This window comes from Trachemys scripta, chromosome 1 (genome assembly GCF_013100865.1).
Source record: "Trachemys scripta elegans isolate TJP31775 chromosome 1, CAS_Tse_1.0, whole genome shotgun sequence".
NCBI lineage: Eukaryota > Metazoa > Chordata > Testudines > Emydidae > Trachemys > Trachemys scripta.
In genome coordinates, this window is record NC_048298.1 from 14,691,372 (window position 1) to 14,763,460 (window position 72,089).

Below are 72,089 nucleotides of genomic sequence, written 5' to 3' on the forward strand. Positions count from 1 at the left end.
GCAGCATCCCGTGGTCAAGGAAACTGAACCCCACCATCCTCGCAGCAGCCTCCGACTGCCAGAAGACGGGCGGGGAAGACAGGGATGGCTCATTCCAACTGCCCCATTCTGTCCCCCTGACCCCCCCCCCCCAAAGCCCTGGTACTGGCCACTCTTAGAAACTGGCTAGATGGACCTAGTATAGCAGTTCTTATTTGCTTCTACTCTGATGTATTAACTTTGGCCACATGTCAGTCAAATCATTGGACTAAATAAACTGCAATTCTGAATATGAAAAACGTACTCTATGATGAGGGCATTATTTGGATTTGGAGCGCCAGCTAATAGATCACCTGGTACTGGAATTCCTAGCTAGGAAATGTTTACCCGGCCATGGGATTATTTCTTTTTTTCCAGATGCAAACCGCCAAGTATGCATATCAAAAGGGATGGGAGCGGTTCAAGCCCTTTTATAATACCTCATATCTAATCAAACTTGTTTTAATAGATGGGCTAAACATTTCTTCCCTTCAAACTTCATCTCCCCTTTGGAGCATTAGTTGAAAAGAAAAACCTGCACTGCTGAAACGAATCTTCTTACCTGGCCCTTTACAAATGCTTTGGAAAAAAATGAAACCTTTCACATTTTAACTTTCTGCTGCAATCAGTTCAGTCTCATTAACTATTAAGTAAAAACAGTTTAATGACAATTTAATACAATTTTGAAAACAGTAGCTAAAGCACCTTCATTTTTCTTTGTTTTTCAATTCAAGATTATATGAAACTACAGCAATTATAGCTCAGATTTGTAATCGAAGTGCCAACCTGGCATTACAGGCACTGAAGCATTCAACCTGCAGCAAGTTTCCATAACAGGCTTTCTAGCCAAATGAACGGTATCTCATTTTAGTGCTTGGCTGAGGTTGTTTTAGTGATTCATTTCAATGCAAGGGCTGGAAGGCAGCTCTTTTAACCTGTTTACAGCTTGGTACCCACACACAACTTTCCTGAAATCGTGCTACTGGAGTCATTTTCTTTATTTTAAAAGCAAGTGCTAGTTTCCACACAAAGGTGGGTGTAGTAGAGGAATGCCCTGGAAAATGCAGTAATACTTGTGCATTGGCATATAATCACTGCACTGACAGTGGAGCAGCAAGTGGCAGTCACGCTGTGTAAACATGCAATGCCGGATTGCTACCTGTCAGGGGGAAGTCATTTTGGAGTGGGAAATTCCACTGTGGGGGCAGTTGTCATGCAAGTGTGCAGGGCCATTAATCGTCTCCTGCTATGCAGGACTGTGACTCTTGGCAATGTGTAGGATCTAGTGGATGGCTTTGCAGCTATGGGGTTCCCGTACTGTGGTGGAGTAACAGACATCATGCATATCCCTATTTTGGCCCCAGAACACCTTGCCACGGAGTACATCAACAAAAAGGGCCAATTTCCCAAGGTTTCTTGTCTCTTCCCCCATCTATGCTGAAGGCAACGAGAACGCTGGAGCTGAGGAGACTGGTCCCCAGGCTAACAGAGAGATCCTGTGTATGAAAGACTATAATCAACTTAGGGTGACCAGATGTCCCGATTTTATAGGGATAGTCCCGATTTTTGGATCTTTTTTTTTATATAGGCTCTTGTTACCCCCGAACCCCTGTTCCGATTTTTCACATTTGCTGTCTGGTCACCCTAAACCAACTTGCAGTAGCCAGAGGAGTGAGTAAAACTGCTTAGTTTAGATATTGCCTAGGGTTGAGAATTTAGACTGCATGCTTATCTTTTATTTTCTTTTGGTAACTACTCTGATTTTTGCATGTCACTTATAATCACTTAAAATCTATCTTTTGTAATCAATAAACTTATTCTCATGTTTATTCTTACCAGTGAGTTTGACTGAAGTGCTTGGTAAATCTGCTCAGGTTTGAAAGGCATGTCCACTTTCCATTGATGAAGTGGTGAACCAATTAATAAACGTGCATTGCTCAAGAAAGGGTCCTGAGCAGTGCAAGATGGTATATTCTGGTGGTATGAGGTTGGGAGCTGGGGCGATTTGGCTGGTGTCTTTCTGTGTGTGATTTGTGAGTGACTGTGGGAGCATTCATGCAATCTAGCTGGGTGTGGGGCTCCACATATGGTTGTAAGGAGTGGTAACGGCACCTGGAGGGGTTTGTTGCTTGTCACCAGTAAGATATTATGAGTGACAACCCAGATTAGTGAGTTAAAGGGGCAGAGTGGTCCCACAGTCCAGGTTGCACCCCGGGGATCCCATCACACCTCTGTTTGCCCAGATTGAATGTAATTAGATCACGATCCCTGGTCCTTAGGCAGCCACCAACTTCCAGTCCAGTGATTAAATCATCTTTATCTGGGGCGGCTGTAGCCTTTTTGCCACCCCAAGCACGGCAGGCAGGGCACCCCCTGCGGCTTGCCGCCCCAGGCACGTGCTTGGAGCGCTGATGCCTGGAGCCGCTGCTGATATTTATCCATCATAATGAAGTGCAAAATGTGATAACTTTTATGTTAGAAAATAATCTATAATTTTTGGAAACTCTAATGATGTTTTACTATTGGCTGTATGAGACCTCCAGCAGTTGTCTCTCAAAATGAAGTCCCGCATAAGAACAGTTCTTCTTCGAGTGCTTGCTCATATCCATTCCATTAGATGTGTGCGTGCCGCGTGCACGATCGTCGGAAGATTTTCTACCCTAGCAACACCGGCGGGTCGGCTGTGGAGCCCCCTAGAGTGGCGCCTTCATGGCGCTGAATATATACCCCAGCCGACCCGGCGCCCCCTCAGTTCCTTCTTACCGCCCCTGACGGTCGTTGGAACTGTGGAGCGCTGCTTAGCTGTTCTCCACTCTCCCTAGCTTACTTAGTTATTCGCAGTTATAGTTATAGTTATAGTTCTAGTGTTTATAGTTAAATAGTTAAATAGTTTTTAAAAGTTGTTCTAGTAGTTCAGGGGATTAAGGGGGTCGTCTCCCCCTTTCTCCCCCGGCCGCGGGGCCGGGCTCATGCCCAACGCTCCCGGCTTCAAGCAGTGCGCCTCCTGCGCTAAGCCTATGCCCACGAGCGACCCGCACGACTCCTGTCTGAAGTGCCTGGGAGAGTCCCATCAAACAGATAAGTGCAAGATCTGTAAGGCCTTCAGACCAAGGACCAAGAAGGAGCGGGACTTTCGGCTCCGGCAACTCCTGATGGAGGCGGCACTTAGTCCGGACGCTCCATCTACAAGTCAGGCCCCGGCACCTAGCGCCTCGATGCGCAGTGCCCCGGCGGCACCGGCTATGACGACCACGCGAGTGGCGTCGGACAAGCCTCCCCGGCACCGGACCTCGTCGGCACCGCAAGCACAGCAAGTGCCTCGGCGCCGGTCATTATCCCCGGGGCATAAAAAAGCCCATAAGACGGGGACCTCCGTGCCGAAGACGCCGGCTCCCCCAGTGCCGGGGGTAGAGCCGCGTCCGCCGGTGGAGCACCGGAAACAGGTGCCTCCAGCACCGTCGACTCCGGCGCCGAGGCCGTTGAGTCCGGTGCAGATAGCGTCTCCACCGAGGCCGGCGGTGATACAGTGCCTCCCGTCGACTCCAGAGACCTTCGCGGCGGCGAGAGACTTAATAGCTCTCACGGAGCCGGCACCGCCTCAACCACCGGCACCGACGGCACCGTTGACTCGCCCGGTCCAGTCGAGGGGGAAACCTGCCTTGATGCGCCCTCCATCGCAAGGGCTGGAACCTCGGCACCGATCCAGGTCCCGAAGCAGGTCCCCACGCCGCTCGCAGTCCCGGCACCGAATATCGCCTCGGCACCGGTCGTACTCGCGGCCAAGATCTTCTTCGCGGCACCGCTCTACGTCTCGGCACCGCTATGATCGTCGGCACCGATCAACGTCGAGACGTAGTTCTCGGCACCGCTACGGTCGACGCTCGACGTCGAGAGGCCGCTCCCGGCACCGGGCATACTCCAGGTCCTCGTCGAGGTCCAGATCTGACTCCCGGCACCGACGAGGTCATCGGCACCGGTCGCGGTCCCGGCACCGATCGCCGGCACCGCGTAGAGATAGATCATCTCCGGACCGGCACCGTGCGGCACCGCAGCCCACGGGAATCGTCTCGACGCTCTCGGCACCGCCGTGGCCATCGAGATCGGTGTCCCACTCCTCGGAGGACCTCTCGAGATCGGCATACCCCCCTCAGGGGCAAGCCGAGGAACAGGACTTGGGACATTGGCAGGACACGACAGAGGACCATTCTCATGGCCCATCTCACTGGTCGTTTTGGACCCCGTGGGCGTACCATCAGGCGCAAGGGGATCCAATTGCTTCGACCTCTCGCTCCGGTCACTCCGTCAGAAGGGCCCCGGAGTCCACCATTTCTCGGCCTCCGCCAGAGGACATGGAGGCTTCTGTGTCCGCACCACCTGACGCCCTGGACCCAGGCGCAGGTGATGCTCCGGCCCAGGAACAGGGAGACCAGGACCAGCCCTTGGATCCTGTTCCACCGGAGGCATCTTCCTCTTCTTCTCCGGATGAGGCAGTGGCGGGCACATCGTGCACAGGCCCACCTCCAATAGATCTTCGGGCTCACCAGGATCTTCTGCGCAGGATGGCCCGTAATATGGACCTGCAGGCGGAGGAGATAGTGGAGGTGCACGACCCGATCGTGAATATCCTCGGAGCGGATGCCCCATCGAGGGTAGCGTTACCCCTGATCCGCACGATACAAACCAATGCGGATACGATATGGCAAACTCCTGCCTCTATCCCACCCACAGCGAGAGGGGTGGAAAGGAAGTACTTTGTCCCGTCTAAGGACTACGGGTACTTGTATACCCACCCCCAACCGTGTTCACTGGTGGTGGCATCAGTGAACGCACGAGAGCGCCACGGCCAGCAGGCTGCAGCGCCTAAATCAAAAGAGGCTAAGCGGCTCAATTTGTTTGGCCGTAAGGTTTACTCAGCCGGAGGGCTGCAACTTAGAGCGGCGAACCAACAGGCGCTACTGAGCCGCTACAATTTTAACTCCTGGAACTCTATGGGGAAGTTTAAGGAGTTGATTCCCCAAGAGTCCAGGGAAGAGTTTGGAGCCATGGTAGAGGAGGGTAAGAAGGTGGCTCGGACCTCCTTGCGGACCTCCTTGGACATAGCAGACTCAGCTGCGAGGACCCTGGCTTCGGGTATCGCTATGCGGAGGATCTCCTGGCTTCAAGTTTCGGGTTTGCCTCCGGAGCTGCAGCAAACCCTACAAGATCTGCCCTTTGAGGGACATGGATTGTTCTCGGACAAGACAGACTCTCGCCTGCAGAGCCTCAAGGACTCGAGAACAATCATGCGCTCCCTGGGGATGCATGTTGTGGGCCCTCAGCGCAGACCATTTAGGCCGCAGCCTCAGCGCTTCTACCCCCCCCGCCTCGTCAGAGACAAGACTCGGCCCGGAGGCGAGGGCGAGGTGGTAGGAGAAGGTGGATCGGCCCTCAACCCGGCCAGAACCAGGGGCCACCTAGACCACCTTCAGGCCCCAGGCAAAACTTTTGAAGGTGCGGTCGAGGACGGCGCACCAGTCATCCCCCAGGATCCAGCCCCCTCCTTTCGGGATCGTCTCTCCCACTTCCACCATGCTTGGTCCCTTATAACTTCGGACCGTTGGGTCCTCCGCACGGTGGAAAGGGGATACGCTATCCAGTTTTCTTCTATCCCCCCCTCCCACCCCCCTTCCCCGTCCCTCTTCAGGGACCCTTCTCACGAGCAACTTCTTATACAGGAGGTTTCTACGCTCCTGGCCATGGGGGCCATAGAGGAGGTTCCGATAGAGTTAAGGGGCAGGGGATTTTATTCCCGTTACTTCCTGATCCCCAAGTCCAAAGGAGGTCTGCGGCCCATCTTGGACTTGCGCGGACTCAACAAATTCGTAGTAAAGTTGAAGTTCCGCATGGTCTCTTTGGGGGCCATTATCCCTTCCCTCGATCCTGGAGACTGGTTCGCCGCCCTCGACATGAAAGACGCATACTTTCACATCTCAATTTACCCACCTCACAGACGCTTCCTGCGATTCGTGGTAAACATGGTGCACTACCAATTTGCAGTCCTTCCCTTCGGTCTATCCTCGGCCCCAAGAGTGTTCACGAAATGTATGGCTGTCGTGGCAGCGTACCTTCGTCGGCAAGGGATACAGGTGTTCCCGTACCTAGACGACTGGCTGGTACGCGGTCGCACCAAAGAGCAGGTTCAAGCTCACGTCCACAGAATAGTGCACACATTCAACGAGTTGGGCATCCTACTCAACAAGGACAAATCCACTCTAGAACCTACCCAGAGAATAGACTTCATCGGCGCAGTTCTAGACTCCAGACGTGCACAAGCCATCCTGCCAGACAATCGCTTTGGCACCATCACGCACCTCATTCAAGGGCTCAAGGCCTTCCCAACTACCACGGTGAGGTCGTGCCTCACCCTGCTGGGTCACATGGCTTCCTGCACGTACGTAACCAGGCATGCTAGACTTCGGCTTCGCCCACTTCAAACCTGGGTGTCATCAATATACCGTCCACATCGGGACAGCCTGAACATGGTGGTCACGGTCCCGAACTCGGTCCTGACCTCCCTCACCTGGTGGCTAGATCACAATGTGGTCTGCGAGGGGATGCCTTTTCACACCCCACAACCCTCTCTGCACCTGGTCACAGACGCGTCATCTCTGGGTTGGGGCGCCCATCTCAACGAACACCATACCCAGGGACTGTGGACTGCACCCCAGTTAGCCCTGCACATCAATGTTCGGGAACTGATGGCGGTGCGCCTGGCATGCCAGGCATTTCTCAATCTCCTACGTGGCCGTTGTGTGTTAGTGCTCATCGACAACACCACGGCCATGTTTTACATCAACAAGCAAGGAGGAGCACGTTCGTCAATTCTATGCCAAGAGGCCATTCGCCTGTGGGACTTCTGCATCGCCCACTCAATCCATCTCACGGCATCGTTCCTCCCTGGAGTCCAGAACACTCTAGCGGACCGACTCAGCAGGTCCTTCCAGACGCACGAGTGGTCTATCCGTCCGGACATCATACATTCCATCTTCCAGAAGTGGGGGTTTCCCCAGATAGACCTGTTTGCATCCCGAGACAACAGGAAGTGCCACGTGTTCTGCTCCCTACAAGGTCGAGCTCCGGGCTCCCTCTCGGATGCGTTTCTCCTTCCCTGGAAAGACCACCTGTTTTATGCCTTCCCTCCGTTTCCTCTGGTCCACAAGGTACTGCTCAAATTGCGCAGAGACCAGGCACAGGTAATTCTGGTCGCTCCAGCATGGCCGAGACAACATTGGTACACCACACTGTTGGAACTCTCGGTTCAGACACCGATCCCGCTTCCGTTGTGTCCGGATCTCATCTCGCAGGACCACGGCCGGCTGCGTCACCCCGACCTACAATCACTCCACCTCACGGCGTGGCTGCTCCATGGTTCACCCAGGCAGAGCAGCAATGCTCGCACTCTGTCCAACAGATTCTGCTGAGCAGTAGAAAACCCTCAACACGGACCACGTACCTGGCCAAGTGGAAGCGGTTCTCCTGTTGGTGCGAACAACGAGCCACGTCCCCGTTGCAAACACCCATTCCTCTCATTTTGGAATATCTCCTCTCCCTAAAACAACAGGGGTTGGCGATATCTTCAATTAGAGTTCACCTGGCCGCTATATCGGCCTTTCACCCAGGGGAACTCGCGTCCTCGGTATTCTCTAACCCGATGGTCGTTAGATTCCTCAAGGGCTTAGACCGGATGTACCCACAACAACGTCAGCCCGTCCCGACGTGGGACCTCAACCTGGTTCTCTCCAAGCTCACAGGTCCTCCATTCGAGCCACTGGCCACCTGTTCACTTCTGTACCTATCCTGGAAGACAGCCTTCCTCGTAGCCATCACCTCAGCAAGGCGCGTTTCTGAACTCAGGGCGCTTACATCTGAGCCCCCTTACACAGTTTTTCATAAGGATAAAGTGCAGCTTCGTCCACATCCTGCCTTTCTCCCTAAGGTGGTTTCTCCTTTTCATATCAACCAGGATATATTTCTCCCGGTCTTTTATCCCAAACCACATGCCACTCGCCAGGATCAACGTTTGCATTCCCTGGACGTACAAAGGGCCCTGGCCTTCTATATTGACCGCACAAAGCACTTTAGAAAGACGACGCAACTCTTCGTTGCAGTGGCCGACCGAATGAAAGGTTCACCGGTCTCCTCACAACGCCTATCCTCCTGGATTACGTCTTGCATCCGGACTTGCTATGACCTGGCAGGTGTCTCAGCACCGCACCTCACCGCTCACTCCACGAGGGCCCAAGCCTCCTCGACTGCTTTCCTGGCACATGTTCCGATACAGGACATTTGTAGAGCGGCGGTTTGGTCATCAGTCCACACGTTTACAGCTCACTATGCACTAGTGCAACAGTCCAGGGACGATGCTGCATTCGGATCAGCGGTTTTGCACACAGCAATGTCTCACTCCGACCCCACCACCTAAGTTGGGCTTGGGAGTCACCTAATGGAATGGATATGAGCAAGCACTCGAAGAAGAAAAGACGGTTACTCACCGTTGTAACTGTTGTTCTTCGAGATGTGTTGCTCATATCCATTCCAAACCCGCCCCCCGTCCCCACTGTCGGAGTAGCCGGCAAGAAGGAACTGAGGGGGCGCCGGGTCGGCTGGGGTATATATTCAGCGCCATGAAGGCGCCACTCTAGGGGGCTCCACAGCCGACCCGCCGGTGTTGCTAGGGTAGAAAATCTTCCGACGATCGTGCACGCGGCGCGCACACACCTAATGGAATGGATATGAGCAACACATCTCGAAGAACAACAGTTACAACGGTGAGTAACCGTCTTTTTTATCTCAGAGTTCAGCAAGGTCTTTAAAGAGTAACTCATCCTGTTCTCTGGTTTGATTCGGTCGTCTGTAACAGACCCCACCACAGTATCCCCTCCAGGGCTTTGTTAGCACATTGATCCATATGCATTTGAGTTCCTGTGGCTCTGCGTTATCAGTTTTTAAACAGGTAATCGTCTGTTTAATGTAGAATGTCAAACCACCCACCCCCTTTTGCCCACGCTTTCCTTCTTGACTAGGGTAGGGGGATTTATAACATTCCCATTATGACAGGTTGTACCCCTTGGGTGCAGTCTGGGAGCCGTTGGAACAGCTGTGCCCCCTAACAATTCAGCTGGGTTGGCCACTCACACTGCTCTGCTGATGATACAGCCAGCCTCCCAGGCCCTCTTATCACCCAACATGACAGCAGATGGCGCCACACACCCAACGGAGTCACCTTCATGCTTTACCTAAGCCACTCCTGGACCGGCAATGGAGGCCTCAGCCAATTTCCCAGCTCCCCAACCTTACACTTTTACTGGAGTATAAGCCCCGAATTATGCCATCTTGCACTGCACAGGGATCTATACGGTGCAAGCTCATTGATTAATCGGCTTTCCCCTGGATGTGTGGAAGATATGCACCAAGCCTGTGTTAACTGAGCTGATATTTTCCAAACACTTCACTCAAAAACCCACTGGTTACGATAAAACAAGTTTATTAACTACAGAAAGATGCATTTTAAGTGAGTATAAGTTATAACAAACAGATCAAAGCAGGTTACCTAGGAAATAAAACAAAATCGCAAACTAAGACTTATACAAACTAGATAGGGTTTGAATCAGCAATATCTCACCCTGACTGATGCTAGAAGACAGTTTACAGATTATTGAGGCCCAGGCTGTATTTGCTGTGTAGCCTGGGTCCCCCTCCCCCATTCCAAGTCCTTTGTCTTCCCGAGGTTCTTTCAGGTGTTGAGTTGTGGGGAAGTGAAGACAAGTTATGATGTCACTCCCCATCTTTTTATAGATTCTTCCAGCTTGCTGGAAAGTCCATGCATATGACGTGGGGGGTCCAGCCTCCATTGGCCAAACATTCTCCATTGCCTACATGCTCCCTCTGAGGAAACTTGCTTATATGGAGTTCCTGTGTTCAGGGCCGGCTCCAGGGTTTTGGCCGCCCCAAGCAGCCAAAAAAAAAAAAAACCCGCGATCGCGATCTGCGGCGGCAATTTGGCGGAAGGTCCTTCGCGCCGAGCGGGAGTGAAGGACCGTCCGCTGAATTGCCGCCGAATAGCTGGACCTGCCGCCCCTCTCCGGAGTGGCCGCCCCAAGCACTTGCTTGCCAAGCTGGTGCCTGGAGCCCGCCCTGCCTGTGTTAGTGGATTCTTCCCTCGATGGGTGTTGATGACAGCAATTAACACTGTCTGGCTACTCCATTGTAGTACCAGAAAGGCTGCTTTTGGGTGTTTCCAGCCTCACATCGTACCTTAGTAACTTACACATAGCAAGGTTTCATAACTTCACATGCAATGATAACACATACAGTTCAACGAGATATTGATGTTTAGCAGATCAAGACTTTTAGAATGATACCTCACAAGGCATGCTCTGTACAAAACATATCCTAATTATATAACAGTGGTGGATCTGGCATTCAAACCCCCTGCTTAGCAAGTGCAGTTCAGTTGACGGTGACCAGCACTTAATTTGTAATGAAAGAGGTGCTGGAGCTGAAGCAATTAGGTGCCAGGGCTCAAGTAAGTTTTTTACTTTCATAACTGATGTGGCAAACCCAGAGCTCCCGTGGCTATGAACTGCCAAGCCTGGATATGCTGGGCTCAGCCCTGGTAAGCCCTGGAACAAACTAAGCACGGAGTGGGACCCCCTCAATAAGGACAGGCTAAGTACAGTTCTGCTGCCCTTTACTCATACAATAAGGATAACAACATTTTATTACCCACGCATTACTTTTTGCTATGACCTTTTGAGATCATGTTGTCAGTTTTCATAAGTTAAGCAGGACTGGGTAAGAGAAGTATTTGGATGGAAATCCTGGTAAGAAAAACCTAAGGTGCGACAATCCTGATGGAAGTGGTGGTAGGTCAGCAGATGACCTTTCCTCTGAGTCTGTAAGGAGCTGAAACCTTTGCATTATGTTCAGAGAAAGATTGTGCTTCTGAAGTTGTTGTCTCTTAAATATGACTTAAAATGGACCAACTGTAGCTGAGTAGGAGTGTTTGCCCAATTAAAATTTGTTCAAAACACTACGTTTATCACAGTCTGCTTACCCTGTCGTTTCAATAGGACTAGATACTGTCCACTTCTTATCCAAAAACGTTCTGTATTGTTAAATGGGTTGTGGTGTTTCAAAGGTCTTACATTTCAGTAGTGGGTGAAATAATTCCTATATGTAGGGTGACCAGACAGCAAGTGTGAAAAACTGGGACAGGGGTGGGGGGTAATAGGAGCCTATATAAGAAAAAGACCCAAAAATCGGGACTGTCCCTATAAAATTGGGACATCTGGTCACCCTACCTGTATGTTACTAGTTATTATTCAGATTATAGTAGTTCCCAGATGCCCTGAACAAGACAAAGGTCCCTTAGTTGTAGGTAGTTTACATACACTTAGTCAGACAGAATCCCTTCCTCACAATCTAAAAATAACACAAGACCCAACAAATAAATGTAACAATAAATAGGATGGAATGGAGGAGAAAGGAGGAGAGAAATGGTAATAAAGTCACTCGATAACATAGACCAATGATGTGATAATACTTTCTATAGGATTTTGGGTTCCCTCTGGATGAAAGAAGCTATGTATATTCTCTCTCCTAGTTTGCCTCAGAGTGAAAATCCCCTGTAAGGATTAAGTATCAGAGGGGTAGCCGTGTTAGTCTGAATCTGTAAAAAGCAACAGAGGGTCCTGTGGCACCTTTGAGACTAACAGAAGTACTGGGAGCATAAGCTTTCGTGGGTAAGAACCTCACTTCTTCAGATGCAAGTCTTCTTGCATCTGAAGAAGTGAGGTTCTTACCTACGAAAGCTTATGCTCCCAGTACTTCTGTTAGTCTCAAAGGTGCCACAGGACCCTCTGTTGCTGTAAGGATTAGTTATCCTAGAACGTTTTATCCCATTTTTATTTTTAAGATAATGAAATGAACTAATAGTATTTGCAAACAATCAGTTCCATTTTCCTCATGCTTGTTGATGTTGAAAGATCTGGAAGTATAATAAGTATAGAGCTGAGCAAATGAGTGATCAAAGGATTTTAACTTCTTTTTCTCTTCATAAATTGTCTCCGAACAGCTCATGATTTTCTGAATATTCATTATTCAGTCAGTAATTTCTGCAAGTGATTCTTGATTCATAGATTGTGCTGGAGTATTGTATCTGATATGGAAAAGTAGAACTGTGTTGGTTAGGTTTTATTGAGCACATAAGTCAGTTGCAGGGCCGGAGCAACCCATTAGGCGACCTAGGCAGTTGCCTAGGACGCTGCGATTTGGTGGGCGGCGACCGCGGTGGTATTTCCGCGGCGGGACCTTCCGCCGCTCTGTGGGGGGGCGGCATTTTGGGGCGGCGGAAAAGCTGGCGGCGCTCCTGGTCAGTTGGTATGATGCTTTTCCCTTCAGCTCTTAGGCCTATTTTAGCTAACGTATAAAAGTCTAGTATAGACTGTTACCCGGGGTTCTTTCAACCCAAAGCTCTAGGTAACTTTACTCTGTGCGAGGAGGTGTCAGGAAATAAATCAGGGGAGACACGGCCGTCCGACCGATAGATAGCTGGCACAAACAGGACAACACAAGAGTGCTTTCACTTAAAGCTAAACTTTACTAGTCTCAAGCACTTACACACGTCCGCAACAAGATTAGTAAAACACCCCCAACCCTTGATAATTACCGAAACTGAGTGTGGCTTTCGAGTGACACAGCGGCAGCCCGTCTGCTGCTGGGGAACACAAGATGCATCCAGAGGGAGAGACCAGTCCTGAAGAGTCCCCCCAAAGGAGAGTCCCACCTATCTCAAGCGTTTCCCCCTTATTTATACATTAGTAATACAAATGACATGTCCCTTAAAGAAACCTTGTTAAGTAAGCAGTTTCAAGCAAGAGGTTCTTTCTGATTATTGATTAACCAGGTGTGGATTTTTCCAGAATTTGCAGCCTTGAGACGTCAATAGACATTCCTGGGGCATATCCTACTCTTTTAAAACGCATGTATCAGCAACTTCAACACAATCCTTATCAGGAAGGACGCGGGGTCAAGCTGCTCTTTCTGTGGCACCCCAAAAAAACCCCCTCCCCTCCTGCCTTGGTCAAAAACCCCCTCCCCTTCATGCATGGCCACTTTACAGCCTGCTGACTAGGTTGCTTTTTAACAATAAGCCATAGTGGTTTCAAGCACTTTACTGGTTTGCCAAAGTCTCCCCGTACAAGACAAAGTCCACTGCCCTTAACACATGCTAAATTGGTCGATAGAGCTGAGCCACATATGGAATTTCTGTCCCCTGTGAAATTACAAGATTTCAAGATAAAATGTCAAAATGTTTTTATGAAACAAAATATTCCAGAATATTTCATTTCAACCATATTGAAACAGTTTGTTTCGACTTTTATGTTAATAAGTCAAAACAGTTAAGTCAAAATGAAATGTATTGACTTTAGCAAAAAAACTGTTCTGACCATATCCAAACGTTAAGAAAATTTCGACACAATCCTTACATTCCTGTGATATGTTTCCATTTTGTCAAATTAGCATTTTCCGATGGAAATGGCTCCTGAAAATTTTCTATCAGCTCTAGTGGTTTGAGGACTGCTGAGTTAAAGATCAGGCTAAACTCGATCAATTTAGCATATATGGAATTTATGCACCTTGTCTACACTAGACTTTTGAAATGTATTAACTAATATGTGCAACCATCATGCCTTAAATCCTACTCCAGACAAGACTTTGGAGTCATGTGTTCTTGTAAATACTTGCAATTATGAATTTGAAATAAGTTGTCTGAAAGTATTCTCCAATATTGCTTTTTGCAATTTTCTGTTTCCATTTCTTTGAATAAAATGATTCACTAAAATATTTATGGTCAGCAAACACAATAGGGATATAAACATACTGAAACAAATTTGTTAAAAAATCCATCAGAAATGAATATGCATTGAAATTGCATACAGTAGTTATCCAGTTTAGTTAGATGGGCTCAAAGCTTCTTTCCTGAAGGTGGCAATCTCTTTTAAACATGTCAGCCCCATTCTAAATGTAGCAAACCATTCCTCAGTGCATTAAAGAGAGAATTAGACATTTGTGGCATTATTCTACTCTCACTTCAAGTCCCTCTTACACACTGACTTTAAGGGAGTTACCCTTGTTTTCCATTGGTGTAAGTGAGAGGAAAACTGGCTCACAAATTCTGTAATTAAGTAAGTATTTTAGTGCACCACTTAAGAATTGTGCTGCAGAACTAAATAAATTTTCAAACACTAACTAATCTGGATAGACGGGGGGAAACTGCAGCAGAATTAGATCAGAAGTCAACAAAATCTAAACTTGGATCTGAAATCTATGATAATATTTTAGAGAGATTATTAAACATCCATAAAATACCAGAGCATTTTACTCTTATTCATTTTGTTGGAACATCAGACTCTGTAACTTGAAAAAGTTTCCTACTTTCCGGAACCCTTGAGTCCTGTTCATTCCAGAGCCATGAATCAGCAGGGGATGGAAGAATACTGTGTTTCCCTTCTCCATAATGAGGCGAACCCTGAGAAGGCTTTTATCCTATTCAGAGATTCCATAGTACACCTTCTGAACACCACCCTAGAAACAAACAGAAACTGAATTTACTTCATGGGAGAACTAGCATCTATAAAACTGCAGCTGCATCTCAGCTTTGGAAAACTCTGCACTATTCTATTTCAGGTCTTTGTTTGATTGACACTAGAGTTGATGTTTACTAACCTGCTATGTCTGAGGCTTGCAGCTGAGTGGTAGATCCTATGTATTGCATGTGGTGCTTTGAACAGAATCATAGAATATCAGGGTTGGAAGGGACCTCAGGAGGTCATCTAATCCAACCCCCTGGTTCAAAACAGGACCAATCACCAGACAGATTTTTGCCCCAAATCCCTAAATGGCCCCCCTCAAGGATTGAGCTTACAACCCTGGGTTTAGTAGGCCAATGCTCAAACAACTGAGCTATCCCTCCCCCTACACATCCAGGGAGGATGATGACGTTATGTGAAAGACACTTTGTCCACAAGGTATTGAAAGCTCAAGAATGAAAGTAAGATTCCGTATGAAAATATTCTTAAACCACATTGGATCAAAATCTCCAAACCATCATCTCAAGGCAGGAGGAAACACTGAGTGAGCTCATTGCACACTGCTATTAAAGCCTCTCTTAGGCCATGCTGTGAGGGTTGCGATCGGCAGAGGCACTCGAACTAGAATTCCTTTCATTAGAAAGAAACGGGGGCTGCTGGCTGAGCATTTTCCATGAGCAACTTCGGGCACTAGAACAAGCTTCCGTCCACTGATCCAAAATAATCTGTTGACCCCTATATAGCAAGGAGAGCTTTGGATGGGCAACACTCCTTGGTTTTTCGTACAAGTATAAATAAATAAATAAATGAAGGACTGACAGTTGGTCTTTGTGACCCAGAGCAAAAACTTTCTCTAACTCCCTGGGGCTGAGACTTAGATTCTTTAGACACACGGGATACAAAAATATTCTCAAAATAAAACAATTTAGGGACAGCCAGACTGGATCAGATCCAAGGTTCATCTAGTCCAGTATCCTGCCTTTGCCAGTGACCAGAACCAGATCCTTCTGAGGAAAGCATAAGAACTTTCTTCCCTGGACAGGAAAGGTTGGGTGACAGAGGATGGATCACATGATGACGGCCTGTTCTGTTCATTCCCTCTGGAGCACCATTGTCGGAGGACAGGATACTGGGCTAGCTGGACCTTTGCTCTGACCCAGTAGAGCTGTTCTTATGTTTTTATGTTCTTGAGGTTTTGGCTAACAACAGTGAAGGATTTGCACAACTCATCTCCAACTTTGTTATGAATAAAAAGAAAACCAACCTCCAAAAAACAAGACCTCATTTAATTTCACATGCCGTTTCTATTCCCACTTGCAATTTGACCTGCTATTCAGGGTATTGGTGCTCTTTCAGGGAACCCTTCTGTGTTCCTGGCAACACGCACAAACAGCCATTGCTACCATATATGTGCTCCATGGCAGTCCAGGCACACACGAAGCATTCTGCCGGCCTGATGGGGAAGTACTGTAAATACTGAGGCAGGGGATGGCGAGACCTCTTAGAATAAAAAGCAGGTCAGTCTTAGCGCTATATGAAAGTTTCTTACTGTTCACATCATGAACTTTTGACCAGCTCTCATATTTACACAAGTTTCAGAGATTTCAAGGCCCGAGTAGACCATTATGATAATCTAGTTTGACCTTTTGCATAACACAGGCCATAGAATTTCACACAGTAATTCCTGCGCCAAGCCCCATATCTTATATAATTGAGCTACCCAATTTCCCCTGCTCTGAAGTTTTATGAATCAGGGATGTGCTATTTTGTTAAGATGTGTTGGCTTCTCCTTGCCTGGGGCTGTTATAGAAAATGTATTGGCATGCCTGCCATAGGTTGTCTAACCCTGAGCTACAACATAATTTTTAGAAAGACATCCAATCTTGATCAAGTAATCATGAGGCTTCAGTTTTCCCAAAACATCCTTGCAAAAAAAAAAAAAATCATTCACATGGAAAAAAAAAAAAAGATTGTAAACACTGCACAAGCTGTGAAGCTAGTGCCATTCAGAAATCACCAAATTTGCAGAAAACTTTTGTTCTTTTTCTCCCAGCTTGGCCTAATGTCATTATAAACATTTCATTTTGAAAAACAATTCCCCCTGAAAACAGTTTGTGATTTAGATGTAAAGAGTTTCCTGTCCTGTTTGCAAAACTAACATTGTGCCATTGCCTGATAGCCAAAAAGTAGAACTTCACCAGCCTGTTTTCATTGCCCGAGCTGTATGAAATATAAAATGCAAATACATAGAATAAAAAGTAAATTAGATTCTCAACTTTATTTCACTTTTAACAAACTAGCACATTAATAATATCACACTTTATATGAGGACATTTGCCTGATTTTCTCACTGCTGTGTGCAAAATTGCACATTTAACCAGTGCATGCTATCACCAATTGGTAATTGAATTAATAAACTTAGAAAATAAGGCCATTTACTTTTAACTTGATAGTGACCTTTTATACAGAACTAAAAGGCTTTTCCCCTCCTGAAACATATCCTTACCAGAATCTGGAGGTTTATTTATCAGCATTGAATGCAGTGCCATGATGTTTGGCCCTGGGAAGCACTCAACATATTTTAGGATCTATGGGGAAAAAATGGTTTAAAAATCAGGAAGTCAGTGTTGTAACATCCATTGAATCCAGTGAAAACGGACTATCTCTTATAGTATCTACTGCTTTGAAAATGGCTTAGAGATTTTAACTATAACATTTAAGCATCTTATATCAGGTTTTGATGTCAGCACTAGAAGATGTTACACATTTGTTGGTAATTTTCTAAATTTGCCCCCAAGACTTATACTTACTTACACATGCTTAAACTTAAACACAAGAGGAGTGCCATTGACTTCAGTGGAATTACTTGTGAGAGTAAAATTAAGCATGGGAATAAGCGTTTGCAGGGTTGGAGCCTTTGCCTATAAAGTATAGATGGTCTACTAAAGCAACATCATCCATAGTGCAACTAGCAACACAAGTCCAGCCTGATTACAGAGAAAGGGGTAAAGAAATGCAGACAACAAGGAGAAAGTGAATGAAGTGGCAGACTGATGTTTAAGCAGACCTTGCTGCTTTTTAAAATCCTTTATGGTGTGGACTCAGGCTAGATTGATTTGAGCTCCCTGGGAAGGAGCTGTTTTTTGGTTGTGTATCTGTACAGCACCCGGTGCAGTGGAACTCTGGGGTATGATTGGAACCCTTAGGTTCCTATGGCAGTACAAATAAACAAATACAGAAATAACAATACATTCAAGGTCTCCTCCTTGAGCCTAATCGCCAACAGCTGTCCATGCTCAGACACTAGCTGTGTTTTAGGGATTCCACCACTCTGCAGGCAATCACATTTCCCTTGAAGTACTCCCTGGGTTTGTCTTTATTGGCTTGTATTGGAGAGTGGGTTTTTACAGTACTACATTGGTATTTTTATTGTGTTTATTAATTGTTATTCAGTGCTCTGACCACCTCAGAAATAGGCTGCTTCATAAATAAGCGTATTAACTAACCTATAATAGTGCTTTCATTCTAAGTTGCTTCCCTTCTGCGTTGAAGGATTAGCCAGCAAACTCAGCATGACATGTCGCTCGTATTTCTCCCTGAGATTCTTTCCATGGTCAGGTAAGACATGGCTAATATTAGTGTTACCATGTAGCTTGCTAGAATTAAAGTCATGTGAGTGCTTGTCTAGAAGGCTGTTTATAAACTGGGTGTAAAATTTGCTTAGCAATTTACCATCCAATTAGATCAGGTTTAGTCCCACGGGTACTGTGCAGTTCCTTCAATTGTTCCTTCAGCTGTGACTCAGATAATGTACTCGATCCCAGGATATACTTGTGCAGTTTCTACCCCTTCACTAGTGACGTCACTGGGGGATCCAACTGCAGCAGCCACTGACTCTGGAATGACAATGATTTCCCTCCTTTTTCTGCACCTGGCCCCAGAAGATGTGCGGGCACGTGTGTACGATCTCTCACTCCCACAGCTTTTCCCAGCACAACAGATCTAGCTGCAAAGGGTGCTGTCGGGAGGATCATGCTCAAATCAGAGCCCTCCACTCTTCCTCCCCTACCCACTGCAACATAGTGGGATGGATGGAGCTTTCAGCGCCGTTCTCCCACCAGTTTGAGCTCTCCTTTACTAATGTTGTGTACAGAAGTATTCGCTGCAGGCTATTTACTTGTACTTGCTTGTTACTTACTTGCCGTATTAAAAACCCCACACTTCAGCTGGACCAATAATGAACATCAGGTGTCCAGTTACAATCCAGTTGATATGGCATTGAAAGATGAAATAAGTAAATAATGCTACCACAACAGTGCAGCATACAGCACTCGTTTATCCGTTCTGCATTTCTCTATACATTCCATATCCGTTCTCTTTAGCAGTGTGAGATGACTTGCTGAGAGTGCAGAACATCTGTAGGATATGTCTTGACGAAGAAAAGGGTACGTTCTTCAAATGTGTTAGTTAAATCAAGTGGCTTTTCCATCACCTTATGTTCTGTTAAGATGCAGGCTAACATAATAGGGCTCAAAAAAAGAACTAGATAAATTCATGGAGAATAGGTCCATCAATGGCTCATAGACTCATAGACTCGAAGGTCAGAAGGGACCATTATGATCATCTAGTCTGACCTCCCGCATGATGCAGGCCACAAAATCTGACCCACCCACTCCTGGAAGAATTCTCTCCCTTGACTCAGCTGTTGAAGTCCCCAAATCATGATTTAAAGACTTCAAATCGCTGAGAATCCTCCAGCAAGCGACCCCTGCCCCATGCTGCGGAGGAAGGCAAAAAACCTCCAGGGCCTCTGCCAATCTACCCTGGAGGAAAATTCCTTCCCGACCCCAAATATGGCGATCAGCTGAACCCCGAGCATGCGGGCAAAATTCTCTAGCCAGACCCTCTGGAAAAAGTTCTCTGTAGTAACTTTTAATATCCCATCATTGACCATTGTTACTAATTACCAGCGATGGCACGTTATTGACCTATTGACTAAAATCACTTTATCCCATCAAACCATCCCCTCCATAAACTTATCAAGCTTAATCTTAAAGCCAGAGAGGTCTTTCGCCCCCACTGTTTCCCTCGGAAGGCTGTTCCAAAACTTCACCCCTCTGATGGTTAGATACCGTCGTCTAATTTCAAGCCTAAACTTCCCGACGGCCAGTTTATATCCATTCGTTCTCGTGTCCACATTAGTACTGAGCTGAAATAATTCCTCTCCCTCCCTGGTATTTATCCCTCTGATATATTTAAAGAGAGCAATCATATCCCCCGTCAGCCTTCTTTTGGTTAAGGTAAACAAACCGAGCTCCTCGAGTCTCCTTTCATATGACAGATTTTCCATTCCTCGGATCATCCTAGTGGCCCTTCTTTGTACCCATTCCAGTTTGATTTCATCCTTTTTAAACATGGGAGACCAGAACTGCACACAGTACTCCAAATGAGGTCTCACCAGTGCCTTGTATAATGGAACCAGCACCTCCCTATCCCTACTAGAAATACCTCGCCTAATGCATCCCAAGACCGCATTAGCTTTTTTCACGGCCACGTCACATTGCCGACTCATAGTCATCCTGCAATCAACCAGGACTCCGAGGTCCTTCTCCTCTTCCGTTACTTCCAACTGATGCATCCCCAGCTTATAATTAAAATTCTTGTTAGTCATCCCTAAATGCATAACCTTACACTTCTCACTATTAAATGTCATCCTATTACTATTACTCCAGTTTACAAGGTCATCCAAATCTCCCTGCAGGATATCCCCATCCTTCTCCGAATTGGCAATACCTCCCAACTTTGTGTCATCCGCAAACTTTATCAGCCCACTCCTACATTTGGTTCCGAGGTCAGCAATGAATAGATTAAATAAAATTGGACCCAAAACCGAACCTTGAGGAACTCCGCTGGTAACCTCCCTCCAACCTGACAGTTCACCTTTCAGTACGACCCGCTGCAGTCTCCCCTTTAACCAGTTCTTTATCCACCTCTGGATTTTCATATCGATCCCCATCTTTTCCAATTTAACCAATAATTCCTCATGCGGTACCGTATCAAACGCTTTACTGAAATCGAGGTATATTAGATCCACCGCATTTCCTTTATCTAAAAAATCTGTTACTTTCTCAAAGAAGGAGATCAGGTTGGTTTGGCACGATCTACCTTTCGTAAAACCGTGTTGTAATTTGTCCCAACTGGCATTGACCTCAAGGTCCTTAACTACTTTCTCCTTCAAAATTTTTTCCAAGATCTTGCATATTACAGATGTTAAACTAACAGGCCTGTAGTTACCTGGGTCACTTTTTTCCCCCTTCTTGAAAACAGGAATCTCATTAGCTATTCTCCAGTCAAATGGTACCACCCCCGAGTTTACAGATTCATTAAAAATTATCGCTAACGGGCTTGCAATTTCTCGCGCCAGTTCCTTTAATATTCTCGGATGAAGATCATCCGGTCCGCCCGATTTAGTCCCATTAAACTGTTCGAGTTTGGCTTCTACCTCAGATATGGTAATGTCAATCCCCACTCTTTTATTCTCATCCGTCTCGCTTCCACTATTCCTCAGCTTTTCATTAGCCTCATTAAATACCGATGCAAAATATTCATTTAGATATTGTGCCATGCCTAGATTATCCTTAATCTCCACTCCACTCCATCTACAGTCTTAAGTGGTCCCACTTCTTCTTTCTTTGTTTTCTTCCTATTTATATGACTAATAGCCAGGATGAGCAGGAATGGTGTCCCTAGCCTCTGTTTGCCAGAAGCTGGGAATGGGCAGTGGGATGGATCACTTGATGATTACATGGTCTGTTCATTTCCTCTGGGGCACCTGACATTGGCCACTGTCGGAAGACAGGATACTGGGCTAGATGGACCTTTGGTCTCACCCAGTAGGATCGTTCTTATGTTCTTATATTTGAAACTACGTTAACTGGCCCAGATCAAGCCTGAGAGGAGCCTAGGCTAGAACAGGGCTTCAACTATATTAGCATTAGAGGTGGTTAGAATATCGGGGGAAGGGGGTCAGTGGAAAATGTTGGCCTTTCATTGAAAAACTGAAAGCCCAAACTCCAGAAATTTGTCATCCAGAAGCTTTTTTGGTTTTCAGCAGTTGGACAAAAATGTATTTTTTTCTTGCCAACCAAATCAATTTTCAGGTTTCCCACAAAAAGTCAGGTTTTTTTGAGGCAAGCAGACACTTAGAGAAAAAGTTGTGTTTTCTCCAAAAAAGTAATTTTCCTTTGAAATGAAGCTTTGACATATTTTTTCAATCAGCCCCAGTTAACCTGCATCTCATTCCTAGCAAGGCTTTTCAATGGTGTTCAGATAACTCAGTTGAGCTAATACATATCCTCAAGACGGGGCCTTTCAGCCACAAGGCATCATCTCTCTTTTAGGAACTCCTGGTACACAGAAGTTTAGGAAAGATGAGTTTTAAATAGTAGTACACATTCGCATGTACTTTGTAAACTGTACAATATCTTGGCATGAACTGCAGTAAAATCCAGTTAGTTACTCTGAGAACTCACATATATGGATTCCTTTTTCTGAAAATAAAAGCTTCCTAGTAACTAGTCATTTTTAACATATATGCCAAAAGTTATTTGTAAAACCAAACCCCACCAGAATGTTGGGTTTTTTGATCTGAGGCAGGGAGCAGTATCTGAAGAGCATTTTAAATTTTCCTGGAAATTCTGAATTTTAATAACCGATTTTTCATCTAGAATGTTGTTTGATTTAGCGGCGTCCCAATCACTCGATAACATCAGTCTCTCTTGCACCTTTGTTGCAGACCTTTATAAACTCAGTTCTGGAGGGTGGAGGAGAAGAAGAAAACACATTAAAACCATTTTAGTTTTCAGGCATTGCCACCTCACTATTTTAAAACATATTACCCCAGATTCTCTGCTTTGGCAGTTTTGTGTTGCCAGAAACAGGTGGAAAGCTGCCCTAACCGGGTAGCAGAGGATGTTCCCTGACACAGGGGACTCCTCAATTGTGGTACAGCCAGTAACTTTAGGTAGGCATGTTGAACATAAGAGCATAAGAAGGGCCATACTGGTCAGACCAATGGTCCATGTGGCCCAGTATCCAGTCTTCCAATAGTGGCCAGTGCCAAGTGCTTCAGAGGGAATGAACAGAACAAGACAATTATCAAGTGATTCATCCTCTGTTGTCCTCTCCAAGCTTCTGGCAGTCAGAGGCTAGGGACACCCAGAGCATGGGGTTTCATCCCTGACCATCTTGGCTAATAGCCATTGATGGACCTGGCAAGGCAAGGTAGCATACCAGGGACAAGAGGATGTGAAAGATGTGTGGCACTCACAGCACTCTGCCCTATCCTCAGCCAGTGCGTAACTTAGAGCAGCTAAGGCCTTGCAGGGCCGGCTCCAGCACCAGCTGAGCAAGCTGGTACTTGGGGTGGCAGACTGTTCGAGGCGGCATTCTGCCCAATCCTAGGGCGGCACGGCTGCTTTTTTGTTGTTGTTGTTCTTGTTCCGCTCCGGCTGCCCTGTAGGGGGCGACGGCGCAGAGAACCAGATCGCCCTGCAGGGCAGTCCTCTTCCTTCCCTCCCCGCCGACCGGAGCGGAGCCCTCGCGGCAGGCGGCAGGAGGCGGCGCAGCGGGAGGGGCTGTGTGGCAGCACCCCTGCTGTAACCCTTGCCGCCCCCTTCTCTGGCCCAGGATTAGATGAGCAGATGGGTGGCCCAGAGACAGTTTTCTTCCCTTACTCGCAGAGCAGAGGAGAAAAGCAGGGGCCGATAACCTGGGCCATTTGGGTGTCTCATCTGCTTTATACAGTTCACCCTCGGCAGAGCTGAGGACCTGGCCCACTTTCTTTCTGTTATTTAATTGAAGCAATAAGTCCTTGATTACTGAGATGCTTCTGTCTTGTGACAATCCAGGACAGTCCAAATTAGTTGTGGTCTGAAATAATCTGATTGTATTGCTGCAGCTTATCACAGTGTACCTGAAGCAATCAATGTCTTCCTCAGACTCGTAACCATAATGTAACCTCAAAAAGAACAGGAGTACTTGTGGCACCTTAGAGACTAACAAATTTATTAGAGCATAAGCTTTCATGGGCTACAACCCACTTCTTCGGATGCATATAGAGTGAAATATATATTGAGGAGAAATATATACACACATACAGAGAGCATGAACAGGTGGGAGTTGTCTTACCAACTCTGAGAGGCCAATTAAGTGATAATCAAGATAGCTCAGTACAGACAGTTTGATAATCAAACTGAGCTATCTTGATTATCACGTCAAAAGTTTTTTTCTCTTACTTAATTGGCCTCTCAGAGTTGGTAAGACAACTCCCACCTGTTCATGCTCTCTGTATGTGTGTATATATTTCTCCTCAATATATGTTTCACTCTATATGCATCCGAAGAAGTGAAGGGGCAGATTTATAGGAAGACACAATCCTTGCCCCAAGGGCCCTATTCTCTGTACAGAAAAGTCCTGTAGAATTTAATCAGCATGAAACTTATAGGATTCTATAGATACTGAATAGAGTTCAGTAAAAATTACTCCAAAACCCAATAGAAGTCCTGGTTTAAACATTCTCTAGAAAGGTTTTGAGTCCAGGACTTTCCCATAAGGGAGGCAGTGCCGTCCAGTGGCTAGGACACTGGCTGGGAGTCAGCAGGTCTGAGCACTAACAACCCTAACCTTGCTTTATAAAGAGCTTTGAGATCTACAGATGAAAAGCACCAAAAAGATACTAGGTATTATGATTAGTAAAAAAATAAACCATGGAGACACACCATCTGCAAAGCCAACGGGGTCAGTGTGTCCTTCCCACCCACCTGACAAGACAGACAGACAGAGAAAATCCTCAACCCAACCTGCAGATTTAAAACACACTTTCACCCATTCAGCACTGGACACAGGCCCACAGCAGAGACTTACGAAGGGACAACATCTCTCCGTGGGAGGGATACACAAGTACCAGAAGGGGAAGAGATTGTTGCTGAGTCCAGCGCTACCCAGACCCATCCCTTCTCCCCAAGCCCCCGGCCTTGCTCCGCCCATTCCTCACAAGGTCCAGCCCCTGCACCACCCCTTCTCCCCAGCCCCCATGCTCTCACAGCCTCTTTCCCCGAGGCCCGGTTCTGCGCTGCCGCTTCCCCACAAGACCCTGACCTCTCTTGCTCCTCTGCGCTCCCTCCTTGTCGCTTGCTCTCATGGCCAGTAAAAAGTGGGAGGGCATAACCTGCCTACTTTTAAAAGTGGGAGGGGCAGGGTCCCATGCCCCCCCCCTCCATTCCAGCAGCCCTGTCTGTGGGAAACACAGACCTAGATGTATCAATCCCAAACCTAGAGGTATCAATTTTGGAGCCTTGACCCAGATATCAGATATACAAGTTTGGATGTTAGCAGCATGGATCTATAACAAATTTTGGCAGCCAAATCTTACCAATTGTTCAGATTGGCTTGGGTTTATGTTCACTGAAGGGTTTATACACATAGTTACGATAAATACAAAGGGTGAAGTTGGGAGGAGATTTCTAGTGTGTTGCTGTAAGGATTGGTGAGAGTAAACAACACCGCAATGGAATTCATGGATGATACTCAAGCGTGTGAGACTCTGCCCCCTCCCCCGCCCGAGCAGCCTCATATCTATCAGTGTCACAAAGGGCTTGCTCCTGCCTTTTTAATCGGTCAACATGTGAAGGCGAGGGGCAGATCATGATGAAATCTGCAGTAAGCGTCTTCGGACCTAAGCACAGAGCTTGCTTCCTTCCTCCTACCACTCCTGAGCCTGTTTGTTTTGGGAATGAAAAAGTGCTGCAGAAGCTCCCAGCCCTGCCATTGGCTCTGCCAGATATACCTCTGCATTCTTATTCGCTGAGCAAAGAATGGGCCGGTGAGGGGAGGCGGGAGAGAAGCAAACGACATGGAAAGGAGCGAGTAATGTCGCTCCCAGATGGTGGTATGAAACTCAGGGGGGGAAGGAGTCCCCCTCCGCCCCCCCTTAAATGGCACCCCTGAGTTTACCTGGCCTTAAAAGTGTCATCTCTGAGAAAACTGCACTTGGTGCAAAATGGAGCACCTCCTCTTCTCAGTGACATGGGTTGCCATGAGCAAGTTAGGCCTGACTTCCATTTGCTCTGCTGGCGCTTCCTTTAGACGACTCCATTGAGTTTAAGGTCTTGATCCTCATTTTCAAGGCCCTAAGTGGTCTGGGCCAGGAATACCTAAAGGATCTCCAGGACTCTGTAGGCACAATGGAATGAAGTACCGGAGTGAAGTTTGTTTGTGCTGGAGACAGGGCTTTCTCAGAGGAATGGAGGAGAAACTCAACTGACACATTAATTCCATGGTTCTCAAACTTATTTGATCATGCCCCGCTTCTTTGTGTCTATAATATGAAGGAAACTGAATTACTTTCTGATCCCTGCAAGTGATCCTGACTCATCACATTTGCCCTACATTGACAGGTGGTACAGCCAAGGTTTTTATAGATCTCTGAGTAGAGAGCTCCAGGTGCCTTTCCCGGTTAAGTGCATTTGGAAAAGAAAGTAACTAGCTCTTAGCACTAGCATTTCTGCAGGGATTTCCCTCCTTTGGTTAATAGCAGGATAATTAGCCAAAGCTTCCAGTGGTGCTATGCTTAGATTTGCAAGCTAGCAGCATAGTTAAGTGTTTAATCCTCTCTGTTGTGAGATATTACATTTTAAAAATGTGTCCCCTCCCCCAGCCCTTGGTCCTCCACAAAGATATTATTGTGCTGGGGCATCTTTCCATGTGTTCCCTGTGTTCTCCTTCCCTCATTCCTATAAGAATTGCTGGTTTGAGAAGGTTTCCCCATGAGAGAAATTGTCTCTCCATGCCTCCTCCCCATGAACAACTGCCACAGGCTCTGATTAATTTTGCCCCAGTTAACAGAGCTTCTAGTATACAGATAAGAACATAAGAATGGCCATACTGGGTCAGATTAATAGTCCATCTAGCCAGAATCCTGTCTTCTGACAGTGCCCAATGCCAGGTGCTTCAGAGGGAATTACCAGAACAGGTAATCATCAAGTGATCCATCCCCTGTTGTCTGTTTCCAGCCAGGGGTGCTGGAACAATTTTTATAGTGGGGTGCTGAGAGCCATTTAACCAAACTGTAAACCCTGTATATGATGGAAACCACTTCAAGCCAGGGGGTGTGGCAGCACCCCCAGCACCCCTAGTTCCAGTACCTATGTTCCCAGCTTCTAGCAAACAGAGGCTAGGGTCACCATCTCTGCCCATTCTGGCTAATAGCCATTGATGGACCTATCCTCCAGATGGAAGATCCCTAGTGTGATCCTAGCGGCGAACAGCAGAGGTGGAGTGGCGAACAGCAGAGGCTAAGAGCGGGAGTTTGCCTGGGAGCTCGCGTGGGGAGAGCGCACTGAGGCTTTCATCCGCAGGTTTCTCTGAGTAGTTCCTGCAACAGTTGAGGAAGCTCTTAAGAGGACGGTGATATGGAAGGTGAGCGATCAGCTGTTGTAACCTGCACAGGTTGTGCCATGTTTGTCTTTCTTCCACAGGACAGAAGCGACTTTGTCTGTACAAAGTGCAAGCTGGTCTCCATGTTGGAAGAGAAGGTTCGAGGGCTGGAGAAACGAGTGTCGACTCTGCGTTGCATAAGGGAAAATGAAGATTTCCTGGATAGACGTCAGGAGATGCTTCTACGGCCACAATGTTCTGAAGATTCAGAGCAGGCGCAGCAGGGACAGAAGGATTGTGAGGAGGTTTGGCAGCATGTGACCTCCAGAAGGAGAAAGAGGAGCGTCCATGCACCAGCAATGGAGATACAGGTGAGCAATCGTTTCCATGTTCTCTCTACAGGTGCTAATGCAGAGAGTGGACTAGATGACCCATCTGATGGAAGGGAGCAGAAGGAGATTCCACTGATTGGAAGGCAAAAGATGCACTGTCCTAGAGATGGGGGTTCCACGACCACCACTCCCAAGAGGAGGAGGAGGGTGGTGGTGGTCGGGGACTCCCTCCTCAGGGGGACTGAGTCATCTATCTGCCGCCCCGACCGGGAAAACTGAGAGGTCTGCTGCTTGCCAGGAGCTAGGATACACGATGTGACGGAGAGACTGCCGAGACTCATCAAGCCCTCGGATCGCTACCCCTTCCTGCTTCTCCACGTGGGCACCAATGATACTGCCAAGAATGACCTTGAGCGGATCACTGCAGACTACGTGGCTCTGGGAAGAAGGATAAAGGAGTTTGAGGTGCAAGTGGTGTTCTCGTCCATCCTCCCTGTGCAAGGAAAAGGCCGGGGTAGAGACCGTCGAATCGTGGAAGTCAACGAATGGCTACGCAGGTGGTGTCGGAGAGAAGGCTTTGGATTCTTCGACCATGGGATGGTGTTCCAAGAAGAAGGAGTGCTAGGCAGAGACGGGCTCCACCTAACGAAGAGAGGGAAGAGCATCTTCGCCAGCAGGCTGGCTAACCTAGTGAGGAGGGCTTTAAACTAGGTTCACTGGGGGAAGGAGACCAAAGCCCTGAGGTAAGTGGGGAAATGGGATCCTGGAGGAAGCACAAGCAGGAGAGCGCAAGAGGGGAGGACTCCTGTCTCATGCTGAGAAAGAGGGACGATCGAGGAGTTATCTTAAGTGCCTATACACAAATGCAAGAAGCCTGGGAAACAAGCAGGGAGAACTGGAAGTCCTGGCACAGTCAGGGAACTATGATGTGATTGGAATAACAGAGACTTGGTGGGATAACTCACATTACTGGAGTACTGTCATGGATGGATATAAACTGTTCAGGAAGGACAGGCAGGGCAGAAAAGGTGGGGGAGTTGCGTTGTATGTAAGAGAGGAGTATGACTGCTCAGAGCTCCGGTATGAAACTGCAGAAAAACCTGAGAGTCTCTGGATAAAGTTGAGAAGTGGGAGCAACAAGGGTGACGTCGTGGTTGGAGTCTGCTATAGACCACCAGACCAGGGGGATGAGGTGGATGAGGCTTTCTTCTGGCAACTAGCAGAAGTTGCTAGATTGCAGGCCCTGGTTCTCATGGGGGACTTTAATCACCCTGATATCTGCTGGGAGAGCAATACAGCGGTGCACAGGCAATCCAGGAAATTTTTGGAAAGTGTAGGGGACAATTTCCTGGTGCAAGTGCTGGAGGAACCAACTAGGGGCAAAGCTTTTCTTGACCTGCTGCTCACAAACAGGGAAGAACTAGTAGGGGAAGCAAAAGTGGATGGGAACCTGGGAGGCAGTGACCATGAGATGGTCGAGTTCAGGATCCTGACACAAGGAAGAAAGGAGAGCAGCAGAATACGGATCCTGGACTTCAGAAAAGCAGACTTTGACTCCCTCAGGGAACAGATGGGCAGGATCCCCTGGGAGAATAACATGAAGGGCAAAGGGGTCCAGGAGAGCTGGCTGTATTTTAAAGAATCCTTATTGATGTTGCAGGAACAAACCATCCCGATGTGTAGAAAGAATAGTAAATATGGCAGGCGACCAGCTTGGCTAAACAGTGAAATCCTTGCTGATCTTAAACACAAAAAAGAAGCTTACAAGAAGTGGAAGATTGGACAAATGACCAGGGAGGAGTATAAAAATATTGCTCAGGCGTGCAGGAGTGAAATCAGGAAGGCCAAATCACACTTGCAGTTGCAGTTAGCAAGAGATGTTAAGAGTAACAAGAAGGGTTTCTTCAGGTATGTTAGCAACAAGAAGAAAATCAAGGAAAGTGTGGGCCCCTTACTGAATAAGGGAGGCAACCTAGTGACCGAGGATGTGGAAAAAGCTAATGTACTCAATGATTTTTTTGCCTCTGTCTTCACGCACAAGGTCAGCTCCCAGATTGCTGCACTGGGCAGTACAGCATGGGGAGAAGGTGACCAACCCTCTGTGGAGAAAGAAGTGGTTCGGGACTATTTAGAAAAACTGTACGTGCACAAGTCCATGGGGCCGGATGAGCTGCATCCGAGGGTGCTAAAGGAGTTGGCGGGTGAGATTGCAGAGCCATTAGCCATTATTTTTGAAAACTCATGGCGATCAGGGGAGGTCCCAGGTGACTGGAAAAAGGCTAATGTAGTGCCCATCTTTAAAAAAGGGAAGAAGGAGGATCCGGGGAACTACAGGCCAGTCAGCCTCACCTCAGTCCCTGGAAAAATCATGGAGCAGGTCCTCAAGGAATCAATTATGAAACATTTAGAGGAGAGGAAAGTGATCAGGAACAGTCAGCATGGATTCACGAAGGGGAAGTCGTGCCTGACTAACCTAATTGCCTTCTATGAGGAGATAACTGGCTCTGTGGATGAGGGGAAAGCAGTGGATGTGTTATTCCTTGACTTTAGCAAAGTTTTTGATACGGTCTCCCACAGTATTCTTGCCGCCAAGTTAAGGAAGTATGGGCTGGATGAATGGACAGTAAGGTGGATAGAAAGCTGGCTAGATCGTCGGGCTCAACGGGTAGTGATCAATGGCTCCATGTCTAGTTGGCAGCCGGTTTCAAGCGGAGTGCCCCAAGGGTCGTCCTGGGGCCGGTTTTGTTTAATATCTTTATTAATGATCTGGAGGATGGTGTGGACTGCACTCTCAGCAAGTTTGCAGTTGACACTAAACTAGGAGGCGTGGTAGATACACTAGAGGGTAGGGATCGGATACAGAGGGACCTAGACAAATTAGAGGATTGGGCCGAAAAAAAACCTGATGAGGTTCAACAAGGACAAGTGCAGAGTCCTGCACTTAGGATGGAAGAATCCCATGCACTGCTACAGACTAGGGACCGAATGGCTAGGTAGCAGTTCTGCAGAAAAGGACCTAGGGGTCACAGTGGACGAGAAGCTGGATATGAGTCAACAGTGTGCTCTTGTTGCCAAGAAGGCTAACGGCATTTTGGGCTGTATAAGTAGGGGCATTGCCAGCAGATCGAGGAACGTGATCGTTCCCCTTTATTCGACATTGGCAAGGCCTCATCTGGAATACTGTGTCCAGTTTTGGGCCCCACACTACAAGAAGGATGTGGAAAAATTGGAAAGAGTCCAGCGGAGGGCAACAAAAATGATTAGGGGTCTGGAGCACATGACTTATGAGGAGAGGCTGAGGGAACTGGGATTGTTTAGTCTCCAGAAGAGAAGAATGAGGGGGGATTTGATAGCAGCCTTCAACTACCTGAAGGGGGGTTCCAAAGAGGATGGAGCTCGGCTGTTCTCAGTGGTGGCAGACGACAGAACAAGGAGCAATGGTCTCAAGTTGCAGTGGGGGAGGTCCAGGTTGGATATCAGGAAAAACTATTTCACTAGGAGGGTGGTGAAACACTGGAATGCGTTACCTAGGGAGGTGGTGGAGTCTCCTTCCTTGGAGGTTTTTAAGGCCCGGCTTGACAAAGCCCTGGCTGGGATGATTTAGCTGGGAATTGGTTCTGCTTTGAGCAGGGGGTTGGACTAGATGACCTCTTGAGGTCCCTTCCAACTCTGATATTCTATGATTCTATGATCCTAGCTTGTACTAGAATGATGGTGGAGCACTATTTCACTAGGAGGGTGGTGAAGCACTGGAATGGGTTACCTAGGGAGGTGGTGGAATCTCCTTCCTTAGAGGTTTTTAAGGCCGGGCTTGACAAAGTTGGCTTGATTTAGTTGGTGTTGGTCCTGCTTTGAGCAGGGGATTGGACTAGAAGACCTCCTGAGGTTTCTTCCAACCCTAATATTCTATGAAGCTATGTTTATTGATAAACAGCCATTATAGAAAGTGAAGATAGTTATTTAATGGCTGGCTAGAAAAGGAATCATGTAGAGGAATCATTTCTACTGTGTAAACGCAAGTCTAAGGGTAGTTTCAAACTTTCTTGTTATTATTTTTCCTGCATATAACTTACATCACTAGCTGCTTATGCATCTTGAAGGGACTGATGATAGTTAAAAAGGAAGTTATATTCTTTCACACATACAGAATTTCCATTATTTATAAAATTAGTAAGGAGGAGTAATATTGAGTGATATTGCAGAAGCTAATACTACTGTTTAATTAACAACTATTAGAATGTTAATACAGTTCCTTTTTTTTCACTTAAAATAAAACATTATAGAGACCCTGGGATTACAGCAAACATAGCTTTTCTTTTCAGTGATTCCCAAGATACAGTGATTTAAAAAAAACACATTCTTATCTGTTTACATGGGACAAATTCTAAACAGCCTAAACTATCCTGATTTATACGTGTCTCAAGGACCTAATTCTGTCTGCATTGTTCCACTTTTGTGTTTTAAATCCAGACTTTGTCACACATACAAGCACCTCAAAATACAAAGCAAAGCAGCACCCTATGAGAAGCTCTATCCATTAAAACAGAGTCAATGCAAATAATATAGGAGGAGGGCTTGGTGGAGTAGATTCCACAGTGGGATCCATGACATGGCCAAGACTTTGGAAACGTGGTTGCTTCTTTGGTGTCCTGTGAACGGCTTAGTCAGCAAATATTTAACTTTTTTTTAGTTCACGCTTCTCACATCTAGATGTGGTGACGGTTGTACATGTAAGACGGGTAGAGACCGTCGTAGTGATATTGACGCCATTGCTCGATCTGTTCCCGGCTTCTCTCCTGCTGCTCTGTAAATGGGGGTGGGAGCGGAAAGAACAAGAGACAATGTGAACTGCGATTCATTTTCTGACAGCCAACTAATCTAATGCCAAATGTGCTAGCAGCATTGAAATGGTGGCAAGGACTGTTGGCTCTCAAATCTCCGACTGTGCATCCCTGTCTCTCAAGCGGTGTGTAACATATAAAGGGAGGTTGTGGGGTAGTTTAGGCCCAATGTGCTTCCCCAAAGACGGAGGGTTTGAATGTAGGTGTTTGGCCCATTGTAAGGACAGCTGTCACTTGCAATGTTCAGCTCTGAATCCTTGTTTTGTGACTCGGGTCCACCTCTGATTTGGGAGCTTTCCTCAGCCCCATCTTTCAGTTGGAGTTTTAAAAAAACAAAAACAACAAATGTCAATGCAAATCTTGGTCAAAAGCACGAACTTGCACCTATTCGCATGATACATCCATGTGATGTGGCACTCACACAGTTTGGTGGTGGGTGCCGGTGCCGGTGCCAGTATAGGAGCCTAGAGAGAGATTTTTGCAGGATTTCCTTGCAAACCCCAAGCCTGCTCAGTTTTCTTGAAACAGGGTCTGGGTTTGCTCAGAAGTTTAGTGTTCATGAACATCAGCAAACCTTGCAACGTGCAGAGTTTCTAGACTGTAACAAAAAAGAGGTAAATTACATGGGCCTCTGGGTTTTGTTGTGAATATTTTGCACAGCATGACCCTCTTCCTACCTCCAACATATACTGGATCCAGGCTTACTATTCCAGGTTGATCTATCTAGGTACCTACCCGCCCCATCACTGCAGTAGCTTTGTATTAACCTTGCAAACACACAATTAATGGGAGGGTTTTAATGTTCACTATGAGTGATCTTGGGGAAGTGGCGAAAGGTTGCCTTACATTTTATTTATTTCGATGTATGGTTCGTCAAATCATTCTCGAATTATTCATTAACCCTTTAGCTGCTGGTCCGCCATAGGCCATGGTGCCACCCGTTTATATGCTACTGAAGTCACTGGAATGGTCCTAGCTGGCACATTTGATAGCACAGCAGGATGCATCACCTTGGCGATGCTTTGAGCGTTGGGCTCTAGATGACCTAAGTTACTCTGAATGTCACACAATGGTGTCACTCACATTTGCCAACTGGGCTTTGAGTGTTCCAGATATGTCCCCTGTATATCTGGATCACATGGCTGCGCGAAGTCCAGATTAACTATCTGATGGATAAAGAATGCTCAAGCTATTGTCAAGTTAGCCTGCACCTGCTGTGCTGCTGAATGTAACAGGTGTGTGCTGATCACCCATTAACAAGTGTAAATTTTGGACTTCACATAAACTTTGGATAGGTGCATCTTAATATCCACACTCACTTAAGTACTTATTTGGTTGGACAATGCCGGTATTCTAAGGTTAATTTCAGTAGTATGGCACAGGCCCACCGCAGCACAGTGTGTCCAGTGCCGGGACTAGCAGGTAAAGGATAAAAATGGTCATCAGGTTTTTAGGCTTCTTAAGGCTACATTTAATTTCCTAAGGGCAGGTCTACACTATGGGGTTAAGTCAACCTAAGTTACGCAACTCCAGCTACGTGAATAACATAGCTGGAGTCGACATACCTTAGGTCGACTTATTGCGGTGTCTACACCATGCTGGGTCGATGGTAGAAACTCTCCCACTGACTTACCTTATGCTTCTCATTCCAGTGGAGTAGCAGAGTCGACAGGAGAGCGATCAGCGATCGATTTAGTGCGTCTTCACAAGACCTGCTAAATCGACCCCCGGTGGATCGATTGCCACAGCATCGATCCATGGTAAGTGGAGACAAGCCCCGAGTCTCTTTTTTTCTCGAAGGCACAAATATAGACATTTTCCAAAGCAACATTTTAAAACAGTGTGGATAGAGCACTGGACTGGGACCCGGGAGACCTGGAGTCTATTCCTAGCTGTGCTACTGGCCTGCTGAGTGGCCTTGGGCAAGTCATTTCACCATTATCTGCCTCGGTTTCCCCATCTGTAAAATGGGGATAATGATAGCGACTGTCTCTGTAAAGCGCTTTGAGATCTACTGATGAAAGGTGCTATATAAGAGGGGGATATTATTTATTTTAACTGGAAAGTCAGACTATTTTGTCAATCTTCTCAAAACAATAGACTCTCATATTCTGTACATGTGTCTCCAGGATCATTCTGGCATGAAACCAAAAATGTAATAAAGATGGGGCAGTAAAAATAACTAACGCTTTTGGGTGAGTTCTTACCATTAGAATCATTTTCCTCTTTAAAAAGAATGTACAGCAGTGCTGCTTAGAATTTGTCTTGGTTAGCCACCTTGACGGGAGGTTTCAGAAATACCTCAATGGATGTGTTTATTATGCCATCAAGTGAAAACCAGTCCCTTCCGTTGCTGTCTTTACTTTTGACCACTTCACCGAACAGTCATCCCACAAATGGTTTTCCCTACTCATTCTCTGGAGGGAACTAGCTGAAATGTCTATAAGGCCACTTGGTCATTTCTTTTGGGAAGGTCTGTCATGGAATGCTTTCTTACTGCAAGTATAGTCTCCACCGTACAGAAAAAATATGGAGGCATATCTGAAAGACTGTTGTCATAGGGTCATCCCCATCTCATAGTAATGGGAGTGCATCACACAAGAGCACTGGGTTTACTAACTGAATAACTGTGCTGTTAATGTCCCCCGTTCGTACCCTGTCAATGAGGTCTTGGGTCTAAAGTTTGTTATGGGCAAAGTGAGAAAAGTATCAAGTGTAGGGAAAAAATATACATAGAAAGAAATGCCGCCATGACTGGAAGAAAGACAACCACGAAGAAAGAAAACTGTTCTTGTTTTATTTAGATGTCTATTTCCAGAAATTTGGAGGAACTATTTAGTTGCATACAACTAGTCTAAAAAGTCAATTTCAAAGTAATTTTGTCCTCTTTGTTCTCTTCAAGAACCCCTTCTAGACTGGATTATCTCATATTTTTGTTGGCTAAATATACAAAAAAAAACTGGACATCTTTCCACTTATATCAATACAATGGCTGAGAAGCAAAAATATTTTCATTAGTGACTTGAATAATGGAATGGAGAGTATGCTTATAATATGTGCAGATGACCCCAAGGTAGGAGGTGTTGCAAGTACTTTGGAGGACAAGGTTAGAATTCCAAACGACATGGATAAATTGGAGAATTGGTCTGAAGTCAATAAGATGAAATTCAATAAAGATAAGTGCAAAGTACTACATTTAGGAAGGAAAAATGAAATGCACAAAATGGGAAATAACTGGCTAGGCTGTAGCACGGCTGAAGAGGATCTGGAAGTTACAATGGATCCCAAATTGAATGTGAATCAACAATGTGTTGCTGTTGCGAAAAAGGCTAATATCATGCTGGGGTGTATTAACAGTAGTGTTGTGTGTAAGACATGGAAGATAATAGTCTACTTGGCACTAGTGCAGCCTCAGCTGGAGTTTGTGTCCTGTTCTAGGAGCCACACTCTAGGAAAGTTGTGGACAAACTGGAGAAAGTCCAGAGGAGCGCAACAAAAACGATCAAAGGTTTAGAACATCTGACTAAGAGGAAAGATGGGAAAAATTTGCCTTGTTTTGGCTTGAGGAAAGAAGGCTGAGGGGGAACCTTGTAACAGTCACCAAATATGTGAAGGGGTATTATAAAGAGGACAGTGATCAATTGTTCTCCATGTCCACTGAAGATGGACAAGAAGTAACGGGCTTAATCTGCAGCCTGGGAGATTTGGGTTAGATATTAGGAAAAACTTTCTAACTCTAAGGGTAGTTAAACTCTGGAATAGGCTTCCAAGGGAGGTTGTGGAATCCCCGTCACTGGAGGATTTTAAGGACAGGTTGAACAAACACCTGTCAGGGATGGTCTAGGTTTACTTGGTAAGCATGAGGGGCTGGACTTGATGACCTCTTGAGGTCCCTTCCAGACCTACATTTCTATGATGTTCTCCTTTGCCTTTCTCTAACATTGTTCATTCAGGGATCTGAAAGTGTTTTACAAGCATTAATTAATCAGGCCCCACAGTTCCTCTCTGATGTAGCCTAACTTTACAGATGGGTAAACTAGGCAAGTCATTCCTCAATGTCACACAGCAAGTCATTGGCTCATGTTCTGGGCTTCTGCTCCAATTTTTAGAGCTGAGAGTCAGGTGACCTGGGTTCTAGTCCCAGTTCTGTTGTTTGACCTTTATCAGAACACGTATCCCCACTGTGTATTGGTTTATCCATGTGTTAATCTTTAATTGATAAATGCAGGGAAATTGCTAGTAAAAGCTGCCTCTCACCTCCTTGTTCCATGATACTGCATGCAGCCGGCATTTAAAACTACCCACTCTTCAATCTCCTGCGGTTTTGTATAGTGATTCTATTGCTAAACACAGGGTGCTACTGTCATGCACATTCCTCAGATGGAAGTGTTACCAGGCAGGATGCAAAGCCCAATTGAAACCAGAGGGGTTTCAGATATGTGGGATGTGGAATGCCCCCAAATGATGGCCTCCAGGTACAGTGTGTGGCATGGAGGAGTTGCTGCTCATACTAGTTAGCAGTGACTTTAGAAGAGCAGTCTGCTGGCTAGAATGTGTGGAAGCAGTGAGGAAATGCAATCCAAGAGACATTCTCCATTCCTAAATTCCCATCCCAATAAACGGAAGCCTCATTCCAGCAGCGCTTTTCATCTTAAGGTAATAAATAAAACCTCATGGAATAGGCTTTCGCAGTGGCAGTGTCCTCCAGGCAGTGACAGTGAAGAGACTCCATAGAATCACTCCTAGGAAATGCAAACCTGGAATCCCATTATATCTTCCTAACTAGAATTAGAGCATCACCAGTAGGTGGGGATATAAATCGTATGGTATAGGACGGAACATTGAGCCTGTGGGAATGAACGATGTGAAACCTCTGTAGAATTTGGCAAGAGTTGCTCTCTCGAGCAAAGAGTTTGATTGCAAGTTCTTTGGGGCAAGGGCTGTCATTTATTATACGTTTGTACAGCACCTAGCGTAACAGGGCCCAACCCCATTGTGGCCTTTAGCTGCTGCCACCATATCAATGTTAAATAACAGTGATAATAATAATATCCTGCCAGCCTCCATCTAAAGTTTCACAATTTGTTGTTTTGCTGTTCTTACCTTTACGTTCTTCCTTGACAAAATTCTCAAACTCGTTCCTTTGCTCTTCAAAGTACTCCCTCCTTTGCTCGTCAGCAATCAGCATTTGCCGGGTCTCCGCTGCGTAAGAGATGTTGATCGTATTAGCAGCAAAAAAATCTTAAGAAGCCAGAGCATAACTTTCGTCCTCAAAACCCAATGAATCTGATTAGCCTTGTATAGCCGCACCTGTATCCTGGGCTTTCACTGGAGGCTTAGTTGTTAAAATCCTTGTTTACAGGAGGCTTTCTAAGAACTAGACAATCTGTATTTCATCATCCCGTTGTGCAGCACAATGAAACAATACATGCAATGATGCTGGTAGAGAAATTGCTAGCTCCTGTGTTATGCCTTTTAAATTCCATCGGTAAAACACAGGTTGTTCTAATTTAGTTTGGTGGATTGTAGTTATCATATTTGGCCAATGATGTAAAACCCTATGATAAATGTCTACTAGTTAAAACTTCCTAATCAAAAGTTCCCAATGAAAATGAAATCTGATGACATTAGCTGGCTTTGGGGTATTATTACAATGTCAAAATACATACCATGTTTGTTGAAAAGTTCGCTACGTTTTCAAATAGAGAGGAGCCCAAATTGAAGCCTCTGATACAGTCAACCTTTAATTTCAGGGTGTGTATTGGAATCAAAGCCTTGATTCCGAACCTGATTGTGTTTTGGGGTTGTGTTCCCAATCTTTGACCCTGCTCTGTGCCCTTTCAGCTGTTCCAATGGGGGACAGAGAGCTGGCTGAAACAGCTGGCTGGAGAACTGCTCTTGCACAGGGGAATTCCAGGGTGGCAAAGATGACATAGCAGGCTCCTCCTCTCATGGCATAATCATCTCCTCTTCTCTGGGGCATGCTGGGGCAGGAGGTGGTATGGCAAGAGTCCCTTGTGCTCCAGCAATCCTGGTCGACAGAATAGCTCCTAGGGGGCGATAAACAGCCAGCTTAATTTAGAGTAGACTTCAAGTCTCTCTAAATGGCACTGGGGGCCAAACCGGACCCTGGCTGTCCCCAAGACTGGTGAGGCAGCAAGATGACCTAATACCCTTCTGTCTCTACCTTTTGGATCTTGAACCAAGGATCTGGCCCTGGTTTGGATATAGCCCCAGATGGTGGAAATCTTGTGTGACTTTCTTCAGTCACACTATTTCTGCCCAAGATGGCAGAAAATGAACAGGAAAAGCTAATTTTGTGAGATTTCTGCCATTTTGGGTTGAAATCTCATTAAAACAGCTAGGAAGATGACATCATCTTGCCCTGGTTTGGTCATTTGCACCTTGCCTGGTGATAATTTAGGGTCCAATCTTAGAAGGGTCCTCTCTGCCAGAAGATGAATTTTTCTGGAAAGTGAGTTTTAGTTGGAATTTGGTAAGATTTTTGGTAAGGTATTTTGGTAGGAGATGCAACTGTTGTGCATATCCTCAAGATGCTTGTACGTCATCTGTTTCTTATGTCCATGTGCCTATACATATTTCTTACATCATTTTCTTTCCCTCTGTTTCTTACATCACTCTTTCTCTCTCTCCTTTTACCTGTTGGCTTGCATGAAAATGCAAAGTAAATAACCAGTTTCTATTTACAGCCATTCTTAAAATATGGCTTTATAAATTATGGTCTTGCTCAGTGGATGGGCAGACCTAGATAGGGTAACTTTGGTTTAGGGACCCAGGAGAATTTTTACCAGATAGTTTGTTGAATCAATTCCCAAAGAGTTCAAGTGTTTTTTCAGGCAATAAGCAACATGAACAAGATAAAAGCTCCCACCACAGACCACTCATTTCCCCTGTACTAGTGCTTTGCTGCAGAGGTAGCAATCCACACTTGTGACAAGGAAGGTTAAACTCTCAAGAACCAGGCCTGTCCCGTCCCACCCTATTATCAAATAGGATGCAACCAAAGAAAAGGCTCTCAGACAATTGAATAAATCTCATTGTACGCATGAGACTGGGAACTGAACTGCGAGAATCCTGAAGACTGTTACTGGATAACTGAGGGCGCAAGCCAAAGAAGCCTGTCTGAACGACAATGGAGTTGGCTAATCCTGCCCCTTCCAAAGATTGCCATGAGTCAATATTGTCTAGGAGAGATTCTGGGAAGGAATACTTGTAAATGACAATGGAAAGCAAGAGCTGTGACCACTTTATAGCAAGCCTTTGCCATACACTTGTATGGTTCCTAGTGTAACACCAACAGACCCTGGTCGTCGGCGGGCGGGATTGAACCGGGGACCTCTGGAGCTTAGTGCATGAGCCTCTACTGCATGAGCCAAAAGCCAACTGGCTGTTAGCTCAGGCTGTGGAGCAAACTCATTTTCTCTCTCTCTTTAAGTGGCCTTGGTGCCTCTAGATGGGACAGAACACCATACCCAGAAGGTGTGTGGGTTACACTGGCACAATGGGGCATCACCCTGGGGGCAATGTAAATGTTAAATACTGATAATCAAGTCTAATCCTATAAACAAATGAAATTGTTTGTATTGATGGCCCTACATGTCATTAGTGGAAAGACTATAGGTATTCAAAATAGAGAAGGTCCAACAGGTCTCCTTAGCCAATGCAAAAAGAACATGAAAGAACAATATTCCAGTCCAGTGCTTCAGAGGCAGAGCAAAGTGAATTTCAGATGAGTAGAAAGAAGCGAGGGATGGAATCCAGGAAGCAAACTTGAGGAGGTGGAAAATTAATGCTTTTCCTTGAGATAGAATAAGCAGGAGGAGTTCACGCAACAGAGCAGAGCTAAATTCTGTATCGTGCTAGACTTGGGACCAATGAAAGAAAATTGCAATTAGCTCATTTTCTTTGGGTTTGTTTAAGGTATAGATATTGATAATAGGTATTAAATCAATTCCCATTTGTAGGTATTTTTAAAAGTAGTTGAACACCTGAAAGTTGAGAAGCCTGCTTTGTGACATTGGAAAAGAGATGAATGTAAGAGAGCTTTGAGAAAGTGGATTATAAATATATTGGCTTGAAAGAAGAAGGTAACATAACCACTGATTAAAGAACTGTAGGAAGTAGATGAGAATGGCTGAGGAAAATGGAAGGGAACAAGTATTGAGTTAATCTTCTGTTCCAAGATCTATCGTAGTTCTGGATGAGGTATCGACCCCAAGGTAGAGCACTGCACAATTAGTTATATTTGGAAGGTGTTCCTCTGAAACATCCAGTAATATTGGCCACTGTTGGCAGATGGGCCTGTGGTCTGCTCCAGTCTGCCAACTACTTAAGGTCTCGTGTTTCTGGACTCAACCTAGAATAAACAGTATTTTATGATCTCCTTCTCATTGGTATCACTTTGAATGTGTACCAATGCCGGGGTACAGGTCTTCGCTTGTTGGGGGAAGGGGAAAACCGCCCTTACATTTAGCATATGATCATCTATGTTGGTACTCAGACTCGGTTCAGATGTGGTCTGATTAGACTGGAAGTTTAGCAGTCTTCAGTTGGGTTTCAGGTTGGGTTTGGGCAACTGGAAATATCCTTATTTCAGGACAGTGCTGGAGAGGCACAGGCTCCTTGCATTTTTTTTTTTTTTTTATGATGAGTGATAGGAAAAAAAACTGATGGGTCAAATTCCTCTTTCACCTACAGCAGCATAAATCCAGTGTAACACCACTCAGAGTAACTGAAAGAAAAATATGGGCCAGTGCCTCTTTCTAAAACATCAGGCTACAGAATAAGGAAGATGTACTATAAGCTTCCCGAATGTGCCTCAATTCTGATCTGCCATGCACATTGCCAGTCAGATCCAGGACACCAGGACATCTCCAAGGTATAATTTTCTGTTCATGCTAAATATTCCCAGAGGATTAGGACAAAAAGCACCATGCTCCTCTTAACCCATAACGTAGGGATGTGATCGGAATTGTGCACCGATGAAAGGCTGGTAATGTAACCAACTGTGCCATCTGATGCTAGTGTTGGACAAGAATGAGTACCTCCAAACTATCTTGAGTGGGAGGAAATTGTTCTGGTTCCCATCAGCCAAAGCCTGGCTGTATCTCTATCTGGATGCAACCCTTTATAGAATAAACCAGTACTTGTTTGATGGAGGGTGAGTAGCCTATTTTTCTGCCATGGTTCAGAGACACTTCTACATCACTTAATAGCAAAGGAAGTGCCTGACAGTTAGCCCTTTGTGTTACAGGACACAAATATCATGAAACTGTTTAATTTATTAAGCACTTTATTGCCAAGCACATGTGTGCTGCACATGGTGAGAGGGGAGACCATCAACAGTAAAATCATAATCTGGGCCCAGTGTCCCAGCTAAAGCTCCCCATCACCAGATCACTAATGCATGGAAGGATGGATGGAAATGGAGGTTCTTGGTTAAACTGGATTAAACAGAAAGGATGTACAATGACTCTGTGGATTCTGGATAGACTTTGTTAGGGAGGGAGTTCTACAGATCAGACCTTACCACTACAAAGCTCTGTATCTCAGCCTGATCCCAGGTTGAACATCAGGAGGCTGGATCATGGACAGTCCCGCTGCTCAGTTATTTGGTGGAACATCATCCACAAGTAATGACCATATAATCTGCACGCCTGTGCATATTTAATAAAACCAATGGGCCAAATTTTGCTCCGAGTCACAGCAGTGTAGACCCGTTCACTTCAGTGGAATTGTGTATTGGAATAGTGACTTTCAGTGGGTTTACCCTGATGCAAATGAGAATACATTCTGACCCAATGACTTTATTAAATGTCTGGGAAAATAGGTTACATGGTATATTGCTTCTGGACAATAGCCCATCAAGTAACTGAGATCAGCAATGGAATGGCAGAAGGTTAATCGTGCTCACTTTATATAACCCTAAAAAATTCCACCTCATTAAAATATTACTTTATCGGTTACCTCAAAGCAAGTATTGTTTTTATAGACCCTGTTATAACTTACCTGTAATGTTAGAAGGGACACACACTATCCTCCTCCTCCTATATGTTTATTACCCAATTACATGGACACTACCTGGTAATTACAATGTAATTAAATAGTCAACGGTTAACATACTATTATATAGTAGATACATGATATTTGTGCCCTGTATTTTAAAGTGTTACCAGTTAAATCAGCTCTTTCTTGCCCTTTAACTGAGCTAATTTTCATATTATTACTGAAAGGTTAACATCTCTCCCAATAACCTAGCTGACGTTTTGTTGAACCAGAGGACAGATAAATTCACTGACTTGGGACTGTTATCCCCTTCAGTGCTTCAGCAAACAAGCCATGTGAATTCAGTTATGTTTTCCATCCCATGTGGAAATTAAACGGTGTTGCAGAAGCCAGGTGCATATTTCTTAATGCTACATTTGCAAATGTTTTCCAAGAAGAGCTGAAAACACTCATTCAGCACCGGGCCTGAAACCTGCTTGTTATTTACCAGCTTTCATAAGATGACGGTGTGAAAGGAGCTGAGGAGAGGAACTAAATAAGCCCCTATATTCACTTCACCGTGCTGTCCTGCACCTCCTACAACAGCCTGCTGAGCTCGGTCTGCCCTGCTATATGTCTCAGCCCTTTTGAAAACCGAGGAATTGGCATCCACTTCAGTGCTATTAGCCAATTTAAAGAGATTTTGTGGATGAAAAATATTTCATTTTCCAAAGTTACCTCTTGCCTCATTTAAAAAGATGCCAATGAACAAACCTCATTTTGGAGAATTCAGTAACGACTGATCCCTTCACCCACTCAGAAATGATTCGATATGCCCTAAATCTTCCAAACTGGAAGTCTATAAAGTTCAATTTTTTTGTCCTCCTCCCATATTATTTTTATTCAATTAATAAAAATTACATTTCCACCCCCTCTCGCTCACACACTAATCCCTTTGGCTGCCCCCGCCTCCCAATTGCTCTTTGTAGGTACATTCCATAATTTAAAATGTAGATAATTGAGAAGAAACCTGTTCTAATCCAAAAGCAACAACAACAACTTTGATCGGTGAATAAATCCTTGTAGAAAGTAGCAGGCAACTTAGGACTGTCTCAAGGGAAGCGGGAGATGAAAGAGGGGCAAAGAAAATACAGCTTTCCATAAACACTCCTGAAAAAGCCTCACCATTGAGCTCATCTCTGGATTTGGTGGCTCGCTTGCCACGCTTTTTGAAGAAGTTAGAGGCATCCGATTCTTGTATAAAAATCTTCTTTTTCAAACCTGAAAGCAAAAAGAGAGGACTTGATCGGCCATGGATAGTAAATAGGGGCATCAATGTACATTTGAAAGCCGTAGGAGCAACTTTTCTCCTCTCCCTCCTAAAATTTGCAGCTCCACTTACTTTCCTTGTCCTCTTCCCCAGCTGCCTTCCTGGTGCCCACAGCAGCGCTGTCGCTTTCCTCAAGAACTGGATGACAACAGCACAAACATAGTATTGAGTTCAGTGAAGAAATGCAGCATCCCACAGGAAAAACCTCAAGCAGATGTTGAAAGCTGCTACCTGCTAAAACCCTAAAAATCCTGCAGTCCACTAACAACCTGCCTGGGAAATTCACTTTTACACAGCAAGAGCAACAGTACAATCAGCAGCTATGCAGATATATATTTTTGTGTTCCCAGTTTTTATTTTTGTAGAAAATCATAACAATAGCAATTAACAAGACCTATAAGGACATTTAGTCCAGTTTATCCCATTATATTTAAAAAATTGTCTGTGTATTCTTCGTGTAACTTGATGCCTTAATCCTTTAGAGATTGTAATAGATTACAGTGGATTAGATTAGCTTCTCACAGATTCTCATGCTCATTTGACTAGCAATGTGGAAAATGACCATGTTCTTATGTTACCCCAATGACACGAGTTCAGATTTCTCTCATTCCTTCCTGAAATTCTATGTTTCCTGCTAGCATTATTAGTACTCTGGATCATACATACCAACCAAGAGCACAAAAGTTGCAAGGCAAGAGAGAAAAAGGATTTCTTTCCAGTTCATCTTTGTTGCGCTCCGGTTGACTCCTCTGAAAAATAGTGACTATCACAAGAAGTTTCCTGAGATCTGCTTGCAAATTCCTCCTGTTAGCTGGAAAAGGAAGCAGGGAGCTGGGATGTCGGGGGAAGGAGGGGCACTGGGTAGCACTCCTTGCCAGCCCAAAGGAGGTTTCAGGCAACTTGAAAACCTCTATATGAGATATATCCTGTGGTCATCAGCATTTTGATGGAAGTCAGAGTTACAAACTGACAGGCAGTTGGGATGGCCTGGCTGGGAGATGACTATTATAAGCAAAAGATTATACAGCATATTCTTTTTGTCATCTATCGTATATAGTTTAAAGTGCAATTAAGCTCCGGGGAAAAAACCCTTTGTACTCGGCAGATCTGCTCTCTGCCTGTATCAGAGTCAAATCTAGTGAGTTTAGTGGCTATAAGAAGTTTTTAGTGCTTTTTAAACTTCCGTTAGCCCTCCAGAGGCAGCACAGCTAAGAAAGGAGCCTGGTTCTATTGCTGTTAGTGCATTACTAGCAGAATGGTTTACTATGTTCATTCATTTACACCTGTGCAAGTGCCATTGAAGGCAATGCGACTGCACAGGTGTCACTGAGGACATAAACATTAGGGCCTGAATTCTCAGATGCACAAAGGCCCCTTCACATAGCACTGGCAGCATAAAGGGGCCTTAAAATTGATGTACATTACATAGTGTCTGGAATTCTATCCCTCTGATCTTCTGGAAAGCCATTGAGTATGTGCCCAGAGCTGGGAATATGTAGCAGCAGCACAGTCAAACCTTGTTTATCTTAACAGTATGTGGAATATAAAAATAATGTGGATAAGGTTGGGAGGAGTTTGGCTACCTAATGAGTATGATGCAGGTCAAGAGACATGACCTCATGTTAAATAAGAGGAATTTTTGGACAACTGTGGCTCAGGTAACCAAAGTTTTAGCGTAACACCTTGTCTGATGTTTGGATGGATGTTTGAATTGCCTGACTTCTTGAAGAACTCCAAAAGAACCTGAATATTGCCTAGGGCTACTTTTGAGCGTCTTATATTATCATATTGCAGGGCACTCATCTGTGGAAATGGCTTTCAGAAACTTACATTCTGGAAATAAGACTAACAGATTTTAAGGCCAGTAGGAACCGTTACAATCACCTTGTGCATAGCACAAGCCGTAGAATGTCACCCAGTGATTTCTGCATCAAGTCCAACAACTTTAGGCTAAGCTTCAGCATATCTCTTAGGATGACATCCAGTCTTGACTTACAGACTTCAAGCGGTGGAGAATCTATCACATCGCTTGTTGGCTTATTCCAATGGGTAAGTACCCTCACTTTTAAATATGTACACCTCATTTCCAGGTTGAATTTGTCTAGCTTTGGCTTCCAGACATTGGATCTTGTTATACCTTTGTCTGCTAGATGAAAGCACCCTCTAGTAACAACTATCTATACTTTCTGCCATATCAGTATCTAAATCTGTGTGCATTAGAGGGAAACTGTAAATTCAAGAAAATTAATTCTAGGAAGGTAGAGGGGGAAACTGCAACATGAATTAAAGTCAAGAAAGATATAAATTCAGTTGGTGGCATCAGTTCACATTGCCTGTTATATCAGAAGGGAGCATAGAAACAACCTGAGTGAAGGGAAAGGGGTGTTTTACATAGAAAAGGGGGTGATCTCTCTCTTTCAGTGATGAATATTGAGAGGCAAAGATTCACATGCTGGACTGGACATTCCAAGGGTCAGGAAAATTGTGTTGGCAGTAGTCAGGTAATGGAATATACATGAGGGTTTGAAAATAAATAATGTGAATGCTAGAGCTGTGCACTTGGCTTCGTAGCCTGAGAATTCAGTGAATGCGTGGTTTGTATTCTGAATTCCCTGTGGGTCTTGACATTTTGGCACAAGTTGGGTGTCACACTTCTTATGTACAGTATGTGAAATGGGTAAGTCACCAGACCTGTCTGGATCCTGGATCCCGTCTGCTTTTATTAATGATGAATTACCCACCATAAAAAAAGAAAAGACAAATATCAGCTTTGCGTTTCCTCAATTAAAATGATGTACTTATTAGCCACCTAAACAATTAATCAATTAATAGAATTAATTAATTGACAATTAATAGAATTATTCCATCAGGACATGCTGGCGGAAACACAATAGCACACGGCACAATTTGCCACATTGGATCACACAGAGCCCAGCATCCTGATTCCAGTAGTGGCCGATACCTGAAGAAGATGAAAAGAGCCAACAATGGAGGCTTGCAAAGTGTGGAAATTCTATTCTCCGACTCCAAAGCATGCGATTGGTTAAATTTATGATTTCATAAAAGGAGAAGTGAGACTAATGAACATAAAGTTAGCCAGACAAGGTGGGTGAGGTAATATCTTCATCTCGGTGCGACTCAAAAGCTTATCTCTGTCATCAACAGAAGCTCACCCACTAAAGATATTACCTCACCCGCCTTGTCTCTTTAATATCCTGGGACCGACACGGCTACAACTACACTACTTAAAGTTAACAAGTTCTTTTTCTCCCTTCTGCTGCAGGGTTGGGCCGCTGCCGGGGTCAACAGCTGGATGGGAGTCTTTCAAGGAAAACCTATGATGCCGGAGGAAGTATTGCTGGTGGTTCATCAGTAGCTAGCGCTCTTCCAGCCAACTACTGATCTAACATAGCAGCAGCAGGTTCTATGCTGTTGGAGGTACTTTAGGCTTCTGGTTGCATTATTAAATGAAGGTCTTGAATATTTGTGATCCTGAACTATGCCATGGTATTTTTTGCAATAATATGGAATGTTAACCCAGGTTTTTTTTCACACTCACAGATAAAATGGTGATAAAATACCTGGACAAACAGATTAGATTAAATTAATTACATTCTATTTACATAAATTCCTCCTTTAATTTCAGTATTCTTCTTCACCCCTTGAACAACTGTTGCATCATGCACCAGAGGTGGCTCCCTTTCATTGGTGGGTGTGGTGAATCCTATATTATAGAGGTTGCTTGTCTGTGACCTTCAATACAAAGACCATTTTCTGTGATAACTCGTTGTTTGCACATGCTCATAATTTTTGAAGTAACTTTTAGGGATAAAATTTTCCATTCTTGCTCTCTGCCTAAAGGGGAGTTTTCTTGGAAAATTCAAGCTAAATTCTTTCTTTCTTTCTTGTTCAGCACACATGAAAAAAAATATTTAACAAAGAAAACTTTTTGTCAACATGATTACAGAAGAAATGGTTGAAGCTTGAAACCAGGACATAATCCAACTAATGAGGCTGAGGTATAAGATATGGTTTTATTTAATTTAACAAATTTATGCAGTTGCCAATCCCAAGTGCCAACCCACACAAATATTGAAATTGGCTTAAAAATAATGCTTTTTAAAAAAAATAATGCTTTTTTTTTTTTTTTTGCTTTTAGGGTTTGGGGCCTTTAGGGTGCACTACAGTCATGTTTTCAAGCTTTTCTCCATAACCATGAGTGGCTAGAAGCTTCCTTGAAAGCTGAGATTCTTGTGCAATCACAGGACTCCAGGAGCTGGGACTTAAGACCACCACCAAATAGCATGAGATTCAAAATAAAATCATAACACAGATTATAACCATTTGAAACGAAGAGTAATAACCCAGCACAATACGGAACTGAATTCTATAGATGCACACTCAGAAAACAACAAATCCTAAACGTGGTGCCCAGCCCAGGTTGGGCTGGGTGCTAGGCAGATATGCATGGGAAAAGAATCCTGTGCTGTTGTGTAAAGGTGTGGGCTGTCCCCATAAACCCCCTTGGAACACAGTGTGGTGTTGCAGATATGCTCTGCCTTAATGTCCCCTGATTGGGGCAGCAATACATTTTCTATAACAGCCCCAGGCAAGGAGAAGCCAACATATCGTAACAAAATAGCACATCCCTGTTTCTTAAAGCTTCAGAGCAGGGGAAATTACAATAAACCAGGGGTAGGCAACCTATGGCACGCGTGCCGAAGGCGGCACGTGAGCTGATTTTCAGTGGCACTCACACTGCCCGGGTCCTGGCCACTGGTCCAGGGGGCTCTGCATTTTAATTTAATTTTAAATGAATCTTCTTAAACATTTTAAAAACCTTATTTACTTTACATACAACAATAGTTTAGTTCTATATTATAGACTTAGAGAAAGAGACCTTCTAAAAACATTAAAATGTATTACTGGCACGCAAAACTTTAAATTAGAGTGAACAAATGAAGACTCGGCACACCACTTCTGAAAGATTGCTGACCCCTGCACTAAACACTTTGTTATAAGTTCAATACCTGTCTTAACCATACTACCACACAGGGGAGACAGGTTTCCAGCAATGAATTTGTCAGTGCTCAGCTGAGTCTATATCACATGCTCCCCTTTGGGTTACTTTGTTCAGTGGCAATAAAGAAAATGGGCTCTGTCCTATTTCTATTGAACCCAGTGGCAAAACTCACATGGACTTAAATGGGATCAGACTCAGCCTATCAATAGTACAGAATAGCAAGGCCAAAAATATTATTTTCTGGAAGTCAAGCTCAATAACAAATGCTACTGGAGGGAAAACAAATCCCAAGACTAACACTCTTTCCAAATCTGTGATCAAAGGTTTGCATAGTGTGAGAAGATGTTAGGGACATAAATCAATCAAGTTGGGGGGCAGATGCATCACACCGCAACTTATAGAGGAGCATTATGTTGTTCTTCCCTCCTACTAGAACTGACCATAGTCCAAAGCTCAGCTAAGGGAGAGCTTTCAAGGTTGGTTTCTCTTACATTTGGCCATACTGAAATGCATATTGTGTGTTGTGTCTAGTTTACCAAGCAATGCAGATCAGTCTATATCAGTGACCTGTCCTCTTCATTCGTTACCCTGTCCCTAATCTTTGTGTCATAAGCAAACTTTATCAGTGATAATTTTATATTTTCTTCCAGGTCATTGATAACAATATTAAATACCATTGAGCCAAGACCCAATCCTTATAGGACCCCACTAAAAACACACCTGCTAGATGATGATTCCCTATTTACAATTACATTTTGAGGCCTGTTAGCCAGTTTTTAATTTATGTAATATGTGTCATGTTGATTTTGTATTGTTCTAGTTTCTTAATCAAATTGTTGTGCAGTCAAATGCCTTACAGATCATAAGAGTTGCAAGGGACCTCAGAAGGTCATCTAATCCAACCCCCTGCTCAAAGCAGGACCAATCCCCAACTAAATCCCTAAATGGCCCCTTCAAGGATTGAGCTCACAACCCTGCATTTAGCAGGCTAATGCTCAAACCACTGAGCTATCCCTCCTCCTGGATGACCTAACTATATTAGATCAACAGTGTTGTAGGAGCAGCAGTGATCTGTATGCTCTGTATAACGATGCTATGTATAAGCTGCATACTCAAAAGGTCTGTTATACTCTCCCCTTTTTGTCTCCTCTCCCTCTCTGAATACCTGTGAAGTGGCTTTCCCCCTCCCACTCCCTCCTGGAATGCTTGTGGGATGAATGGGCTGGTTGAACAGCTGGAAGATCAGAAGAGCTTCCAGGTAGACAAGGTGTCTGGGACTCTAATTAGGCAGCGCTCACACACCCAATGCATGGACACTGCATGGACACTGGCCGAGGTGTCAGCGACTCAGAAACAGGTAATGCCATTTTTTGACAGAGTGCCACTCCTCCATCCCTTTTACCTACTCACTCCTTCCTAAATAGCTTATAACAAGTGATTGTAACATTCCAGTCATGCCAATCTTCCCACCACAGTTCAGTAAGACCAACTAAGTCCAGTTTATGTTTATAAACAAATAATTCCAATTCCTCTTGCTTATTATCCAGGCTCCTAACATTAGTATATAGACAGGTGACTGAGGGCCTGGTGGTGAAAAAACTCTGCCTAAGGGGGCCAGGGCAAAATGGTTCAAGTTGACTTGGAACCCCTCACTCTGCCTAGGGGGCCTGGAGCTGGCCAGAGCAGCCCAGAAATTGGAGCAATTCAGCCAGGAACTTAAAGTTGCTCTTGCTTGGTAAAATCCCTGGGAGTGAATCTGCTGTGTGGCACAGCTGCCCCTACGGGCTCGGGGTACAGTCACCTCACTGTTGCAACCAAGGCCAGCAGGGCAATATAACTAGATGTAGTCCCACAGAGTTTTTAATTGGTTGGTAAACTTCGTTGAGTTCTTCAGGAGCTTTTAGTCAAAAATCATTATGTGAATGTCAGTCATGATCATTATCACTAACTTTCAGAGCCCTGGCGAAATGCCATCAAAGGCTGTGGGGATTTACCTTTGCCATGATGACAGTGTAAGCAGAATCTATATGAGCTCTCCGCTGATATCTAGTGATGAGCTGTGGAAGAGGATTTCAGGAGCTGATCTTGTTTGCATGGACACACCTACCCTGCCTAGGTGCTCAGCATGATGGGATTGCTTGCCCAAATGATCACTTTTGGCCCATGTTGAATTCACAGTCTCCTTGTTATTGGGGCAGGAGCAATAAAGGGTTGTTATCCTTGTTGTGTGAATCGAGGGTAACAGAACTGTACCTGGCATACCCCGATGGAGGGACTCACCCTCAACCAAACACCACTCGCTAGGCAGGGGAGGGGACATGGGCCCCAAAGCTGGGTGGAGTAGAGCATTTTACTTGAGTGGTATTTTGTGGTGTGGGCCCTGTTTAAGGGTTGTAGATACTATTTGACTTTTTTTCTCTCCACTGTGTAATAACAGAGCTAATTTAGATTCAATTGAGAGTCTTGTTACATGCTGCAGAGCCGAAATCACTGATATTTAGGTCTAAGTATTAGACCTGCTTTAGAACAGTGTCTCTGATGCAAGAGACTACCCAGTATGTACCAACAGTCAGGCTCCCTGACTAACAGCTGAAATTAATGAGAGCTGTGTTATGAGGTAGGCCCTGAAGACATCTCAGTGAGCAGGATGGCTGGAGGAGTGGTGAGGTGATCGGCTGGCAGAGAGGGCCGGTGAGTGAGTGCCTGAGCAACGGAGTGAGTGAGGTGCCTCCTTATCCTCCACCCCAGGGTGGGAAGTGAACTCTGCAGATGCACCTCTGAATTCTGGGTCTGCACTGACCCAGGACAGCAACTGTGAGTGGGGTACAGAGAAGAGACGGGCACATTAAAGGGATTTTTGGGTTGCTGGACTTCAGAACCTGAGGGGAAAAGGACACTGCCCAACTTAGTTGGGGGTGGGTCTTTTGTTCATGGTTTATGTTTATGAACCCTGTTTGCTGTGTTTTCCCAAATTAATGCCAAGTTACTTCCCTCCTTTTATTAATTTTTTTTTGCTACACTCAGACTCTCTGCTTGTGAGAGGGGAAGTATTGCATCTCAGAGGCGCCCACGGGGTGGTGTGTAAGTATCCCAGGTCACTGGGTGGAGGCTCAAGTCGGTTTTGTATTGTATTGTTGAAAAGGAACCCCTAGATACTGAACCCAGCCCTTGTTGCTGCCAATTCTGACTGTCAGAAGGGTTACAACAAAATAAGATTGTTTATTAGTTCTCAGTAGATAATGAGCCCAAACCACAAAGTTTGGAGCTGAATTTCCCAATGGCTTGAATTGTTCAGATAACAGGCTTTGGTTCAGGTCATTATAGGCCAGCTGGGTTCCAGATCAAAACTATGCCAAGGGCTGGGGATGTTGAGCTATGGAGTTTGAATGCAGTCCGATTTGGGGTTGTCAGTAAAGTTAGAAGGCCAAATTCTTTCAGTTACGCTATAACTGAAGCATTGGCTTTAGTGCAATGGCATCAGTGTTAAGAGGTTAGGCCATACCATTTATTTATGGATTACATATTAAATACAAGTAAATAAATACTGAGTTGAAAACAGACTGTCCCCAATAGACTGTTGTATATTTCACCTGACAGAGTCTGAACTGCTAAAGACAGCTCACTGTGTAATGAAAGAGGCCAGGCACACTTTCCCCCCATTGATGCTTTTTTAATGAGAAGCTTTGCCAAGCAACAAAACAAAAGGTTCATGCAATCAGTTTACTTCCACAAACAGCAGATTAATAACCAGTTCCAAGCCTGCATTCTAACAGCAGATTTTTGAGGGCTAGTAACAGATGCAAAATCTGCTCTGACTGGATGGATTATTTCAATACAACAGGAAATGATAGTGGGGTAAAAAACTATGCAACAGCCAATTGAAAAGGAAATTTGTATCTCTTCTCCAAAAATATTACTGTTAGTTCCCCTTTTTTGACCCGGAGCAGTTAACTAAAGTTTGGGGCCCTGCAGATTGGTTCCATTAGGAGGATAAATTGATGATGAAGTCAGCTATCTTTGATGCAACCCTGTTTATTTTTAGAGTGTACAACGTCCTCTTTCCCTGAACACAGGAGGGACCAAAGAGAAAATAGTTACTTTGCTTACAGCATCAAGACCTTTTGCTCACAACTCCAAGCCTCTTCCAGACAGCACTCTGCCCAAAAGCTCTATCATTTAGCTTTTCCTCAAGGTCATGCTACTAATGCTTCTGTTGCTAAATCTGATACTTCCTTCTCTGTCCTTTCTACTGTTTCTCTCACCAAACAATAGCCAGTGAAACCGCTCTGCTCACATGTGCCTTTGGTTTAGGTGGTGACAATGTGCCTCTGTTTGGGATGGAGAATGCTACCCAGCTACATAAAGGAGCATCTTACAACAATCTGAAATGTAGGGCAGCAGGTACAACACTACTGTAATGGATTGGGTTTGAAAGTAGGGCATGTAAAACAGACTCTTAAGGAGCTGACAGGTATAATTTAACTAACCTGCTTAGTGTGCTGCTGCAGTAAAGAAAGCAAATAGGGTGCATGGGTGCATGCGTAAAGGGGGAAGAAAGTCATATGGAAAATCTTAGTGATATGATATATACCTAATATTAAACTCCCTCATCTGGCATGCAGTGTTGTTTTTGGTTACTGTTACCTGATTTAATGAGAGCCAGAGGAATGATATGGTCAAGGTTCAAAGAAGGGCAATGAGAATGGTTACTATTAGAATATTTAGATTGGCTGGCCTTTTTGACAATGCCACACACATGCACCAACTCCCTTGTCCCAATTTTGTATAAATAATTAGTCAGTGGAAGGGGAACTTGTACTTGGATCTCCCACATCCCAGTTGAATGCCCTTACCAGAGGACTATGGAGTCCAGCTTGTGTTTTCTGTGGCCTAATGATTTATATTTACACAAAGTGGAACAGATTCAACAGGAGAGACAGAGAGACCCCGCACCCAAATATCTCATAGCCCTGTGCTTAGGGCACTCACCTGAGACCTGGGGTCAAATCCCTACTCCACATCAGGCAGAAGAGGGATCTGACCCCAGGTCTAGCACAGCCCAGGTAAATACTCTAATCACTGGGCTAACAGCAGGCATAGTCTCTTAGGCTAGGTCTACACTACCCGCCTGAATCGGCAGGTAGAAATCGACCTCTCAGGGATTGATTTATCGCGTCCCGTAGGGACACGACAATCGATCCCCGAATCGGCGCTCTTACTCCACCAGCGGAGGTGGGAGTAAGCGCCGCCGACGGGAAGCCGCAGAAGTCGATTTTGCCGCCGTCCTCACAGCGGGGTAAGTCGGCTGCGATACGTCGAATACAGCTACGCTATTCACATAGCTGAATTTGCGTATCTTAAATCGACTCCCCCCTGTAGTGTAGATGTAACCATATTTTTTGGGAAAGGGCTTAGATACCTACCTCCAGCAGAGGGCTCACAGCTGTGAGTCCTGAACAGAGAGAGGCACCTCCAGCAGCCCCAAGTAAGAAGCCTAACTCTCTTTGAGGGATGGGGTATAGACCACACTCCTTGCCTCAGCATTTCCTGTTGGCTAGTTTAGGTGACTCCCAACTCAGCTTGCTGACTTCTGTGAATCTCACTCTTAGGTGACTAACTCTCCCTGTGCATTGTATAGGGAGCCTGGGTATTTACTCAGGGGTGTGGATTGCACTAGGCGGCAGGAGTTAGGCGTTGCAACATGAGTTTAAGTCCCCTTTGTGGATCTAGCCCAGGGGTGGCCAACCTGAGCCTGAGAAGGAGCCAGAATTTACCAATGTACATTGCCAAAGAGCCACAGTAATATGTCAGCAGTCCCACATCAGCCCCCCCCCCACCTCTCAGTGCCTCCCACCCATCGGCAGCTCCGCCGATCAGCGCCTCCCCCCCCTCCCTGCACCACTTGTTATCAGCTGTTTTGTGGTGCGCAGGAAGCTCTGGGGGGGAGGGGGAGAAGCGAGGGCATGGCAGGGGAGGGGTGGAGTGGGGGCAGGGCCTGTGGCAGAGCCAGGGTTGAGCAGTGAGCACCCCCCCCCTGCCCCCGGCACATTGGAAAGTTGGCACCTGTAGCTCCAGTCCCAGAGTCGGTGCCTATACAAGGAGCTGCATATTAACTTCTGAAGAGCCGCATGTGGCTCCGAAGCCAAAGACTGGCCACCCCGATCTAGCCCAAAGGGACAGCTTTGAACTGCCCTCTCTATCTTTCTTTCAAAGTGTCAAGCTGCCCATTCACCAATAATCTGTGGACTCGCCGCAACTTTTAACCCATTTTACGCCCAATCCTGCAAAACTTTAGTAGACGGAACTTCCATGATTTCATTGACACTACTGGCATGAGTAAAGTGAACAGGAATTGCTTAGAGGTATAGTATGTTAGCCAATACATACGTTAGGCACAGTATACACCACATTAATAGGTATTATGTGCATTGTATTAATATGATGTGTGTGTGTGTGTGTTGGGACATTATGTTAACAGGGCACAAGCAAACAATATGAATTTTAATACAGCTAAATGTAATGTATACATCTAGGAACAAAGAATGTCGGCCATACTTACAGAACGGGAGAGTCTATTCTGGAAAGTAGTGACCTTGAATGAGATTTGGCGGCTGTGGTGGATAATCAGCAGAACAATAGTTCTTTTGGCCAGTGTCACACTGGGAGCTCACACAATCCTGGGATGTGTGAACAGGGAAATGTCAAGTAGCAGTCGAGAGGTTATTTTATCGAGAGGTTATTTTACCTCTGTATTGGCACTGATGCAACTGCTGCTGAAATACTGTATACAATCCTGGTGCTCACAAGTCCAGACAAATGTTGATTAATTGGAGCGGATTCAGAGAAGAACAATGAAAATGATTAAAGGATTAGAAAACTTATTTTATGATGACAGACTCAAGGAGCTCAATCTATTTGGCTGAACAAAAAGAAGGTTAAAGCCTGGCTTGATTACAGGTTGTAAGTACCTACATATGGAACAAATATTTAACTTGGGTTCTGCAATCTAGCAGAGAAAGATATAACACAATCCAATGGCTGGAAGTTGAAGCTAAACAAATTCAGACTAGAAATAAGGCACGGACTGTTAATTGTGAGTGTATTTAACCGTTGGCTTCATCCGAAGGTCATGGAGAAAAATTCTGTGGCCAGATTTAATGGTAGTAATAATGAACCTACATTGGATGAAAGATGCTAGATCAGATCGTTCCTGAAGTCTTTACAAGCTTTATTAAATGACTGAATAAAACGACATCCTGCATTATTGCAGTATTGAGTGTGGGGTTTACAATCCAAACTCTCAAGAAATGCACAAGTTGAAGCGCCCACAAAAACACGAACTTGCCCATGCTGCACATCCTGTGTTAAGTCACGGCATACATTGAGCAATATACACAGTAATAGATTGGTAGGGCAGAAGGAATACACCCGTGCCTAAGGCACAGAATTGGAAGTATGGAGACATCATGGGTTCTAACGTCTAATCCTATATCTGCCCTAGGCTTCCTGTGTGACCATGGGCAGCCATGAAAGCCAAAAGTGCTGACTGATTTTGGGCATCAACCTGGAACACCTTGGGCCTGGTTTTCAGAAGTGCTGAGCACCCACAGTTCAAGGTGAAGTCAATGGAAATAAGGGCATGTATGAGCACTTCATGATCCTTAACCTACTTATCCTGACAACAGCCCTGTGCGGTAGGGAAGTGTTGTTATCTCCATTTCACTGATGGGAAACTGAGGCACAGACAGACCAAGTGACATGCCCAAGCTCACACAGGAAGTCTGTGGCAGAGTATAGGAAACTCCCACTAGTGACAACATACCCAAATTCTTCATTGTCAGTTTTCATCTCTATTCTGAGTGATCCATTTGTCTGCAGCAGTGGTTCTCAACCTTTCCAGACTACCATACCCCTTTCAGGAGTCTGATTTGTCTGAGTACCCTAAGATTTACCTCACTTAAAAACTCGGGCTTTGGCTTTCTATCCTGGTTCCCAGCGAGTCTAACACTCGCCCACATTTTGAGAACTCCTAATATAGGATATAGAAAAGTATAATCATGTCATTGTGGTATGAGATTTTATTTTGTACTGACTTCGCTAGTGCTTTTTATTTAGCTTGTTGTAAAACTAGGCAAATATCTAGATGAGTTGATGTACCCCTGGAAGACTTCTGTGTACCCAGAGGGGTACACGTAAACCTGGTTGAAAACCACTGGTCTGCAGGGTGGCCCAGATCTGTGGACCTTATTACTCAAAGGAAATTTTCAGATAAACATGGATAAATATTCCTATTCTTCACACAGCTCCATCACAATGGGATTTTCATAGCATTGTGCCTCAAGTGTGGGAAGCAGAATCATCCTTTAAATGTGGATACTCAAATGAGGTATGTTTTATTATTGTACGTGTAACCCTTCTGCCAGGCGGAGCCAGTAGGAAGCAGGGCCGGGTTCAATATCTAGGGGTTCCTTTTCAACATACAACACCGGCTCAAGGCCCCACCCAGTAACCTGGGAAAATTACACACCACCCGTGGGCGCCTCTGAGAGGCAACATTTCCCCACTCGCAAGCACAGAGTCTGAGTGTAGAAAAGAAACTTTTCATGAAAGGAGGGAAGTCACCCGATATTAATTAGGGAAAATGCCACAAGCAGGATTCATAATCATAAAACTGTGAGCAGGACACCCACCTCAGAGTGCGTGGGGCAGTGTCTTCTGCCTCATGTTCTTGAGTTCTGCAACCAAAAGTTCCTTTTCTGTGCCCCTCTCTGCTCCCTCACCATACCCCACTCACAGTGGTTTTCCTTGGTCAGTGAGGACCCAGGGTTCAGAGGTGCATCTGTGTGAGTTCACCTCCCACCCGGGGAAGAAGGCGCCATCTGAGTACTGAACTGCGGTTCCTCACTGCCTGGCCACCCCACCAGCTGCGGTTCCTCTTTGCTGGCTGCCTCACCAGCTGTGGTTCCTTGGTGTCTGGCTGCCTCGTCAGCCGTGGTTCCTCTCCATTGGCCATCCCACCAGCCGCGGTTCCTCGCCAGCTGCTTGTTGCCTCGTCAGCCACTCGTTCACTGGATGACTATCAGTTACCTTCTGCTGCCTCTCTGCTGTAACCTCTGCACATCAGTCTCTTAGTAATTTTCAGCTCTTTGCAGGCTGGGAAGAAACACAGTCCCACCACAAGTGATTTCAGCTCTGATTGGGCATTTAAAATAACAAAGAGGCTCCTGAAGAAGGCTATTTAGCTCTATCTTTGAACAGTGGGGGAGGAACAGGTTAAACCAGACCGGGAACTCTGAGGGAGAGTCCACACCTCCTGGCTAGGAAACCTGTCCCCACCCCTCTCTGCTTTCACAGGGGTCTGGCATTCGAGCTCCTGGCTTAACGAGGTCCTTTCAGCTGAGGGATAGGGACTGAGACTGGATCGGAAAGGAGAATGGGACGGTGATAAGAACCGGGGTGGGAAAGAGACAGGATTTGACAGGGACAGGTTGCAAGGGCAGGAGGGGGTCAAGCAGGGGTGGAGGGAGAATGGGCAGAAGTCTGTGTCCACTAGGGAATATTCCCGAACCTCAATTGGAACCCAAGATTCCTGAGTCTGACCATTCCTCTGCTGTCAGCAAATATCTGTGAAGCCCACTGGCAAAGTGTGTCTCATCCTTCTGTAGCGCTGGTCCAGACTGTTCTGGAAAGTGTCACTCCTCTGGTGGGTTTCCCCCTCCACCTCCTTCTTCTTCTTTAATATATTTTACTATTTTAATCCACTGCAGCCTTCCGCCCCTCCGAAGAAAGAATTCCTTTTTGAGTGAGGGTGTGGTGGGTTTATGTCTCCCATTCCCCACATGAGCCCCTTCTGGGTCTCTCAAGGAAAGTACTGGCTTGGCGCTCAAGGATGGGATCTCCAGACGCTCTACCCCTCTCTAGTGCAAGGGATCCACATAAGCCCCCAGATGGCTGTCAGCCTGGGATATGAGTAGGTATCCGCTGGGAGGAGAGGGGGTTGTTATAGAGGAGGCAGCATGAGGACAGACCTGGCCCTGAAGGCCCCTTATGCACTGTCCAGCCTCAGCAGTGTCCATGCTGTGTCTGGTGCCCTCCATTTGTACCCTGCGGGGAAGTGAAAGGGAACGAGCCACGAGGCGCCTGAGTGCTGCAGTCAGAGGCACAGTTGCTAGAGCGGACTCTAGGGATTCAGGCACTATCGTCCATCTGGTGCTCTGCCCTTCTGCCATTACTCCCCTCCCAGAGATGGAGGAGCAGGAGTTGCTTGCCCCAGAGCCATGTCTTTACCAATCCTGCTTGCCTTCTTTCCTGCCTGGAGAAAGAGGACAGAGGTGATCCCTCCCAGCCTAGGCTGCGTCTTACCCAGCAGAGCCAGTATCTTCAATCCTGCCTGCCTGGGAAAGGGGGACAGCGGTGACACCTCAGAGTGGGCCAGAAGGGAACCAGCTCTCTGCCCTTAGAGCCACCTAAGCTTCCCAACAAGAGACACTCACTAAGGGTTGAAGCAGGAGATACAAGCCCTTCCTGGTCCTCTAGCGTTCCTTGGCCTGACTCTCTCCCTGAAGCCTGCAGAGGCAGGAGCCATTGCAAATGCCTATGCAGGGGAAGCCGAGCACAGCACGAGTGCAGGGAGGGGGGGGGGAGATGATCTCCTGGAAAGGTAGACGTAGTCCTGGGACACAGCTGGGAATCAGAGGGACATGGTTAGTCGGAATGTTTGTCAAAACACCTGCCCTCAGTACTCAAGTGTGTTTGCCAAGTGTTCTTGCCCTCTTCCCTGGTTGTGGTTGTGGTTAGGGGAAAGGGTTCCTGTTTAAATAGGGAAGTGCATGAATAGGTTTCCCGTTCCCTCTCCTCTCCCCTTTGACTACATAGACCCCGCTCCATGGGTTTACCACAGGTGAAAAGGAAACCTTTGTGGGAGGCTCCTGTTAAAATATTAGTAACACATCACTGACAGTGCGTGGTTGTTTCAGGGGCTCATCTTGTCCCCTGCCTCATGGCAGCAGAGGGTGCCCAGGCAGAGGAAATGGTGTGGCTCTGCTGTGAAAGCGCAGGAGGTTTTTTTGGGGGAATCACAACAAGAACATCCCTCCACTCCCCCATGGGACCTCCCATGCAGTATTCACATGGTGAAGCAGGGGTTACATGGATTTGTTAGTCCTCCCTCCTGCAGGGTTGGGGGGGGGCACATAAAGGTCAGTAGATGCTAATCAAACCAGACCATATATGAAGGAGTGATTTACCCCTTTAAGGGACAGACTAGAGCATGCAGCTGGAACAGCCTGGAGCATAATCAAGGAAGCCTTAGGGGGACTGGGCTATTTAAACAGGAAGCTGAGCAAGGGAGAAGCCTGTGGGAGCTATTGTCTCTCTCAGGCTTTAGAGGTGAGATCTACAAAAGTATTTAGGGGCCTAAACCCCAGCCTTAGGGTTTAAGTGCCTAAGTCACACTTTTGGTTCTACTGTGATCCACAAGACTCCCACTGAACCCCTGCCCATCAGCTCGTTCCCCGCTCCCTGCCCGGGCTTAGGTGCCGGGGTCTCCAGCAGCCAAGCCGGGTGGGGAGTGAAGACACCTCCTCCCCAGCCAGGCTCTCTCAGGCAGCTGCCGGGCAGGGCTGCAGAGCAGCGACTGGGAGGGGCCGGCATTAAAAGCAGCTCCCTCCTGCTCCCCGCCTGGACTCCTGCCCGCCAGGGAGAGCAGCAGAATGTGCTGCAGGGGGAGGGCAGGCACAGCAGGAGAACAAAGTGCCCCCCCTGCAGGTAACATGAGGTGGGTAGAGCGCAGTGGCTCTAGGCTGGGCAGGGGTGGGACACGTGACCTGCCCTTTAGATCGTGCCCCCCCCACTATGGGGAGGCGCCAGTTGTATATGGGGTGCCCTTGGGGGCGGGGGCAGAACAGGATTGGGGGAAGGGGCCTAGGATAGAGTGGGGGGATCGAGCGCCTATGCTGGAAGTCGGTGCCTATGTTCCTAGGCATGTGCGGGGTCGTACAGGCGACGGCAAAGGCAGCTGGGCGGGCATGTAGAAGCCCTGGCCATGCCGGAAGAGCCAGCAGCTCGGGGGCCCAGAATTGCTGTTGGCTGGCCTGCTCTAACCACTGGGCTAAAAGTATAAGGGGATTGGCCCCACCATCACCTGCACCTCCTCTGTGTGGAACGAGACAGGTGCCTAACTCGTTTCCGCAAAGAACCCCTTCGGCGCCAAAGTGTTGTCTGTTGGTGAACGGGCAGCAGAGACGAGGGTCTATTGCCGAGAGAGGGGTGGGGCTTAGCACAGAACCCTCCGGTCAGCACCTCCCATGGCTCCCCGCTTTGCAAGCTGGCTGTTGTGGAGCCCATTCTCAGGCGCCATTCTCTCCCCATTCACTGTATAAGCAGGGCCGGTGCAAGGAAGTTTCACGCCCTAGGCGAAACTTCCACCTTGAGCCCCCCCCACTGCCCCGAGGTGCCCCCCCACCCACGGCAGCTCCCCCCCCGGGGAGCTGTGCGGCAGCTCCCCACCCCAGCTCACCTCTGCTCCACCTCCTCCCCGAGCACGCCGCCCCCACTCTAATTCTCCTCCCCTCCCAGGCTTGCGGCGCCAAACAGCTGATTGGTGCCTATGCTCCTAGGGGGCACCGCTTTTTGGCGCCCCCAAATCTTGGCGCCCTAGGCAACCACCTACTTTGCTTAAATGGTAGCACCGGCGCAGTGTATAAGGATCCAAGGTATGTAACTTGGCCTGGTGGATTGCAAGGTTGTTCCTGGATTTTCTAGGTGCCTAAAAGTTAGGTGGTGTCACGCTCAGCAATTGCAATGCCTAAATCCCTTCATGGATCCCCCTCAAGAGACTAGCCTAAACTGACTCAGGCTTGGTTTTGTAGCCTTTAAATTCGGGAGCTGTAAATCAAGCTCCTCATGAATGGTTTATTGCAGGAGTCGACAACCTTTCAGAAGTGGTGTGCCGAGTCTTCATTCATTCACTCTAATTTAAGGTTTTGCATGCCAGTCATACATTTTAAATGTTTTTAGAAGGTCTCTTTCTCTAAGTCTATAATATATAACTAAACTATTATTGTATGTAAAGTAAATAAGGTTTTTAAAATGTTTAAGAAGCGTCATTTAAAATTAAATAAAATGCAGAGCCCCCCAGACCAGTGGCCAGGACCCAGGCAGTGTGAGTGCCACTGAAAATCAGCTCGCGTGCCGCCTTTGGCCCCCATGCCATAGGTTGCCTACCTCTGGTTTATAACAAGATCGGCTACAAGCATTGTCTGTATGATGAGAGATCTAAGGTACAAGTTGACCTGAGGTATGACTGGTCTCTTGGGACTGGAAGCAACCTGAATCGCTTGTGATCTTATAGCAAACACCTATCACTGGATGGCAGGATAGGCTGGAACACCTAAGGGTACTGTCTGTGAAGGCATGGTAAGACTGTTATAGTGCTTTAGGAGGTCACACTTGTTACTAGGTGAAATCTAATTATAGAACAGACAACCATTTTGGAGTCTCCGCCCTGTTTCTTGACAGTCTACCCTAAGGTTGGCGGACTCAGTCATGAGCCACTCCAAAAAGCCTTATAAGCTCTTCAAGGCAGGCACTGTCTCTTACTATCCTTTTGGGCGCCTCTAGGTGCTAATAATATAAATAGTAATAAATAATGACGAGGGAGACTTCTGAATCAACACAAAAGGAACGTTCTCCTGAGAGTGCTCCCAACTCATTTCATAGTATCTGCATATTCTGTGAGTGTGTCAGGTTTTATAATCTCAAACAGATCTACAAGTAGAACCAATTTTTAAAATTCAAATTCTAAACCTGTTTTCAGGCTGCAACTGCTCAGTGCCTGTGTGTACCCATAATACATCGACTTGCATATTCTTCTATCCCCTTTCTAGCTTAGATGTACTTCAAGCTATTTGTTTCTTCGGTCAGATACACTTTAGGGGTTTTTTGGTATGAACTGACTTGTATCCACAAAGATCTTCTTTTGACTTATCTGGTATCTTATCCTGGTTTAATTCATCCAGTTTGGAAGCAACAAAACTCTATTTTTGAATGAGTTATGCCGTATGTGGCATCCTTCTTTTGGATTAACTGTGCCACTTTCACACTCCTCCTACTGCTATCCCACAGTGCACTGCTTCAGACCTTTCATAGATTCCAAGGCCAGAAGGGACCACTGTGATCATCTAGTTTGACCTCCTATAGACCATTGAACTTTCCCAAAATAATTCCACAATAATTTTCCCAAAATGATCACTGCATATCTGTCCTCTCAGTCCTTGTCCTCAAAAGAAACTTGCACAGCATCTTCAAAAGACGAGCTTAAATTCATAACTTTGCTAAACACTAAAAATCATAGTTTTAATAAAGACACTAGATTTATGACTTATTAAAACAATCTGTGACCCAATAACCCCCCCCTTTTTTGTCTTATGACTGCAGGGGTGTTTAAAGGGCCACTTCACATTGAATGGTTCCTTAGAATACAGGCTCTGCCCCCACCTGTCCCTACCCCAAGTCCCCACCCCCACTCCACCCCAGACCCTGCCCCACCCCTTCCCCAAGCCCCCACCCCCATCCTGCCTCTTCCCACCCAGTTCCAACCCTCCTGAGTGCGCCCCATTCCCATTCCTTCCCCCTCCCCCCAGCGCCTCCTGCACTGGATTTATGATTATGATTTATGGATTAGGGTGTGTGTGAGGGTGGAATAGGCAAGAGGGAAGGATTATGGGTCCCCTACTAGTGTGTGCCTGGCACTGGTGCCATTGTAAAGCTGGTACTGAGCCTTTCTAATTTTGTTTCTACATACTTGTGCTATTCTTTTGCACTCCTCCTTAGCAAGCTGTCCATGTTTTCACTTTCGGTGGGTTTCCTTTTTGATTTTTGGGTCATGAAAGAGCTCCTGATGGAGCCATATTGGTCTGTTCCTTTCCTTTGCATTGGTATTGTTTGCAGTTGTGCCTTTAATACTGTCTCTTGGAGAAACTGACAACGCTCCTGAACTCCTTTTTCCCTTATATTTTCTTCCCACGGGACCTTATATAACCAGTTCTCTGAGTTTGTGAAAGTCTGTTTTTGTGTTGAAGTCCATCATTTTTATTATTTGACTGCATGAGGACATAAGGGGGGAAGGGATAGCTCAGTGGTTTGAGTATTGGCCTGCTAAACCCAGGGTTATGAGTTCAATCCTTGAGGGGGCCCACTTAGGGATCTGGGGCAAAATCTGTACTTGGTCCTGCTAGTGAAGGCAGGGGACTGGACTCAGTGACCTTTCACAGTCCCTTCCAGTTCTATGAGATATAGAGATATACCTATTATAAACCATCCATCCAGGGCTTTGTCAAGCCTGACCTTAAAAACCTCTAAGGATGGAGATTCTACTACCTCCCAAGGTAACCCATTCCAGTGCTTCACCACCCTCCTAGTGAAATAGTGTTTTCCCAATATCCAATCTAGACCTCCCCCACTGCAACTTGAGACCATTGCTTCTTGTTCTGTCATCTGCCACCACTGAGAACAGCCAAGCTCCATCTTCTTTGGAACTCCCTTCAAGTAGTTGAAGACTGCTATCAAATCCCACCCTCACTCTTCTCCAGACTAAATAAGCCCAGTTCCCTCAGCCTCTCCTCATAAGTTATGTGCCCCAGGCCCCTAATCATTTTCGTTGCCCTCTGCTGGACTCTCTCAAATTTGGCCACATGCCTTCGGGGGGGAACTGGACACAATGCTCCAGGTGTGGCCTCACCCGTGCTGAATAGAGGGGAATAATGCACATGGAGAATTAGGCTCTTGAGTGTATGTCTACACTGCAGTTAAACATCTGTGGCAGGCCCCTGTCAGCTGGCTCAAGTTTGCAGGGCTGGAGCTGCAAAATTGCAACATTTTTTACAATCATAGAATCTTAGGATTGGAAGAGACCTCAGGAGGTCATCTAGTCCAATCCCCTACTCAAAGCAGGACCTTAGCTGTGGCTTTCCATACTCTTTAAAGGAATGTGAAAATGTAACTTTGAATTTGCAGCCAAAATGATTTTTACAGAATCCTGTAACGTTCGCTTAAAGGGTTTTTCCTGAAGTGATGCATTTAACTCCAGCTTTAAAAAAGGTTTGGGAATTTGAGAAAATCTGCAGCTCTTCCATGACCACAGCTCCCTCTGCTGTCAGCTAAGTTACATGCACAAAGCTGTAAAGGTTGCAGAGTAGCAGCCGTGTTAGTCTGTAGCCGCAAAAAGAACAGGAGTACTTGGGGCACCTTAGAGACTAACAAATTTGAGCATTACAGAATTCTGTAAAGCTGTAAAGAATCAAGTCTGCTAGTGAATCTTGTCTTTAAGGTGTTGCAGTCAGATGTCAACACAAAGATCCCATGAAGGTAGTTAGAAAAGGCCTGATTCAAAGCCTACTGAAGTCAACAGAAAGACTCTCATTAATTGAAGAAGGCTGCGCTAGAGAAATTCAGTGGGCTCTGGATCAGGCACAAAGATGCCACAGAAAAATGGTCTCCATGTTTTCAGGTTAAAATATGCTTAACTATTTATGGAATAGTTTTAAGGCTACCTGTTAAAAGGATCATGACATTGACAGACAGATCAATCACCACAACCCACAATCTTTCTGTCATAAGGGTTTTCTATAGCATCTGTCACCAGACTATCTAATATGTACAAATAATACAACAATGCACCCATGATACTTGGTTTTTGCTCTAGTTTAATCTGTATTTCAAAAACATTTTTATTTTTGAAACAAAACAATGATTTAAAAATAATTGTATTTCAATACACCACAGATATTATGCCCTGTGATAATTATGAGCATCCCCATTCTTCCAATTTTTATTTAATGTTTATTTTCTTTCATTCTGTATAACTTTCCTGCACTGGAGTCAACTACCCAGCCTACCCCTACAGATGCCAGATTCGAAAGAGGAAACCCCTTCTCAGTTGTTTAAAAATGGGAAAGGATGCAAGTAAGGTTAAAGATAAAAAAGTTCCTCAACCCCACACAACCAGTTTCAAATGAATTCACTGTCCACAGAGATAACCACTGTCCCAGCGAAGACCATACCACAGTTAAAATTACTTTGCTTCTGATCAGAATATTACATGTGTCTTTTAGGGAAAGGGCCATTTTCCTCCAAATCGTGTTCATTTCACTACAATACATGCTGATCGTTACTGTGAATTCCATGCACACAAAGTCTTATTATTTGATGCATAAGTAACAAGGAGAGAAGAATTATTTAGGATGATAGGGAGTAATGGTAGAAAATTGAAGAAGGGAAATGTAGGCTAAATATTAGGAAAGACTTCTTGGCCATGAGATCTATTAGACTCCACAATAGCCTCCCAAAGGAATTGGTAAAAGCACAATTGCTTCAGACATTTAATAAACTAGACAAAGGACTAGAAAATGCACAGTCATGCTCCAACAAGGGGAAAGGGCTAGATGATGCAATTGGTCTTTTCCACTCAGGGTTAGACTCACTAGAGCCATGAGTTAGCATAAGAGTTACATTAACAGCAGCCCAAAATTACATCAGGATAGAGACATCTGAATCCAAATTGGTTCTTAAGTAACAGAATGATGAGTATGTAAAGAGCTGATTTGATTGGAGTTCTCATCCATTTAATAAACAGTGGATTTTAAAACAAATGATTTTTAAAATTACAAAAATAGAAGTATTTACTGTAGTTAATAGGTTAAAATATGCTAAGTATATTAGCTAAATTTTGTTAAACTTCAGTGCATTCATATTACAATATTTTGTTGTATTGTTGTAAATGAACATTTGGTGCAATATTTGAATAAATTCAAACAAAAAAAGCAAATGCAAATTTGTGAAGATCATGGTTTCTGATCAGGGAACACAATACTCAGGCACACATTTTTCTAACTCCGCCTTCCAAAAACTATTCTAAAGATTAGTTCTTTCTCCTTTTACAAGCCGCCCTCGTATCATCCAAGTATCCTAAAGAAAAAAAAAGAAAAGAAAAAGAGCAAAGACAGAAGAGCTTATTAAACAAACCAGGACACAATGTTTATTTCTGAAGACAGCAGAAGTTATTTTCTCTACTTACCTACATATTTTAAACAACAACAAAAGTACAGCAGCAACAAAATTATTGATCTTTCCTTCAAATCCATAGGCTCTGAACACATTAATAAATTATAATGCAACGAATGGTAAAGTCAAACAAAAATATTGAAGATCACCAAAAAGATGAATTCATTTGTGAGATTTATATGAATTGCATGATGCATAAAAGGCAATCAAGAAAGGCAGCAACAGGAAGAGATACATAAACAGCACTACCCTGAAATTATTGAACCAAAACCAAAAAGCTGTCACATTTAAAAATAATGTTCCTGGCGAGCATCACCCTTATATTGCAAATGGAGCAAGCCAGATGACAGGGAAAAATAAACATTCCTTCTCATTTTCTTGTACACATTATATTATGCCTCCTCAACGCATTTTCAATTCTCCTCCTATCTTCTCTACAATTCAAAAAGCACACTGGATTTCTCAAAGTCCATCTATTGCTGGCAATGAACATTAGGTAGACATGCAATGCTACTACTTATGCACCACACAAAAAGCAGGGAGAGAACAGATTTAAAAACAGAATTCAGTGGACCAATATCAATTGCAAATAGGAACTTTCTCACTTTAGACAATTAAAGAGCGAGGAATGATTGTTTATCATGATTGCTTTGGGATAGCAAAGAGTCACAGTGGTGCCAACTGACAAGATAGCATGGGAGAGGAGTGATGGGCTGAGGCTGAGCACAGAACTGAGCTATTAAGTCAGCTTCGACTGCAGTTCTGACAGCAACTCACTCTTGCCTTGGGCGAGTCATGCAACCTCAGCTTCTGTATGGGAATGGAGGATGCTGCATGGATTAGTTAGCTCATGCCTGTAAATGCTTTGAAGATTAAAAATAAGTGCTAAGCATTCTTCAGAGAGAGTTTAAAATCTGATTAAAACAGATTTGAAGAATGGTGTACTCCTGGGGCAATTCTGCGCCAAAAAATTTAAAGTTCTGCAAAATTCTGTATATTTAATTTTCAAAATAATCATAGAATATCAGGGTTGGAAGGGAACTCAGGAGGTCATCTAGTCCAACCCCCTGCTCAAAGCAGGGCCAATTCCCAACTAAATCATCCCAGCCAGGGCTTTGTCAAGCCGGGCCTTAAAAACCTCCAAGGAAGGAGATTCCACCACCTCCCTAGGTAACGCATTCCAGTGCTTCACCACCCTCCTAGTGAAATAGTGTTTCCCAATATCCAACCTAGACCTTCCCCACTGCAACTTGAGACCATTGCTCCTTGTTCTGTCATCTGCCACCACTGAGAACAGCTGAGCTCCATCCTCTTTGGAACCCCCCTTTAGGTAGTTGAAAGCAGCTATCAAATCCCCCCTCATTCTTCTCTTCTGGAGACTAAACAATCCCAGTTCCCTCAGCCTCTCTTCATTAGTTATGTGCTCCAGGCATAAGTCATGTGCTCCAGAATGCAATATAATCACACCAGTTTCAATTATGTTGGTAATTTATTTAAACTACAATACAGGAAAGTCACAATAACTATCCAGTATTTCCTAAACCCCTGAAAGTTAAGTTACAAATACTTGGTAACCCATACCCTGCATTCCAGTTATAATCCTGACTGGCTACTTTGGAAAGTGCTGATGTCCTGACATGTTATTGACTGCTTGATGAATGTTTTATTTGCCCTCAGTCTTTTTTTTTTTTTAAATGGGTAAGTAAAATAGATCCTGAGCTGTAACCACTGTGCCACTCTGGCACAGGAAAAAGAGCAAGAAAGCACATAGATCTTCTGAGCTGAGGATTCCCTGACGATGTTTACAATAAGGCTCCTTTACACAACTCTGACAATATAAAGGAGCCTTAAAACATTTAGATGTGTTTTATGCTCCTGGGGGAATTGACTAAGAATGGGAACAACTAACAATAGGATCATTAACACCTACGTAGGCAGGCTGCTACATTTCTGCTCTTCCTCAGGGGACAGAGCCTACCTCAAGCCCAAAAGCCCTACCCGTCCATGCTGGGTGCGTGAGAGGGACAGAGTCTCTCTCACTTGCACGCACAGCCCCTCCCCCTGGCACTGATTAATGTCTTCACACACATACGCCCAGCTCACACACATCCCCACTCCCTGCCGTTACACCTCTCCCAGCTGCTCCAGGTGCTCGAACAGATGTGTCCGGGTTGCCGGAGAAGTGGCGCATGTCACCCACAGATTTTGTTGCTTCCCCATTTTTCTGGGGGAGAAGCAAAGAAATCTGCGGATCATCTGAATTCTGTGCCTGCGCAGTGGCGCAGAATTGCCCTAGGAGTAATGGTGAAATGCACAGAACTAACTTAGCTGTAAAGGGTTATCAATGTAATCAAGCAAACTATAGAAACTGCTCATTTAAACAAGCAACAGTTCCTACATTAACACTCAAAATATCAGTGTATAACTAGTAATGCAGGAGTCAAAGGCAAAGCAGACTTATGCTTTGCAGATAAATATACTTAAAAATCTGTCCCTAGATATTTAGGGGCCTAAAGATGCAGAAAGGCACCTAGTGAGATTTTCAAAAGCACCTTGTTGCCTAACTCCCATTGATTTCCAACAGGAGTTAGCTGCTTTTGAAAAATCCACTAGGTGCCTAAATATATATATTTTTTTAATCTAACCCCCAGATACTATATTGATTGGTGGTTTAGAAATGCAGCAGATCTGAGTTTGGAAGATTACGTGGCACCCAAACGATAGTTGGATTTAACCCACTCCAGTTGTCACCCCACTGTAGAAACCAGATTTTTGTGCTGTGGATTTGAGAAGAACTTGCTGCATTCATTATTTTTGGAATGGATCAGAGCACAAAGGAATGCCTCCCAGGCATCCACTCCCTCAAAATACCCCAAGTTTAAGTGATTGCTACTGGATTATATTAAAATGAGTCAATGTTTGCCATCAGATATATGGGAGTAAGTACTGATTTCAAACAGGAGTCACACCCATTACTTAAAGACAGAATTTGCCCTAATCCTATAACCATGCACTAATCTTATTATTGTTCTGAACATAGTAGCATTCAGCCTATTGCTAACAAGTACAAGAAAATTGCATCTGCAAATTAGGAGGGCAAGTACCTTCTAGCTGCTAATGTCCATTCTGTGCAGTCCACATGTAAACTGAGAAGAGCTTTTTAAATTTATTTTTAGATATTCACCCACACGGTCAACCTTAGAAGGAGGAGTGTTGCTAGCAATATGAAATCTGTATCCACGCTGCCATATACTGGGTCACCTCATTAGCACGATCCCTATCATTTCCCAAGGTAGCTCTGCCATTCCACACAAAACAGTTAAACCAGTTAGAGAGAGGTGCTTTAATAAAAGGTGTGATGAACAACAACTAAATCTGCCAGCCACCATAACAACTGTCTTCCAAAGGAAATCAAGATTTTTTTTCCCCCCTCAGATAAGTATCTGCTTAGACCCAGGATCAGTCCTGCATAAACCCACAGTGTTATATATGATTGGAAGGGTTGTTGCAATTAAAACTATTGCTTATGAATGTAATTATAAAAAGCACAAGCAGTAAAGAGATACTTTTAGAAGTAAAATGTAACTAACCCTTTGCTGTGTAAATAGGGTTAGTGTGTAATATACTGTTGTTGCAGGACACTTTTAAGCTTACCTTCAGAGTGATAGACGTGCTCACACCATGTTTTCTTTGTGCAATTTCTACAACTTCTTTCTCAATGTTTTCTTGACTTGTGCCCTTGACTTCAATATAGTGGCAATCTGCACTAGCATAGTGACAAGATATCGCCTGCGTGAAGAAAGTCAGGAGTAAAATCATGATACAGCTCTTAAGTCAAGAATTGTTGATCAGTGACCTGTATTAACACCCTACTATCTTAAATGCAAATATCACCCTTGTAACCAAATTTGAGTATTTTCTCTCTCTCTCATGCTTTTGGAAATGTTCACTTGGAAAAAAAAATCTTGCTAGAGATTCACACAGAAAACTTGCACAATAACGTAAGCTTAATGAATCACTTTCTCCATCTTCTCCTCACCGCACGCACCCATTTTGTGATATCGCACATGATAAAGACATGTCTAGGACTTCTCTGAAAAGGGTAAGTAGAAGGAAAGTTGGACTGGGAGAGGGGAAAAAAAAAAAAAAGACATTTATCAACAAGGAAAACACAAAGCACACTGGCAAAGTGAACTGCTTTTTTCCACATAGTTACGCAATCTTGTGTGTTGATCTCATCAGATCTCAACCTTAAACAGAATTGTGTTGGGTGGGTACTTGGATAAGAGACCTCCAAGGAAAACCCAAGTTGCTATGCTGCTGATGGAATTGGAGTAGTGATAGTTTTATGCTTTGTGTAAGCTCAAATGTTTGTCTCTCTCACCAACAGAAGTTGGTTCAATAAAAGATACAGCTTCACTCACCATCTCTCTTTTTTATTATAGGATCAACACAGCTATAACATTGCAGATTACTCTTCCTTCTTATTTAGCTCTGTAGGAGGCTAATGGAAGGTGTTAAACAAGAACCCTCATAACACTCTAGGTTTTTATAAAAACAATTTATAACTTTTGCTCCATTTTACTAAAAATGAAGTCAATGGGCCAGATTCTCAGCTAGTGTACATCAGCACAATCCCACTGTCTTCAGTATAGCGATGCTGATGTATACAAGACGAGAATCTAGTACAAGGAGATTACTACTACCAAGTCAAGCAGTGAGAGATGCAGGATCAGGCCTTTCTTCCTAAGTTCTTTGTCTGATTCTACTCTCAGTTAGGCCTTGTCTACTCTACGGGGGTAAGTCGACCTCAGCTTAACGTAGCTGGACTGAGAAGAGTAAGGTGAGTACTGGAGTCGACGGGAGAACGATCTGTGGTCGATTTAGTGGGTCTTCACTAGACCACTAAATCAACCCCCGGTACATTGAGCGCCACAGCGTTGATCCCTGGTAAGTGTAGACATGCCCTTAGAGTGGAGTGCAGTGTAACTCCATTTACTTTTTCAGTAAAGTGCTATGCATATATACAGGTAATTCATAATTAAATTATGCTGTTAATCAGATTGCAGTGGCCTCAGAGAAGAGAATGACAAAAATTTCTTTCACAGCTGGTCAGGGCTGAGGAAGAAATCTTGTGCAGAAGCAAACAAGAAGAATCCAAAACTGTCCACCAACATGTTTTTTAAGGTCCCGATTAAGTAATGCACATGTTTAATCACTTCCCTGAGTCAGAGCTGCAACGGACACCTACCAAGAAATGTAACTCAGGGTTACATAATTTTTCCAAAACTAATTATCCAAGATTATCATTACAGCAAAATTACACCAGATAGCTATAAAACCAAAACAAAAAATAAGATTACAAAAATCTATTCATATGCAAGAGACTATAAAATCTCCGTAAATTTGGAG

General features: G+C 45.1%; 2 protein-coding genes and 1 pseudogene across 2 annotated transcripts in view; all 3 read right to left on the reverse strand.

The window, feature by feature from the left end:
• Positions 1-14,445: 14,445 nt before the first annotated feature.
• On the reverse strand, positions 14,446-22,420 carry LOC117873548 (annotated as a pseudogene).
• A 9,687-nt stretch (positions 22,421-32,107) lies between these two features.
• UCMA (upper zone of growth plate and cartilage matrix associated) lies at positions 32,108-47,438 on the reverse strand. The gene is made up of 5 exons (XM_034765010.1): positions 44,261-47,438; positions 43,667-43,732; positions 43,450-43,545; positions 37,363-37,461; positions 32,108-32,222 (listed from the first exon to the last, which is right to left on the reverse strand). Exons 1-5 carry the CDS (start codon positions 44,316-44,318, stop codon positions 32,125-32,127), a joined length of 417 nt encoding a protein of 138 aa, XP_034620901.1. The 5' UTR covers positions 44,319-47,438; the 3' UTR covers positions 32,108-32,124.
• A 17,869-nt stretch (positions 47,439-65,307) lies between these two features.
• The window catches only part of PHYH (phytanoyl-CoA 2-hydroxylase), an 18,521-nt gene continuing 11,739 nt past the window's right edge, over positions 65,308-72,089 (reverse strand). Inside the window, exons 8-9 of the mRNA XM_034765025.1 lie at positions 70,332-70,466; positions 65,308-66,581 (exon numbers count right to left, since the gene is read on the reverse strand). Coding sequence (XP_034620916.1) covers positions 66,528-66,581; positions 70,332-70,466 — 189 coding nt within the window. The 3' untranslated portion in view covers positions 65,308-66,527. The remainder of the gene's footprint in view (positions 66,582-70,331; positions 70,467-72,089) is intronic.

Coding starts and splice junctions, on each gene's coding strand:
- UCMA (XM_034765010.1), bottom strand. CDS start 44,318: ATGAACTGGAAAGAAATCCTTTTTCTCTCTTGCCTTGCAACTTTTGTG. Junction 43,546..43,666: donor TGGGGAAGAGGACAAGGAAA/GTAAGTGGAGCT, acceptor TTTTGCTTTCAG/GTTTGAAAAAGAAGATTTTT. Junction 37,462..43,449: donor ATCCAGAGATGAGCTCAATG/GTGAGGCTTTTT, acceptor TCTCTTACGCAG/CGGAGACCCGGCAAATGCTG.